The sequence below is a fragment of the Heptranchias perlo genome, unplaced genomic scaffold (assembly GCF_035084215.1).
Source record: "Heptranchias perlo isolate sHepPer1 unplaced genomic scaffold, sHepPer1.hap1 HAP1_SCAFFOLD_56, whole genome shotgun sequence".
Lineage (NCBI taxonomy): Eukaryota > Metazoa > Chordata > Chondrichthyes > Hexanchiformes > Hexanchidae > Heptranchias > Heptranchias perlo.
This window is the reverse complement of record NW_027139581.1, coordinates 6409968-6470915: the sequence shown is the minus strand read 5'-3', so window position 1 is coordinate 6470915 and position 60948 is coordinate 6409968. Positions and strand designations below refer to the sequence as shown.

The window sequence follows — 60948 nt, the reverse complement described above, 5'->3', positions numbered from 1 at the left end:
TCATTGGGTGCCTTCCATATCACACGGGTTCCATCGACTACACCATGAACTCTGGGGAATCCAGCGATCCTGTGGAACATGGTAGATCTCTCCCTTTGGGGAATCCAGCGATCCTGTGGAACACGGTAGATCTCTCCCTTTGGGGAATCCAGCGATCGTGGGGAACACGGTAGATCTCTCCCTTTGGGGAATCCAGCGATCCTGTGGAACACGGTAGATCTCTCCCTTTGGGGAATCCAGCGATCGTGGGGAACACGGTAGACCGCTCCCTTTGGGGAATCCAGCGATCCTGGGAACACGGTAGACCTCTCCCTTTGGGGAATCCAGCGATCCTGTGGAACACGGTAGACCTCTCCATTTGCGGAATCCAGTGATCCTGTGGAACACGGTAGACCTCTCCATTTGCGGAATCCAGCGATCCTGTGGAACACGGTAGACCTATTCCTTTGTCGATCTGGGGACATGTCGAGGTTGATGAACTGGGAAACCCTGCGGAATATCGCGTCCGTGACCTCATGAACTCACTCTCGCAGAGCTCTGGGTGATGGTGTCTCTGTGATCGGATGAATTCAGACTCTCACAGGGCTCTGGGTGATGGTGTATCTGTGGGCTGATGAATTCAGACTCTCACAGCGCTCTGGGTGATGGTGTATCCGTGACCTGATGAATTCAGACTCTCACAGGGCTCTGGGTGAGGGTGTATCTGTGGGCTGATGAATTCAGACTCTCACAGGGCTCTGGGTGATGGTGTATCTGTGGGCTGATGAATTCAGACTCTCACAGGGCTCTGGGTGAGGGTGTCTCTGTGGGCTGATGAATTCAGACACTCACAGGGCTCTGGGTGATGGTGTCTCTGTGGGCTGATGAATTCAGACACTCGCAGGGCTCTGGGTGATGGTGTCTCTGTGGGCTGATGAATTCAGACTCTCACAGGGCTCTGGGTGAGGGTGTCTCTGTGGGCTGATGAATTCAGACACTCACAGGGCTCTGGGTGATGGTGTCTCTGTGGGCTGATGAATTCAGACTCTCACAGGGCTCTGGGTGAGGGTGTCTCTGTGGGCTGATGAATTCAGGCACTCACAGGGCTCTGGGTGATGGTATATCTGTGGGCTGATTAATTCAGACACTCACAGGGCTCTGGGTGAGGGTATATCTGTGGGCTGATGAATTCAGACTCTTACAGGGCTCTGGGTGATGTTACACATGTCACCGGGGCCTAACTGAAATGACCCACATGCCACTGACGAGGACCTGCAGGAAATAGAAGGTGGCTGAAGCTCCTCTTGTGACATCTCACAGAGGCGGCCCATTGCCTCCTTGCGAAAACGAAGTCTCCACAGAAATATCTCTTCAGACAACAATGTGGCTGATGTGGAGTATATGGACTTTCAATTGGCGTTTGATAAAGTTCCGCATGGTAGGCCTAACACCAAGACTGCGGCCCCATTGAATAAAGGGGGCTGTAGCAACATGGGTACAGAAATTACTGGGGAACAGAAACAGAGAGAAGTGGTAAACGGTTGTTTTTCGGACTGGAGGAAGGTGTACAGTGGTGTTCCCCAGGGTCAGAGCTGGGACCACTGCTTTTCTTGATATATCTTAATGACTTGGACTTGGGTGTTCAGGGCACAATTCCAAAATTTCCAAAGCTTGGAAGGGTCGTATACAGTGAGGAGGACACTGATAGACGTCAAGAGAAAACAGACAGGCTGGTGGCTTGGGCGGGCACGTGGCAGATGAAATTTAAAGCAGAAAAATGCGAATTGATACATTTTAGTGGGAAGAATGAGAAGACGCAATGTAAACTGGAGGGCACAACGCTAAAAGGGATAAAGGAACAGAGATATCTGGGGGTTTATGTGCACAAATCGTTAAAGGTGGCAGGGTATGTTGAGAAAGCGTTTAAAAAAGCAACGGGATCCTAGGCTTTATAAATAGTGGCACAAGTACGAAAGTATGGAAGTCATGATGAACCTTTATAAAACACTGGTTTGACCACAATTGGAATATTTTGTCCAGTTCTGGGCACCACACTTTAGGAAAGATGTGAATGTCTTCGAGAGGGTGCAGAAGAGATTTACTAGAACGGTTCCAATGATGAGGGACTTTAGTTACGTGGATAGACTGGAGAAGCTGGGGTTGTGATTCTTGGAACGGATCGAGGTGTTCAAAATCATGAAGGGTCCAGACAGAGTAGATGGAGAGTAGATGGAGAGAAACTATTCCCATTGGTGGAAGGGTCAAGAACTAGAGGACATCGCTTTAAGGTGATTGGCAAAAGAACCAAAGGTGACGTGAGGAACACCTTTTTAACACAGCGAGTGGTTGCGATCTCGAATGCACTGCCCGAGGGGGTGGTGGAGGCAGATTCAATCGTGGCTTTCAAAAGGGAATTGGATAAGTACTTGATAGGAAAAAAATGCAGGGCTCCAAGAAAAGGGACGAGCTGGAATGATCTCGCACAGACAAGGCACAGATTCGATGGACCGAATGGCCTCCTTTCGTGCTGTAACCTTTCTCTGACGGTGTGATGGAAATGGGAGAAGAGTGAAAATGAGTCAAAATACGACCGTAATAATAACTATCAGGAGTGGGGGTTGAACCCACGCTGGTAAAACCCATTGAATCTTACGTTTAAACTCTTAAGCACTCGGTCATCCTGCGTTTTGAATTTGTGTGTAATGTGCCGGAGTGTCATTTCTTTCATCTCTTCGTCAGTCAAGGTCCAGAATGAAATGATGTCGGGAGTGGAGAAAGAGACTTTGAAAAGCGTTGAAGAATTGACACACGCACCCACACGGACAGATTGAAATACAGAGATGAAAGCTTTGAGAAAGAAAGCTCTGAACCGCAGTCGGCAGGATTCAAACCTGCGCGGGGAGACCCGAGTGGATTTTCAGTCGATCGCCGAAACCACTCGGTCACAACTACTTGATTTCAGTTAAATGCTGTTCACTTAAAATTGCAACGATCCTTCCGTGCGGTAACATTTCTATCATGCAAATGAAGAAGAGTGACAATGAGCAGGATCAAAATGTAACCGAAGTAACAGCTGCGAGGAGTGGGGTTCGGAAACACGCGGGGATAAATCCACTGGATCTTAAATCCAAAGCCTGAACCACTCGGTCATCCTGGTCCTTCCAGCACGACCGTTGGTCTTTAGCTTTTTACATCCCTGTGGAAGCTTTTAGAGTCCGTTATGTTTCTTGCCAGTTTACTCTCAATTTCTATTTTCCCTCTTTATCAATTTCTTGGTCCTCCTTTGTTGAATTCTAAAATGCTCCCAATCCTCAGGCTTACTGCTTTTTCTGGCAACTTTATTGCCTCTTCCTTTGATTTAATATTATCTTTAATTTATCTTGTTAGCCACGGTTGGATCACTTTTCCTGTTGGGTTTTTGTGCCTTAAGGAATATATATTTGTTGCAGTCTATCACTGTCCTCCTCATTGTTTACTACACTTCCAAGTTTTGTGTCATCTGCAATTTTTAACATTTTGCCCTGTGCACCCAAGTCCAAGTCATTAATATATATCAAAAAAACAGTGGTCCCAATACCGACCCCGAGGGAACACCACTGTGCACCTCCCTCCGTCCGAAAAACTTTCACTTGCAATTTATCTCCAATATTTGATGTGGAAAATACATTGAAAGACTAACTCGGATAATCCCACTTTGACAATTTAATTTCACTGATATTCCAGCGATTTTAAACTCCATTCAGGTCTCTCTCTGCACCCGACCGACCCCCCCGGCTCCGCCCCGCCCCGCCCCCTTGTCTCCATCTGTGTCCATCTCTGCATCTGTACATCTCTCTCCCTCTATCTGTCTCTCTCTCTCTCTCTTTCTGTCTGTCTCTTTCTATCTCTCTGTGAATCTTTCCACAACAGCCCGTTAAATAAACTGTCATCAAATTATTCGTTCAGGCGGAACAGTCGAAATCCATTTTTCCTCAATCAGTCGATTGTCGCAATCAGTTGCAGAAACCTGTTGATCTGACTTCACCCGCTGAAGAACATTATCTTTCGCGTTTTGCTCATGGGGTGCGGTGGCCAAGTGGAAAGGCGTCGTTCTCGTCAACCGAAGAGCGCGGGTTCGATCCCCATCCGTACCTGCTTCAGGTTTCAAATTTTAATGAAATGACCGAATTGATGACAGTTTGTTTAACTTTCCACGGGCCACTGTTGAAAGAAGACTCACCGTTCACATTTCCATCTCTCTATCAGTTAAGATCCAGAATAAAGTGATGTGGGGTTCGAGGAAAAGAGTGATAAAGAGAGACACTCAGAAAGAGAGAGAGACACTGGGACAGAAAGAGACTCTCTCGGTCTGTCTGAGTCTGTGTCAGTCTCTCTCCCTCCATCTGTCTGATACCCGCAGATTTGAGAATCACAGGGTCAAAGAAGGAAACAGATTGGAACACATTGAGCCTGTGTCCTGTTTCAAAACCGACTCGCAGGAAAACGGCTCCGGTAGAATCGTTAAATGGTCAAAGTTTTTCTGGCGACTTTGACCTCTTCCCTGAGATGGGGAGACACGGGGACGTGGCGCGATTAAAAGGCTTCGGAAAAATCATTTCCAATTGGATATTCTCCATCGTGGTGAGATATCCCCCCTCAGCCAGGGATTTAGTTCCCCGACGGGGAGGAAGCATTTTTTAGAGGCCAACTACAAATTTTACTTCTTTGCCTCGCTTCTTCTTCAAAAACGACAGAGAAAAATAGAACAGAAAAATAATGAAACAGGTGATTGTCACTTTCAGAATATTATTGAGCGGAGACTGTTTGGGGACTGAATTCTTGGGGCCCGTCTGTTGCAGAGCACAAATGTGTTCCGATCTGTTTCCTTCTTTGACCCTGTGATTCTCAGATCTGCGGGTATTAGAGAGAGGGAGGGGGAGAGACAAACAGACACAGAGAGAGAGAGAGAGACAGACAGACAGAGAGAGAGAGACGGAGACAGAGAGAGAGCGACAGAGAGACAGAGACAGAGAGACACACACACAAAGACTGAACGTGAGACACACATTGAAACTTAGAGGGAGAGAGAGAGAGAGATTTAACGATTATGCCTCTTTGTGTAATGTGCCTGAGTGCATGTGTACATATAAATGCCGGTGTGTGTAATGTGCCTGTGTGTATGTTTAGTGCTGATGTTCCTTTGAGAGTGAGGTGCGAGCTTGAGGAAGCTTCCCACTCTCCCCTTGTGCGCAAAGCTTTCCAATAAACTTGAACTTTCGTATGGTTTTGCTCCAAAAATTCGAGTCTAAAAATGTTTATATTTGTATGTATGCCTGCGTGTGTAATGCGCCTGTGTGTATGTGTGTGTATATATATATATATATGTGATGCCTGCGTGTGTAATGTGTCTAAATGTGTGTGTGTGTGTGTGTGTCTCACTTTTTCTAAGCTTTTCTGAGTGGGTCTCTCTTTCTCTGTCTTTCTCGCTCTGTCACTCCCTCCCGCTCTCCCCACATCACGTTATTCTGGACCTTGACGAACAGAGAGATGGAAATGTGAAAGGTCAGTCTTCTTTCAATAGTGGCCCTTGGAAACCAGGGTTCAATTTCCCCACCGGGAGGTTACATTTTTATTGCCTTTAAAGCTTCACTTTCATTCCTCTTGCAATATATCTCCAAGTGGAGGTTTACCAGAAAGATCCCACATACAACAATGAAATGGATGGTCAGTTAATCTGCGTTTTGGTTTTGTTAGTTGAGGGAGGAAGGATAATTTCCTTAATAATGGATTCTAGCATTTTCATTTTAGACACACACATACACAGCCATGTACACACGCAGACACTGATACATAAGCAGATACTAACACACACACACACACACAGGTACACTCACTGACAGACAGAAACACGTGTAGATTGAACCGCAGAGATGAAAGGTCATCAAACAAATGGTTAAAATAGATTCACTGATATTTGAAGCATGTTTAACGCCATCTGTGGTGAGTGTCCTTTACTGACCCACACCAGTTCTTCGTTAGTGTACTGGTGAGTATCACCGCTTATCACGCAAGTGACCGGGGGTTCAATTCTCCAACGGGGAGGTTGCACTTTCGCTGCCTTCAAAAGTTTCACGTTCATTTCTCTTGCAATTTATCTCGAATATTTGATGCGGAAAATACACTGAAAGGCTATCACGGACCACGAGGCACCGGACACAACAAAGGCAAACCAAGCCCAGTCGACAATGCAAAGTCCTCCTCACAAACATCTTGGGACTTGTAACAAAATTGGGAGAGTTGTCCCAAGAATAGCCTGACATAGCCATACTCACAGAATCATACCTGTCGGCCAACGTCCCAGACTCTTCCATCACCATCCCTGGGTGTGTCCACTCCCACCGACAGGACAGACCCACCAGAGGTGGCGGTATAGTGATATGCAGTCAGGAGGGAGTCCTCAGCATTGACTCCGGACCCCATGAAATCTCATGGCATCAGGTCAAACATGGGCAAGGAAACCTTCTGCTGATTACCACCTACCGCCCTCCTTCAGCTGATGAATCAGTCCTCCTCCATGTTGAGCAGCACTTAGAGGAATCACTGACGGTAGCAGGGGCACTCTGGGTGGGGAACATCCATGTCCATCACCAAGAGTGGCTCGGTAGCACCACTAAGTTAAACGAATTGTAATGAACTAAATGGTTGAAATAGAGTCACTGAAAATTGGAGCTCATCTTACGCCATCCGTGGTGATTGTCCTTGACCGACTCACGGCAGTTCCTCGTTAGTATCGTCTGTCTGGAGGGAGACCGGGGAGACTCAACTTTAACTGCTTTTAAAAGACAGAGAAACACTCTGAATTGCGTTGTAAAAGTGAGACACACACAAGCAGACACCCAAACACTCGTGCAGATTGAAACGGAGAGATGAAAGGTTTGAAAAGAAAGCTCTGAACCGTAGTCGGCAGGATTCGAACATACGCGGGGAGAATCCAATGGATTTCGGTCCAACAACTTGACCTGTTCGAAATGCTGCTCACATTAAAATTACAAAGATCCATCGGTCTGCAACAGACGAGCATTAAGAATCAGGATGCCTGTGTGTGCAATGTACCTGTATTTGTGTGTCTCACTTTTTCGAAGCTTTTCCGAGCGAGTCTCCGTTCCTCTGCCTTTCTTCGCTCTGTCACTCTCTCCCGCGCTCCCCACATCACTTTATTTTGGACCTTGATGAACAAAGAGATGGAAATGTGAAAGGTAAGTATTCTTTCAACAGTGGCCCGTGGAAAGTTAAGCAAATTGTCATCAAATAAATGGTTAAAATAGATTCACTGAAACCTGAAGCGTGTATGAGGCCATCTGTGGTGAGTGTCCTTTATTAGCCCACGGCAGTTCCTCGTTAGTATCGTGGTGAATATCCCCGCCTATTATGCAAGAGACCGGGGCTTAATTCCCCGACGAAATATATCAAATCTTATGGCCTTTAAAAGCTTCACTTTCATTTCTCTTGCAATTTATCTTCAACATTGGATGCGTGAAAAAACACTGAGAAACTAACTCGGACAATCCCACTTTCCACAATATAATTTCACTGATATTCCAGTGATTTTAAACCTTCCTCTCTGCGTCACCCTGATGACAGAACCACAATAATGAGCAAGAAATGAAAGAAACAGTCGCGTTGTTTTATTTTATTCGTTCATGGGATGTGAGCGTCGCTGGAGAGACCAGCATTTATTGCCCATCCTTAATTGCCCTTGAGAAGGTGTTGGTGAGCCCCCTTCTTGAACCGCTGCCGTCCGTGTGGTGAAGGTTCCCCCCACAGTGCTGTTAGGAAGGGAGTTCCAGGATTTTGACCCAGCTACGATGAAGGAACGGCGATATATTTCCAAGTCGGGATGGTGTGTGACTTGGAGGGGAACGTGCAGGTGATGTTGTTCCCATGCGCCTGATGCCCTTGTCCTTCTGGGTGGTAGAGGTCGCGGGTTTGGGAGGTGCTGTCGAAGATGCCTTGGCGAGTTGCTGCAGTGCATCCTGTAGATGATACACACTGCAGCCACTGTGCGCCGGTGGTGAAGGGAGTGAATGTTTAGGGTGGTGGATGGACCTGAGGAACTTCTGCAGCAGTATCCTGGGGCTGAGATGATTGGCCTTTGGCAACCACTAACCATCTTCCTTTGTGCTCGGTATATCTTCAGCCACTGGAGAATTTTCACCATGATTCCCATTGACTTCAATTTTACGAGGGCTCCTTGGTGCTACACTCGGTCAAATGCTGCCTTGATGTCAAGGGCAGTCACTCTCACCCCACCTCTGGAATTCAGCTCTTTTGTCCATGTTTGGACAAAGCCTGTAATGAGGTCTGGAGCCGAGTGGTCCTGGTGTAACCCAAACTGAGCATTGGTGAGCAGGTTATTGGTGAGTAAGTGCCGCTTGATAGCACTGTCGACGACACCTTCCATCACTTTGTTGATGTTTGAGAGTAGACAGATTGGGCGGTAATTGGCCGGATTGGTTGTGTTCTGCTTTTTATGGACAGGACATACCTGGGCAATTTTCCACATTGTCGGGTAGATGCCAGTGTTGTACCTGGACTGGAACAGTTTGGCTGGAGGCGCCGCTAGTTCTGGAGCACAAGACTTCAGCACGAGAGCCGGGATGTTGTCGGGGCCCGTAGCTTTTGTTGTATCTACTGCACTCAGCTGTGAGACACACACGCACAGACACATTACACACACGCAGCCATGTACAAACCGACACTGATACACAGATAGATAATCACACACTGACAGACAGACACACACGTGTATGTTGAAACGCAGATATGGAAGGTTTGAAAAGAAAGCTGTGAACCGTTGTCGGCAGGATTCGAAGCTGCGGGGAGGCCCCAATAGATTTCTGGTCCATTGCCTTCAGCACAACGACTTAACCTCAACTAAAACCTGCTCACTTAAAATGGCAACGACCCATCGCTCTGCAACACACGGGCACCAAGGTTCACTAGGCCTGTGTGTGTAATGTGTATGTTTGTCTCACTTGTTCTAAGCTTTTCTGAGTGGGTCTCCTCTTTCTCTGCCTTTCTCTCTCTCTCTGTCACTCTTTCCCGCGCTCCACACATCACTTTATTCTGGCACCTTTACTAACAAAGAGATGGAAATGTGAACGGTAAGTTTTCTTTCAACAGAGGCCCGTGTAAAGTTTGTGTGCAACGTGCCTGAGGGTCACTTCCACGCTTTTCTGAGTGTCTCACAGTCTTTCTTTCTCCCTGTCATTTTGTCCCCAGCTCCCCACATCATTTTGCTCTGTACCTTGACCAACAAAGTGATGGAATTGTGAAATGTAAGACCTCTTTCAACAGAGACCCATGGAAAGTTAAACAAACTATCATCGAATAAATAGTTTAAAAAGATTGACTGGAACATAAAACATGTCTCAGACCACCTGTGGTGAGAGGACATTCACTTCATGCATCAGTTCTCCGTTAGTGGGAGCACGCGGAAGACCGAGGTTCAATTGTGGCATTAAAAGTCTCACTTTTATGTTTCTGGCCATTTATCTGCAATATTGGATGCAGAAAATCTATTGATAAAATGTTCCCACCTTCCCGAAATTAATTGCACTGACATTCCAGCGAATCTCAGATCTCTCTAATCTGCTCCACTCTGGCCTTTGAGTCTGAAGATTGTGGTTTCAAGTCCCACCCCACCAGAGAGCTGAGCAGAGCAGAGGTTCCCAAACCGGGAACCGGACAAGGTGATCAAGGGGTCTGAGAAGAGGAAGGCCGGTGAAACTCACAAAACAGGAGATGCCTGCAATACCAATCGTCTCCAGTGGTGGCGCTGCAGCTCTCCCCTCAACTCTCTCAGTTTGATGCAATCACAATTGCCCACAACAAAAAGTTGCATTGATATCGAGTCTTTAACGCAGCAAAACGCCCCAAGGCGCTTCACACCAGCGTAATCGGACAAATAATTGACGCAGAGCCGCATGACTGGTATAGTTATCAGCCGTCGCTCAGTGGGCATCAGTCTTGGCAACGAGCTCACAATGTGTTGAAAGAAGGCTTGTCTTTCACATATTCCATCTCTTTGTTAGTCAAAGTCCAGAATGAAATGATGTGGGGAGGGGGGGAAAGAGTGACAGAGAGACACTCTGAAAAGCGTTGAATAAGTGAGACACACACGGACAGACACAATACACACACACTGACTCAGCAGACACTGATACACAGATAGATACTCAAACACACAGGTACACACACTGACAGACAGACACACACATGTCGGTTGAAACGCAGACGTGAAGGGTCTGAAAACAAAGCTCTGAACCTGCACGGGGAGACCCCATTGAATTTTTTATCCATCGCCCGAAACAACTCGGCCACGTCTGCGAGAGCTCAGCTAAATGCTGCTCACTTACAATTGCAACCATCCATCGCGCTGCAACAGACGGGCACCAAGAACGACCGTGCCTCTGGGTGTAATGTGTGTGTGTCTCATTTTTTCTCAGCTTTTCTGTGTGAGTGTCCGTTTCTCTGTCTTTCTCTCAATCGTCCAATATTCCGTTTGCCTTCTGGATTACTTGCTGCACCCGCATGGTGACTTTTTGTGTTTCATGTACGATGACACCCAGATCCCTCTGTACTGCAGCATTTTGTAGTATTTCTCCGTTGAAATAATATTTTGCTTTTTTATTGTTCCTGCCAAAGTGGATGACTTCACATTTTCCCACCTTATATTCCATCTGCCAAAGTTTTGCCCATTCGCTTAACCTGTCAATATCCCTTTGTGTCACCCTCGCAACTTGCTTTTCCACCTATTTTCGTATCATCAGCAAATTTGGCAACAATACACTCTGTGCCTTCATGCAAGTCATTGATATATATTGTAAATAGTTGAGGCCCCAGCACTGATCCCTGCGGCACCCATCAGTTACCGATTGCCATTTTGAAAATGACCCTTTAATCCCGACTCTTTGTTTTCTGTTAGTTAGCAAATCCCCAATCGATGAGCTCTTATCTTGTGACTGTTATTCTCTGCGAGGTAAAGGTCAGAAGCAGTGGCAGGAAGCGGCAGAAGGCACGGGTGGGTGTAAGCGTGGAGAATAACAAGCAGCAGGGATACCACCTTTTATATGGCACGTTTTCGAATGCCTTTTGGAACTCCAAATATACTGCATCCATTGGTTCCCCTTTATCCACCCTGATCGTTACTTCCTCAAAGAACTCCAATAAAATTTTCAGACACGATTTCCCATTCATAAAACCATGTTGACTTTTCTAGATTGTGTCATGAGTCCGCGAATGTCCTGCTCCGACTTCTTAATAATGGATTCGAGCATTTTCATTTGACACACACTCGGATCGGTTAAAACGCAGAGATGAAAGGTCGGAAAAGAAAACTCTGAACCGTAGTCGGCAGGATTCGAACTTGCGCGGGGAGACCCCAATGGATTTCTAGTCCATCGCCTTAACCACTCGGCCACGACTACTTGCTAAAAGCACAATGCTGCTCACTTAATATCGCAATAATCCAGCGCTCTGCGACACAGAACAGCAGAACTGGTGTCGGTGTCAGCCGTCGGTCAGGGGGTCGATTGTTCACGCAAGTTACTCGTTTGTTTCGTGGTGGGTATCCCGACCTATTACATGGTCGACCTGGCTTAAAATACACCTGGACGATGAACTTCTACGACATTTAAAGTTTTCATTTATCTCCAGAATTGGACGTGTGAAAAAACACTGATGAACGAACTCGGACAATCCCACTTTCCACAATCTAATTTCACTGATATTTCAGCGATTTTGAATCTCACTCTCCGCGTCACCTCGATGTCAGAACCACAATAATGAGCAAGAAATGAAAGGCAGAGTCGCGTTGTGAAGAGACCCGGGCTAATTCAGCATCCCGAAGTGGCTGATGGAGGCAGATTCAATGATGGCTTTCAAAACGGAACGGGATAAGCACTTGAAAGGAAAAAAATTGCAGTGCTCGCGGGATAGGGCGGGGTAGTGGGACCAGCTGGATTGGTCTTGCATGGAGCCGGCACGGAAACGATGGGCCAAAAGGCCTCCTTCCGTGCTGTTACCTTTCTATGAATCTGTGATGCAAATTGCAAAAGAGAGTCAATGATCAGTATCAAAATATAACGGAAACAATATCTACCACGAGTGGGGCTTGAATCCACGCGGGTATAAACCCATTGGATTTTAAATCTAACGCCTTATCCACTCGGCCATCCTAGTCCTTTCACAATGTTGCTTTATGTGTAATGTACTTGAGTGTCACTTCTTCTACGCTTTCCTTTGTCATCAAATAAATGGTTGGAATGGATTCAATGAAATTTGAAGCGTGTCAAACGCCATCTGTGGGGAGTGTCCATCAACTGCTCACGCTCGTTCCACGTTGGTGTCGTGCTGAATATCCCCATTTGTCACGCGGTTGATCAGCGTTCAATTCTCCAATGTCGAAGTCCCGGTGTTTCTGCCTTTAAAAGCTTCACTTTCATTTATCTCCACTATTTGATGTGGAAAATACACTGAATGTCGAACTCGGACCATCCGACTTTCCACAATTTAATTTCACTGATATTCCAGCGATTTTAAAACCTGCTCTCTGCCTCACTCTTCACCTCGATTTCAGAACACTAATAATGTGCAAGTTATGAATACGCAGAATCGAGCTGTTTGCAGACCCGGGCTAATTCAGCCGCTCTAAATAGAGAGAGAGAGACATACAGAAAGGAATTTATTTCGAATATTTGATGTGGAAAAAACATTGAAAGACTTACTCGGACCATCCCACTTTCCAAAATTTAATCTCACTGATACTCCAACGATTTTAAAACTCTCTATTAAGGTCTCTCTATCTCTCTCTCCCCATGTCTCCATCTCTCTCCCTCGTTTTCTCTCTCTGTCTCTTTCTATCTCTCTCTCTGTGAATCTTTCCACAATGGCCCGTGAAATGAACTGTCATGAAATTATTCCTTCAGGCGGAAAAGTCGAAATCCATTGCTCCTCAATCAGTCGATTGTCGCAATCATTTGCTGAAAGCTGTTGATCTGACTTCAGCCGATGAAGAGCATTATTATCCCGTTATCGATCGAGGGGTGCGGTGGCCAAGTGACGAAGCATCGGTTTGCTAAACAAAACCGCGCGCGTTCGATCCGCGTCCGTACCTGTTTTCAGCTTCAAATATTAATGAAATGATCAATTTGATGACAGTTTGTTTCACTTTCCACGGGCCACTGTTGAAAGAAGACTCACTGTTCACATTTTCATCTCTCTGTTCGTTGAGATCCAGAATGAAGTGATGTGGGGTGCGAGGAAAAGAATAATCAAGAGAGACACTCAGAAAGAGATTCTCTCGGTCTGTCTGAGTCTGTGTCACTCTCTCTCCCTCCATCTGTCCAATCCCCGCAGATTTGAAAATCACAGGGTCAAAGAAGGAAACAGATTGGAACACATTGTCCCTGTGTCCTGTTTCAAAACCGACTCCCAGGAAAACGGCTCCGGTTGAATCGTAAAATGGTCAATGGTTTCTCTGTCTTTCTCTCAATATTCCGTTTGCCTTCTGGATTACCTGCTGCACCTGTATTTTGAATTTTTGTGTTTCATGCACGATGATACCCAGATCCCTCTGTACTGCAGCATTTTTTAGTATTTCTCAATTTAAATAATATTTTGCTTTTTTATTTTTCCAGCCAAAGTGGATGAATTCATATTTTCCCACCTTATATTCCATCTGCCAAATTTTTGCCCATTCGCTAAAACTGTCAATAGCCCTTTGTAGATAATGTGTGTCACCCTCGCAACTTGCTTTTCCACCTATTTTCGTATCATCAGCAAATTTGGCCACAATACACTCTGTCCCTTCATGCAAGTCATTGACATATATTGTAAATACTTGAGGTTCCATCACTGAGCCCTGCGGCACCCATCAGTTACCGATTGCCATTTTGAAAATGACCCTTTAATCCCAACTCTTTGTTTTCTGTTAGTGAGCAAACCCCCAATCTATGAGCTCTTATCTTGTGCCTGTTATTCTCTGCGTGGTAAAGGTCAGAAGCAGTGGCAGGAAGCGGCAGAAGGCACGGGTGTGTGTAAGCGTGGAGAATAACAAGCAGCAGGGATATCACCTTTTCTGTGGCACCTTATCGAATGCCTTTTGGAAATCCAAATATACTGCATCCATTGATTCCCCTTTATCCACCCTGATCGCTACTTCCTCAAATAACTCGAATAAAATTGTCAGACAGGATTTCCCATTCATAAAACCATGTTGACTATTCTAGATTGTATGATGAGTCAACGAATGTCCTGCTCCGACTTCTTGACAATGGATTTTCATTTTGCACACACTCGGATCGGTTGAAACGCAGAGATTAAATGACAAAATGGTAACTCTAAACCGTAGTCGGCAGGATTCGAACCTGCGTGGGGAAACCCCAATGGATTTCTAGTCCATCGCCTTAACCACTCGGCCACGACTACTTGCTAAAAGCACAATGCTGCTCACTTAAAATCGTAATAATCCAGCGCTCTGCGACACCGAGCCGCAGAACTGGTGTGGGTATCAACCGTCGGTGAGGGGGTCGGTTGTTCACGCTCGTTGCTCGTTTGTATCGTGGTGGGTATCCCGACCTATTACATGGTAGACCTGGCTTCAAATACACCTGGACGATGAACTTCTTCTGCCTTTAAAGATATCATTTATCTCGAACATTGGACGTGTGATAAAAAGACTGATAAACGAACTCGGACAATCCCACTTTCCACAATATAATTTCACTGATATTTCAGCGATTTTAAATCTCACTCTCCGCGTCACCTCGAAGTCAGAACCACAATAATGAGCAAGAAATGAAAAGCAGAGTCGCGTTGTGAAGAGACCCGGTCGAATTCAGCATCCCAAAGTGGCTGACAGAGGCAGATTCAATGATGGCTTTCAAAACGGAAAGGGATAAGTACTTGAACGGAAAAAAAAGTGCATTGCAAGGGGGATAGGGCGGGTAGTGGGACCAGCTGGATTGGTCTTGCATGGAGCCGGCACGGACACGATGGGCCAAAAGGTCTCCTTCCGTGCTGTCACCTTTCTCTGATTCTGTGATGCAAATTGCAAAAGAGAGTCAATGATCAGTATCAAAATGTAACAACTACCAGGAGTGGGGTTCGAACCCACGCGGGTATAAACCCATTGGATCTTAAGTCCAACGCCTTAACCACTCGGCCATCCTGGTCTTTTCAGAATCTTGCTCTATGTGTAATGTACTTGAGTGTCACTTCTTCTACGCTTTTCTTTGTCATCAAATAAATGGTTGGAATGGATTCAATGAAATTTGAAGCGTGTCTGACGCCATCTGTGGGGAGTGCCCATCAGCTGCTCACGCCAGTTCCTCGTTGGTGTCGTGCTGAATATCCCCATCTGTCACGCGGTTGATCAGGGTTCAATTCTCCAATGTCGAAGTCCCGGTGTTTCTGCCTTTAAAAGCTTCACTTTCATTTATCTCCAATATTTGATGTGGAAAATACACTGAATGTCGAACTCGGACCATCCGACTTTCCACAATTTAATTTCACTGATATTCCAGCGATTTTAAAACCTGCTCTCTGCCTCACTCTTCACCTCGATTTCAGAACACTAATAATGTGCAAGTTATGAATACGCAGAATCGAGCTGTTTGCAGACCCGGGCTAATTCAGCCGCTCTAAATAGAGAGAGAGAGACATACAGAAAGAAATTTATATTCGAATATTTGATGTGGAAAAAACATTGAAAGACTTACTCGGACCATCCCACTTTCCAAAATTTAATCTCACTGATCCTCCAACGATTTTAAAACTCTCTATTAAGGTCTCTCTATCTCTCTCTCCCCATGTCTCCATCTCTCTCCCTCGTTTTCTCTCTCTGTCTCTTTCTATCTCTCTCTCTGTGAATCTTTCCACAATGGCCCGTGAAATGAACTGTCATGAAATTATGACTTCAGGCGGAAAAGTCGAAATCCATTGTTCCTCAATCAGTCGATTGTCGCAATCAGTTGCTGAAAGCTGTTGATCTGACTTCAGCCGATGAAGAGCATTATTATCCCATTACCCATCGAGGGGTGCGGTGGCCAAGTGACGAAGCGTCGGTTTGCTAAACAAAACCGCGCGGGTTCGATCCGCGTCCGTACCTGTTTTCAGCTTCAAATATTAATGAAATGATCAATTTGATGACAGTTTGTTTCACTTTCCACGGGCCACTGTTGAAAGAAGACTCACTGTTCACATTTTCATCTCTCTGTTCGTTGAGATCCAGAATGAAGTGATGTGGGGTGCGAGGAAAAGAATAATCAAGAGAGACACTCAGAAAGAGATTCTCTCGGTCTGTCTGAGTCTGTGTCACTCTCTCTCCCTCCATCTGTCCAATCCCCGCAGATTTGAAAATCACAGGGTCAAAGAAGGAAACAGATTGGAACACATTGTCCCTGTGTCCTGTTTCAAAACCGACTCCCAGGAAAACGGCTCCGGTTGAATCGTTAAATGGTCAATGGTTTCTCTGTCTTTCTCTCAATATTCCGTTTGCCTTCTGGATTACCTGCTGCACCTGTATTTTGAATTTTTGTGTTTCATGCACGATGATACCCAGATCCCTCTGTACTGCAGCATTTTGTAGTATTTCTCAATTTAAATAATATTTTGCTTTTTTATTTTTCCAGCCAAAGTGGATGAATTCATATTTTCCCACCTTATATTCCATCTGCCAAATTTTTGCCCATTCGCTAAAACTGTCAATAGCCCTTTGTAGATAATGTGTGTCACCCTCGCAACTTGCTTTTCCACCTATTTTCGTATCATCAGCAAATTTGGCCACAATACACTCTGTCCCTTCATGCAAGTCATTGACATATATTGTAAATACTTGAGGTTCCATCACTGAGCCCTGCGGCACCCATCAGTTACCGATTGCCATTTTGAAAATGACCCTTTAATCCCAACTCTTTGTTTTCTGTTAGTGAGCAAACCCCCAATCTATGAGCTCTTATCTTGTGCCTGTTATTCTCTGCGTGGTAAAGGTCAGAAGCAGTGGCAGGAAGCGGCAGAAGGCACGGGTGTGTGTAAGCGTGGAGAATAACAAGCAGCAGGGATATCACCTTTTCTGTGGCACCTTATCGAATGCCTTTTGGAAATCCAAATATACTGCATCCATTGGTTCCCCTTTATCTACCCTGATCGCTACTTCCTCAAATAACTCGAATAAAATTGTCAGACACGATTTCCCATTCATAAAACCATGTTGACGATTCTAGATTGTATGATGAGTCCGCGAATGTCCTGCTCCGACTTCTTGACAATGGATTTTCATTTTGCACACACTCGTATCGGTTGAAACGCAGAGATAAAAGGATAAAAAGGTAACTCTAAACCGTAGTCGGCAGGATTCGAACCTGCGCGGGGAAACCCCAATGGATTTCTAGTCCATCGCCTTAACCATTCGGCCACGACTACTTGCTAAAAGCACAATGCTGCTCACTTAAAATCGTAATAATCCAGCGCTCTGCGACACCGAGCCGCAGAACTGGTGTGGGGATCAACCGTCGGTGAGGGGGTCGGTTGTTCACGCTCGTTGCTCGTTTGTATGGTGGTGGGTATCCCGACCTATTACATGGTCGACCTGGCTTCAAATACACCTGGACGATGAATTTCTTCTGCCTTCAAAGATATCATTTATCTCGAACATTGGACGTGTGATAAAAAGACTGATGAACGAACTCGGACAATCCCACTTTCCACAATATAATTTCACTGATATTTCAGCGATTTTAATTCTCACTCTCCGCGTCACCTCGATGTCAGAACCACAATAATGAGCAAGAAATGAAAGGCAGAGTCGCGTTGTGAAGAGACCCGGGCTAATTCAGCATCCCGAGTGGCTGATGGAGGCAGATTCAATGATGGCTTTCAAAACGGAACGGGATAAGTACTTGAAAGGAAAAAGGTTGCAGTGCTGGAGGGATAGCGCGGGGGGGGTGGGACTAGCTGGATTGGTCTTGCATAAAGCCGGCACGGACACGATGGACCAAAAGGCCTCCTTCCGTGCTGTCACCTTTCTCTGATTCTGTGATGCAAATGGCAAAAGAGAGTCAATGATCAGTATCAAAATGGAACGCAAACCGCACCGACCAGGAGTGGGGTTCGGACCCCACGCGGGTATAAAACCATCGGATCTTAAATCCAACGCCTTAACCACTCGGCCATCCTAGTCCTTTCATAACGTTGCTCTATGTGTAATGTGCTTGAGAGTCACTTCTTCTACGGTTTTGTTTGTCATCAAATAAATGGTTGGAATGGATTAAATGAAATTTGAAGCGTGTCCAACGCCAACAGTGGGGAGTGTCCATCAACTGTTCACGCCAGTTCCTCCTTCGTGTTGTGCTGAATATCCCCATCTGTCACGCGGTTGATCAGCGTTCAATTCTCCAATGTCGAAGTCCCGGTGTTGTTGCCTTTAAAAGCTTCACTTTCATTGATCTCCACTATTTGATGTGGAAAATACACTGAAAGTCGAACTCGGACCATCCGACTTTCCACAATTTAATTTCACTGATATTCCAGCGATTTTAAAACCTGCTCTCTGCCTCACTCTTCACCTCGATTTCAGAACACTAATAATGTGCAAGTTATAAATCCGCAGAATCGAGCTGTTTGCAGACCCGGGCTAATTCAGCCGCTCAAAATAGAGAGAGAGAGACATACAGAAAGGAATTTATTTCCAATACTTGATGTGGAAAAAACATTGAAAGACTAACTCGGACCATCCCACTTTCCAAAATTTAATCTCACTGATACTCCAACGATTTTAAAACTCTCTGTTAAGGTCTCTCTATCTCTCTCTCCCCATGTCTCCATCTCTCTCCCTCGTTTTCTCTCTCTGTCTCTTTCTATCTCTCTCTCTGTGAATCTTTCCACAATGGCCCGTGAAATGAACTGTCATGAAATTATTAGTTCAGGCGGAATAGTCGAAATCCAAAGCTCCTCAATCAGTCGATTGTCGCAATCAGTTGCTAAAAGCTGTTGATCTGACTTCACCCGATGAAGAACATTATCATCCGTTTTTGGCTCGTGGGGTGCGGTGGCCAATTGGAAAAGCGTTGGTCTCATTATAATAGAAAAGCGCGAGCTCGATCCCCGTCCGTACCTGTTTCCAGCTTTAACTTTTAATGAAATGACCTATTTGATGACAGTTTGTTTCACTTTCCACGGGCCACTGTTGAAAGAAGACTCACTGTTCACATTTCCATCTCTCTGTTAGTTAAGATCCAGAATAAAGTGATGTGAGGTGCGAAGAAAAGAGTGGGAAAGAGAGACACTCAGAAAGAGAGAGAGACACTGCGACAGAAAGAGACTCTCTCGGTCTGTCTGAGTCTGTGTCAGTCTCTCTCCCTCTATCTGTCCAATACCCGCAGATTTGAGAATCACAGGGTCAAAGAAGGAAACAGATTGGAACAAATTGAGCCTGTGTCCTTTTTCAAAACCGACTCCCAGGAAAACGGCTCCGGTTGAATCATTAAATGGTCAATATTTTCTTCTTCTTTCTCTCAATAGTCCAATATTTCGTTCGCCATCTGGATTACCTGCTGCACCTGCATGGTGACTTTTTGTGTTTCATGTACGATGACACTCATATCCCTCAGTACTGCAGCATTTTGTAGTATTTCTCCATTGAAATAATATTTTGCATTTTTATTTTTCCTGCCAAAGTGGATGAATTCACTTTTTCCCACCTTATATTCCATTTGCCAAATGTTTGCCCATTCGCTTAACCTGTCAATATCCCTTTGTAGATACTTTGTGTCACCCTCGCAACTTGCTTTTCCACATATTTTCGTATCATCAGCAAATTTGGCCAAAATGCGCTCTGTCCCTTCATCCAAGTCATTGATCCATATTGTAAATAGTTGAGGCCCGAGCACTGATCCCTGCGGCATCCGTCAGTTACCGAATGCCATTTTGAAAATGACCTTTAATCCCGACTCTTTGTTTTCTGTGAGTTGGCAAATCCCCAATCTATGGGCTCTTATCTTGTGTCTGTTATTCTCTGCGTGGTAAAGGTCAGAAGCAGTGGCAGGAAGCGGCAGAAGGCACGGGTGTGTGCAAGCGTGGAGAACAACAAGCAGCAGGGATATCACCTTTTCTGTGGCACCTTATCGAATGCCTTTTGGAAATCCAAATATACTGCATCCATTGGTTACCCTTTATCCACCCTGATCGTTACTTCCTCAAATAACTCTAATAAAATTGTCAGACACGATTTCCCATTCATAAAACCATGTTGACTATTCTAGATTGTATGATGAGTCCGCGAATGTCCTGCTCCGACTTCTTGACAATGGATTTTCATTTTGCACACACTCGGATCGGTTGAAACGCAGAGATTAAATGACAAAATGGTAACTCTAAACCGTAGTCGGCAGGATTCGAACCTGCGCGGGGAAACCCCAATGGATTTCTAGTCCATCGCCTTAACCACTCGGCCACGACTACTTGCTAAAAGCACAATGCTGCTCACTTAAAATCGTAATAATCCAGCGCTCTGCGACACCGAGCCACAGAACTGGTGTGGGTATCAACCGTCGGTGAGGGGGTCGGTTGTTCACGCTCGTTGCTCGTTTGGATCGTGGTGGGTATCCCGACCTATTGCATGGTAGACCTGGCTTCAAATACACCTGGACGATGAACTTCTTCTGCCTTTAAAGATATCATTTATCTCGAACATTGGACGTGTGATAAAAAGACTGATAAACGAACTCGGACAATCCGACTTTCCACAATATAATTTCACTGATATTTCAGCGATTTTAAATCTCACTCTCCGCGTCACCTCGAAGTCAGAACCACAATAATGAGCAAGAAATGAAAAGCAGAGTCGCGTTGTGAAGAGACCCGGTCTAATTCAGCATCCCGAAGTGGCTGACAGAGGCAGATTCAATGATGGCTTTCAAAGCGGAAAGGGATAAGTACTTGAACGGAAAAAAAAGTGCATTGCAAGGGGGATAGGGCGGGTAGTGGGACCAGCTGGATTGGTCTTGCATGGAGCCGGCACGGACACGATGGGCCAAAAGGCCTCATTCCGTGCTGTCACCTTTCTCTGATTCTGTGATGCAAATTGCAAAAGAGAGTCAATGATCAGTATCAAAATGTAACAACTACCAGGAGTGGGGTTCGAACCCACGCGGGTATAAACCCATTGCATCTTAAGTCCAACGCCTTAACCACTCGGCCATCCTGGTCTTTTCAGAATCTTGCGCTATATGTAATGTACTTGAGTGTCACTTCTTCTACGCTTTTCTTTGTCATCAAATAAATGGTTGGAATGGATTCAATGAAATTTGAAGCGTGTCTCACGCCATCGGTGGGGAATGTCCATCAACTGCTCACGCCAGTTCCACGTTGGTGTCGTGCTGAATATCCCCATCTGTCACGCGGTTGATCAGGGTTCAATTCTCCAATGTCGAAGTCCCGGTGTTTCTGCCTTTAAAAGCTTCACTTTCATTTATCTCCAATATTTGATGTGGAAAATACACTGAAAGTCGAACTCCGACCATCCCACTTTCCACAATTTAATTTCACTGATATTCCAGCGATTTTAAAACCTGCTCTCTGCCTCACTCTTCACCTCGATGGCAGAACCCGAAAAATGTGCAAGAAATGAAGACGCAGAATCGAGCTGTGAGCAATCCCGGGCTGATTCAGCAGCCCGCAACAGAGAGAGAGAGAGAGAAAGAAAGAGAAACAGAGAGCGAGACACAGGAAGAGAGACGGAGAGTGAGAGAGGCACTGATGAGGGCGCAGAGGAGGTTTGCGAGAAATATCCCACATACAACAATGAAATGAATGGCCAGTTAATCTGCGTTTTGGTGGTGTTAGTTGAAGAAGGAAGTTTCGCAAATTGTCATCAAATAAATATTCAAAATAGATTCACTGAAATTTGAAGGGTGTCCAACGCCATCTGTGGTGAGTGTCCATCACCAGATTACACCAGCTCCTCGTTAGTATTGTGGTGAGTATCCTCGCCTGTAACTCGAACACCCGCGGTTCAATTCCCCGACCGAAAGTGGAACTTTTGCTGCCTTCAAAAGCTTCACTTTCCGTCCTGTGCCAGTTCCTCGTTCGTGTTGTGGTGAAGGACAGGGAGAGACAGAGAGACAAAGACATCGGAAAGGGCGGAGAGGAGATTAACCAGAAAGATCTCACATACAGCAATGAAAAGGATGGTCAGTTCATCTGCTTTTTGGTGGTGTTCATTATCGTCCAGGTTTGGAAATTTGCGACCAGCAAGGCCCCACAAACAGCAATGACAGAGTAACAGGTGCATGAGGCAGATGGAACAAGAGTTTCAATGAGCAACATCAAAATGGAACGGAAATAACTGTTATAAGAAATGGGTTTCGAACCCACGCGGGTATAAACCCGTTGGATTTTTAGTCTAATATTTTAACCCCACGCCTCCAGGCTTGTCGATGTGTTGAGATGGTGCTGAGTATCCCCGAGTGGTTAAGGCGATGGATCAGAAATCCATTGGGATCTTTCCGCGAAGGTACGGATCCTGCCGACTGCGGATGCCATTATCAGCGGTTTAACAAGCAGCAAACTTCTCATTCTTCAGTGAATTAAAAATGCACGGCTTTGAACACTTCGAGTTTTATGCTCGTTGGAATTGATCTGCAAGATTTCACGAAATCGACGACAGAAATAGAACAAAGAATATGCCAAATGACCGATAGTCTGTCTCTCTCTGTGTGTTTGAGTCACCCGATGTGTTTCTGTCTGTTTGGGTGTGTGTGTTGGTATGTGCGCGCGCCACACATTTTCTCCGTTTTTCTGAATGGGTCTCTGTCTCTTTCTCTCTCTCCCACACTCTCTCCCGCGTTCCTCACATAATTTGACTCTGGACATGATCCAACAAAGAGATGGAAAAGTGGTCGTTCATCTTCTTTCACCAGTGGCCCGTGGAAAGATAAATAAAGTGTCATTAAGCACCAGGCCGAGTGGTTAAGGACTTAAGATCCAATTGGTTCACAACCGGGTGAACCCCATTCCAGGCAGCTCTTTAATTTAATCCCGTTACACTTTCATACTGCTCAGTTCCACTCGTTTCCCATCTGCATTATGTACCTGTTACTTTGTCATTGCGGTTTGTGGGACCTTGCTGTGCGCATGGCTGGAAACCTGGATGATGATCTTTCCTCAAACAATACCACCAAAAAACAGATGAACTGTTGGTTCTGATATCGAGGTGAAGGGTGAGGCAGAGAGCAGCTTTTAAAATCGCTGGAATATCAGTGAAATTAAATTGTGGAAAGCGGGATGGTCCGAGTTTGTCTTTCAGTGTATTTTCCGCATCCAATATTGCAGGTAAATTACAAGAGAAATGAAAGTGAATCTATTAAAGACAGCAAAAGTGTAACCTCCCTGTCGGGGAATTGAATCCTGGTCTTCCGCGTGGATTTTTCTCTCTGAATACACAGATTCCAATGTTGAAAACGTGACAGGAACATTCTCTCCAACACGAATTATAGAGAAGCCACTTGGAAATCCATGAACAGACATTGATGGCCTGATGGTAGCACTGGGTCTGGATATGGAATGGCCGGTTCAAATCACTGGAGAATGACAAGAATCCCATCGTTTTAATTCTGTTTGGGAATCAAATCACTTATTTAATTTTTTTAAATAAAGCATTAAGCAATATAAGAGCATAAGAACATAAAATAGGAGCAGGAGTAGGCCACTCGGCCCCTCGAACCTGCACCGCCATTCAATAAGATCATGGCTGATCTTCGACCTCAACTCCACTTCCCGCCCGATCCCCATATCCCTTGATTCCCGAGAGTCGAAAAAATTATCGATCTCAGTCTTGAATATATTGAATGACTCAGCATCCACAGCCCTCTGGGGTTGAGAATTCCTAAGATTCACAACCCTCTGAGTGAAGAAATTCCTCCTCATCTCAGTCTTGAATGGCCGAACCCTTACCCTGAGACTATGCCCCCTAGTTCTCGACTCTCCAGCCAGAGAAATCAGCCTCTCGGCATGTACCCTGTCAAGCACCCTCAGAATCTTATGTGTTCCAATGAAATCACCTCACATTCTTAAAAACTCCAGAAAGTATAGTCCCATTCTACTCAACCTCTCTTCATAGGACAAACCTCTCACCCCAGGAATTAATTTGGTGAACCTTCGTTGCACCGCCTCAAAGGCAAATATATCCTTCCTTAGATAAGGAGACCAAAACTCTGCGCAGTACTCTAGGTGAGGTCTCACCAATGCCCTGTACAACTGTAGTAAGACTTCCTTACTGTTGTACTCCAACCCCCTTGCAATAAACGCCAACATGCCGTTTGCCTTCCTCATTGCTTGCTGCACCTGCATAATCACTTTTTGTGTTTCTTGTACGAGGACACCCAATTCTTCCTGAACACCAAATTTTACTAATTTCTCAACATATAAAAATATTCTGCTTTTCAATTTTTCATACCGAATTGTAAAACCTCACATTTCCCCACATCTTACTCCACCTGGCACCTTCTTACCCATTCACTTAGCCTGTCTATATCCCTTTGCAGACTCATTGTGTCCTCCTCACAGCTTACTTTCCCACCTAGCTTTGTATCATCAGCAAACTTGGATGCATTGCACTCGGTCTGTTCATCTAAGCCATTGATATAGATTGTAAATAGCTGAGGCCCAAGCTCCGATCCTGGCGGCACCCCACTCCTTACAGCCTGCCAACCTGAAAATGACCCATTTATCCGCACTCTATTTTCTGTCCGTTAACCAATCCTCTATCCGTGCTAATGGATTATCCCAACTCCATGAACCCTTACATTGTGCAACAACCTTTGATGTGGCATCTTATCGAATGTCTTTTGAAAATCCAAATGTACGACATCCATTGGTTCACCTTTATCTATCCTGCTAGTTGCATCCTCAAAAAACTCGAATAAATTTGTCAAACACGATTTCCCTTTCATTAAACAACGTTGACTCTGCCGAATCATATTATGATGTTCTAAGTGCCCTGTTACCACTTCCTTAATAATGGATTTCAAATATTCCCGACGGCAAGAGGTCAGGCTAATTGGCCTGTCGTTCCTTGTTTTTTCTCCCCCTCCCTTCTTGAATAGCGGGATAACATTTGCTGCATTCCAATCCACTGGGACCATTCCAGAATCTCGAGAATTTGGGAAGATCATAACCGATGCATCCACTATCTCTGCATCCACCTCTTTTTGAACCCACGGATGTTGGCCATCAGGTTCAGGGGATTTGTTGGCTTTTTGTCCCATTAGTTTGTCCAGTACTTTTTCTCCAGCGATATTAATTGTATTAAGTTCCTTCCTCTCATTTACCCCCTGGTTCCCCATTATTTTTGTTATGCTTTTTGTGTCTTCCACTGTGAAAACAGAGAAACAAATATTTGTTTAACCTATCTGCCACTTTCTGATTACCTATGAAAATTTCTCCTGTCTCAGCCTCTAAGAGACCAACGTTTACTTTTGCTGCTCTCTTCCTTTTTACATCGAAACATAGAAACAAAGAAAATAGGAGCAGGAGTAGGCCTTTCGGCCCTTCGAGCCTGCTCCGCCATTCAATACGATCATAGCTGATTCTTTATCTCAATAACATATTCCCGCTCTCTCCCCATACCCCTTGATGACTTCTGTGCCCAGAAATCTATCAATGTCCTTCTTAAATATACTCAGTGACATGGCCTCCACAGGCTTCTGGGTAGAGAATTCCAGTGTTTCATCACCCTTTGAGTGAAGACATTTCTCCTCATCTCAGTCCGAAATGTCCTGCTCCGTTTCCTAGACTGTGACCCCTCGTTCTGGACCCCCCAGCCAGGGGAAACATCCTCCTTGCATCCAGCCTGTCTAGCCCTGTCAGAGTTTTATACGTTTCAATGAGATCCCCTCTTATTCTTTTAAACTCGAGTGAATACAGGCTTAGTCGACACAATATCTCCTCATACGACAGTGCTGCCATCATAGGAATCAGTGTGGTGAAACTTCGCTGCACTCCCTCCATGCCAAGTGTATCCTTTCTTAGGTAAGGAGGCCAAAACTGCACACAAACAGGTGTGGTCTCACCAAAGCCCTGTATAACTGCAGTGAGATATCTTTTCTCCTGTACTCAAATCCACTTGCAATGAAGGCCCACATATCAATTGCCTTCCTAACTGCTTGCTGCACCTGCATGTTTGCTTTCAGTGATTGGTGTACAAGGACACCCAGGTCCTTTTTTACATCAACGTTTCCCAATCGATCACAATTTAAATAATACGCTGCCTTTCTGTTTTTCCATCCGAAGTGGATAACTTCACATTTATCCACGTTATACTGCATCTGCCATGTATTTGCCCACTCACTCAACTTGTCTAAATCGCCTTGAAGCCTCTTTGCATCATCCTCACAACTCACCATCCCACCTAGTTTTGTATCATCAGCAAACTTGGAAATATTAAGGGGCCAAAGAACGGATCCCCGCGGTACCCCACTAGTTACCACCTGCAACCCCGAAAAAGACCCATTTATTCCAACTCTCTGTTTCCTGTCTGTGAACCAATTTTCAATCCATGCCAGTATATTAACCCCAATCCCATGTGATTTAAGTTTGCACACGAACCTCTTTTGTGGGAGTTTCTCAAAGGCCTTCTGAAAATCATAATAAACCACATCCATTGGTTTCCCCCTTATCTATCCTACCAGTTACACCCTCAAAAACCTCCAGTAGGTTTGTCAAACAAGATTTCCCTTTCATAAATCCATGTTGACTTTGTCTAATCCCATTGATATTTTCGAAGTGTCCTGTTATCATATCTTTTATAATAGACTCGAGCATTTTCCCTTCTATTGATGTTAGGCTAATCGGTCTGCAGTTCCCTGTTTTCTCTCCCGCCTTTTCCAAACAGTGTGGTTACCTTTGCCACCCTCCAATCTGCAGGGATTTCACCAAAATCTATACAATTTTTGAAGATGACATCCAATGCATCCATTATTTCCATAGCTAACTATTTTAATACTCTGGGATGCAGATTGTCAGGCCGTGGCGATTTATCGGCTTTCAGTTCCATTAATTTCTCCAGCACTATTTTTTAACAAACACTAATTTCCTTTAACACCTCCTTCTCACTAGACCCTTGGTTCCCGAGCATATCTGGGAAGTTGTTTGTGTCCTCTTCCTTGAAGACAGAACCAAAGTATTTGTTTAATTGCTCTGCCATTTCCTTGTACCTATTATAAATTCTCCCGTTTCTGACTGTGAGGCACCTGCATTTGTCTTCACTAATCTTTTTCTTTTTACATACTTGTAGAAGCTTTAACAGTCTGCTTTTATGTTCCTTGCAAGTTTACTCTCATGCTCTATTTTCCCCTTTTAATCTTTTCTGCTGAATTATGAACTGATCCCAATCCTCAGTCTTGCTACATTTTCTGGCAACTTAATATGCCTCCTCTTTGGATCTAAAATTATGCTTAATTTCTTTTGTTAGCCATGGTTGGGCCGCTTTTCCTTTTGTGTTTTTGCGTCAGAAAGGAATGTATAATTGATGCAGTTCATGCATTCATTCCTTAAATGTTAACCATTGCCAATCCACCATCATGGTAATCCCCAATCTATCACAGCCAACTCACTCCTCATTCTTCGTAGTTTCCTTTGTTTAGATTTAGGACCCTAGTTTCGATTGGACTATTTCACTTTCCATCTAAATGAAGAATTCTATCATGTCATGGCCATTCTTTCGAAAAGGACCACACAAACAAGATCATTAATTAACCCCTTCTCATTGCACAATATCCAATTAAGGATAGTCTGTTCCCTATTTGTCTCCTCAACGTACTGGTCTAAAAAAACTTCTCGGACTCACTCCAGGAATTCATCCTCCACAGTATTATTACTAATTTGGTTTGGCCAAATCAAGATGTAGATTAAAGTCACCCATGATAACTACAGTACCCTTGTTACATGCATCCCTAATTTCCTGTTTGATGCCATTCCCTACATTACCACTACTGGTATTGATTCATGTTATCATGAAGAATCTTTTTTGTTTTCATTTTATTCCGTTTACCTTATTTTATGGACACTGTACAATTGGTGGATGAAAATAAAATCAGCAATCATTTTGAGAGAATTGTTGTAACCTGGAGTTCAGGTTACATGAGCTGATGCCTGATTGCTGGACGCTTAACTTTAATATATTGATTGGTAAAAAATGGTCCTTGCCTGGACACAGTTTGCAATCCAGGGATTTGAGCAGAAAATCTCGGCTGACACTCCAGTGCAGTACTGAGGGAGCGCTGCACTGTTGGAGATGCCGTCTTTGGGATGAGGCGTTAAACTGAGGACCTCACAGGTGGATGCAAAAGATCCCATGGTACTATTCGAAGAAGAGCAGTGGAGTTCTCCCCGATGTCCTGGCCAATATTTATCACTCAACCAAGACCTAAAACAGATTATCTCATCATTTTCTTCATTGCTGTTTATGGGAGCTTGCTGTGCTCAAATTGTCTGCCTGCATTACAACAGTGAGTACAGTTAAAAGTATTTCTTTGATTGTAAAGCGCTTTGGGACAACGTGACACTGGGAAAGGCGCTATAGACATGCAAGACTTTCTATCTTTCTCATTCTGCATGGGATCATTTGACTGAGATAATCTGATACACCCCTCTACCCATGATTCCTCTCTTGCTTTGTGCTTTTTGCAAACATAAATATTGATTTTTAATTTTTTTATAAGTGTATATATCCCACGTCTATTTTTCTGATTGGATGAAATTTGATGAAGAAGATTCTCCACGCCCGAAACGATAAACTTTGTTCTTTCAGATTTAGAATATTTTGCTTTTTGTTACAGTGCTGTGGGACTCTGTCCAGTTTACTAACACAACAGAAGGGGTAAGAGTACAGGCTGATTTAATGCAGAATACAGCAGGTCACTGGGAAAGTTACACACTGTACAGAGCAGCTGGTAAAACTCCTGCTGTAAATAAAGGGCAGGGTCAGTTACACAAGACTGAGTGACTTTATTGTGCAGCCTCCAGGCATCATCTTCACAACTGTCAAAATTAAACCCAAAACCTGTTCCCCCAGAACAGACATTAACTGGCTCGCCTGCTTCATCTGCTGCTGTTCTGCTTCTGCACTCACCCACTCCAAGCTGATTACAATGAGTTGTTTTATGATTATTTTGTGCTATCTGTGTGTTGATCACATTCCTGTGTCTACGTTGCTGTTTTTTTTATCTGTCTGTCTTTCACTGGTTCTGTCTCTCTGTCAATATATTTATCTTTCTCAGTCTTCTTTCTGGCATTTTTCTGTCTTGTTACTTCACCCTCTTTTAATTTCTGTCTCTGTATCACTGTTCCATTTCTATATTTTTTCTCTGTCACCCTTTGCTTCTCTCTTTATATCTCTATGTTTCTGTCTTCCATCTTTATCTCTTCTTTCCATTTGCCTCGCTGTCCCTCTCGCTCGTTGTCTCCCCACTCTCTCTCTATCTCTGTCTCTTTTGCCTTCTCACCCCCTTTTCAACTCTTTCTCTCTCTTTCGCTCTGCATTTCACTCTCTCTGTTCTGTCTCTCCTTTTCTTTATTTCTCTCTTCACTTTCTCCATCTCTTTCTTTTTTATGAATTCACAATCAACTTTAATTTCGTTGTCCGCAGACTATGTAAAAGCATCATTAATTCTTGCACATTAGTCCAACATTATCTTTTATACAAATGAAGAAAAAGTAACAGTACAATTGGACGCTTTTTATCAACATAAAAACTCCAATTTCTTCTGTTCAGATACATATATTGTAATTATATTCATAAACATATTTATTTACATAGCTGCCTCCGCAGTTCAGAATTAATTCATTGTGTAAAGTGTTTTGAGATGTGTTAATATAAAGGGCAGTGTACAAATTCCGTTTCAATGAATTACATTGTCCATTTGTAGACCAGAAAATATCCGCCTCTTTCTTTTGTTGTCTCACTTTGTCTCTTTTGCTGTCTGTCGCTCTCCTGCACTGATTTTTTCTGTGTCTCCAGTTCTGTTTGTTTCACTTCTTTTATCTCTATTGCCCTGTTTCAATCTCTCTTTGTAATTTTCCCTGTGTGCCTCTCACTTTCTGTCCACTTTCCTTCTGCACCTCTGAGTTTCTTTCTCCATTTGTCTACCTGTTTCTCTCAACTTTCTCTCGCTGGTAAACTCCCTCTCTTTCCCTTAATCTGTGTTATTCATTTCCTGTCTCTGTTTTCTAATGTATACATGCTCCTTTCCTGTTTGTGCTTTTTCTCCATGTATTTCTTTCTCATTATATTTTTCTCCTTCCACGTTATTTCCACCTCTCTTGTCTTTTCTATTTATCTTCCTGCCCCCACTATGTTTCTGCCCTTTATTCTTTCTCCCTCTTTTCTGTTTATTTCTTTTTCTTTTTGATTGTCTCCAGCTGTTTCTCCATCTAAATCTCTTACTCTGTTTCTTCACGTCTTTCTTTAACTTGTGAACTGTCCTTTTCTCTCTGCCCCTTTCTGCACTTCAGTCACTTTCACTTTCTTTTTCTCTACGTCTTCCTTTCTTTCACTTTCTTCACTATTCCTTTCACAGTTATCTGCTTTTCTCTCTGTTTATGGCTCTAACTGTCTCTCATTTCCCTTTTCTATCTGCCTCTGTATGTCAGTTTTTCTCAATGTCTCTTCCTCTCCTTGCCTCCATCAATCTATCTATCCATCTATCTACTTTTTGTTCTGTCTGTCTGTCTATCTCTGTCATTCTATCTCTCCATTCATGTGGAGTGCACCCATTCTGATCAGGCCCACAGCAGCTACTTTGATTGATAGGTTTGGCGATTTTGCAGGACGGCCATTTAGTTGAAGTTCAGTTGAGCTCTTTAGTGCCGCCTGTTTGAGCAACAATTCATGTGTTGTCTGCAGAGCGAATCACGCCTCAAAGGGTCATATTATCAATAAAATATAATTTCAGAATCAGACATAAGATTATTTCAGCGAATATAAAATGTACTTTCCATCCGGTGGGAAGTGCAGGGGGTGGAGTATGAAATGGCCAGAAATAGTTCTAGTGCTTGAAACCCTTCAGCTCTTTCTACGATTTCACTAATTTAACAATTAGATTGAGTGGGTATTTCACCGCGTTCTTCAGCTCCTCCCTGAATTTAGCCTGGGTCAGGACATAAATACACGTGTTTGTGCAGGAACTGAGAAGCTGCAGTATTCTTGATGTGGATTCTGTGATATAACGAGGGTCAGTGAAGGAATTATAATACCGAGTGTCTGTCATTCGCCGATAAATGTTATTTACAACCTGTGTCATCCATAATAGGATAAAACTGCCCGATATACTGAAGAGTAAAATGATGGATTTCTTTCGGTTCTCCATCTCTGGATCCTGGTGATTCTCTCCATTGCTGCGGCCCCGGAGTCCCCTGCGGACTCGACTGACCACCAAAATGCGTCTGACCGTCAGAACATTGAGCAGCAAAATCAGAAAGAACGGGACACAAGGGGTTAAAATGAGGTGAAATAACTCAAATGCGGCCCATACTGGGGAAGTACGGAAGATCACTTTAAAGATACAATCTCTGGGAACATTATCAATTATAAGGTAAGGTTCATATATGAAGTACCAGGGAACACTCTCTAAAAAGCCCAACACACTCACTGTCCCTATTACTGCAAGCGCCGTTTTCTCGTTGCAATATTTTGTTTTAAGATTCTCATAACAAATAGCCACAAATCGATCACAGGTGAAAGCGACTGTGAGCCAGACGGATACCACTGTGGCTGCAGAACCCAAGTACTTAATGGGACGACACACGGGAGTAATGAACAAGAATGAATTGCGGAAATAAATTTGACCAACCCGTGTCAATATCAGATCAGTGATAACGACCAGGAGATCGGCCACAGACATTCCTACCAGATAGCAACTGATACATTTGGAGAGCCCGCACTTTCCTCGGGACAGGATCAGAATCGCCACCAAGTTAACTGTAAGAGAGAGAAAAGGAAGCATAGAAATTACTGATCAGACCTGGAGCCAAAGCAGCAATTTGACAGGATCTGGGGTTAAATTTCCAGCTTTGTTCCTGCATCGAACGGTGGAAACTGATTCATTCACCTGGAGAGCGCTTTCAGGAAGAGAGATGTTTTTAAACTCAATTATAAATAATGAATTGTGAAATCGATAAAGAAAGTGAATAAATGAGCACCGGATCCACTGGAAGGGCCGAGTGAGAGCGCAGTGCCGGTGGGGAAGTGAGAAGGAGTTTTCCCGAGCGCGAATCCAACGGGTTAAAGTCGGATTTGGCTCCAGACTGACGGGAAAGAGAGCAGAGGCTGGGAAGGTGAGGGGATAGGCGGAGGTGCAGCTGGTTTGTTGCCCTGGGTTAAGAGAACCGACAGGGGTTGGCACAAAACGGGGAAAGGCCGAGAGTGGCTGGAAGGGAGTCAGGAACAGCTGGTGTGAGAAAGCGGATGAACTGAAGCAATGGATGAGGAGACAGAGGATTCAATGTGGTGGTTGGAGAGACTGGGATTCACAGGGAGAGACTGCAGCAGAATGTGAGAGGAAATCTAATCTATAGACCCCACTAACACAATCCAACTAATAAATTCAACAGTTCATTTCAGTGGTTATTGGTGTCAGGGAACCGCTCATTGGCTATAAAATGTGCTCATTAAATTTAATTTGCACATTCAATTAAAATTAAATCAAAATGTATTCATTAAATCAACCTCGTTCTTCATTGAATTCCGCTGATACCGAGTTTTTAGAATACAGTATCATAATAATTCATTAGGATCAAAAAATCACTGATTCTATTCTTTAAATACATTTGAATTATGTTTATTTATTCAGTCAGTGAATAAGGAAAAGTAACAATCACCAAAACAGACTGAGGTCCTGATAACGATAAACACACCCAGCGAGAGTGCAATAAAACTCTCACAATCTGACAACTTCCTATTAACATCTTCAAGTCACATTTCCTCTTCATAATTGTACTGGAAGTTTCATCAGTTCATTCCGATGAATTATTCACCCTGCTGTCGCTTTTTCGCTCTCTCTCTCATTCTCTCATTCTCTCTCTGTCTCTCCCTTTCTCTCTTTCTCTCTCTTTCTCGTCTCACGCTCCTCCTCCCCCCTCTCGTTTTCCCTCTCCGCCTCAGTCTCTATCGCTTCTCTATCTATTAGTTGTCAGATTGTGAGGGTTTTATTGCACTCTCGCTCTTCTATCTATTATTCTGCCCTCTCTACTCTCTTTCTCAATGCGCCCTTTTCACTTTCGATTCAATCCTAACTTCCTGCCCCTACATTCTGTTCACCAGCCCCGTGTTCCACGGATCCTATTCTCAGTGTCAGTTTGTTAAATAGTGAAGCCTCTGTGGAATAGTTTACTGTTACTACAGATTTCCAAGTTTCCTCCTGTTCGCCTACGCTGTTTGCTTCATCTGCAAATCATGGAAGAAACATAGAAATCTGTAAAATCATGGAAGAAATACATCTTCCAGATTTCACAACAATTGAAATTCCTTCTCCTGTAATTATAAAGTACACCATTAGATAGCGGTGTTGTTCTTCAAACAAAACGCCAACGTCACCGCTGCTGCTCAGAATTCACAGATAAATAGAAGGACTCAGGATTCCAACAGTTACAGTGCAAACTGACACAGCATAACACCAAAACATTGTATCTTAGAATGAATTCATCCACAGTGAAGCAGAAAAGGAGATGTGAAAGATTCAGCAACAAACTCAATACAGAAGCCAGACAACTGGAGCTCTGTCAGATGAACGCAATGAAATAACATTTCATAAGTGATAACCAATAAATAGACTGAAACCCCTGTTAAACTGAACCATGTTATTGGGGAAGGGGGACTTTGCTCTGCCTTCTTGGAACACTGAGACCGTGAGCTGTCTCATTATCAATCACTGAAAACACATTTATGAAAAAATATTCCAGGACACGTTAGTTCCACAACATGAAACTGTTAACAGCTCCTGATGGTCTGATACCATCTCTTAGTCCAGACACCTGATTCCAATACATTCAGTACAGAGAATAATCCAGGAACAATGCCAGTTTGGGATATACAAAGGTCATTGCAGATATAATGGAATTGCGACAAGACCGAACGTTTAGAAGTTATTGAACAGTACATTCAGTTATTGAACAGTACATTCAGTTATTGAACAGTACATTCAGTACAGAGTAGTGTACATTCAGTACACCCAGTAACAATGCCAGGGTTGGATTTCCAAAGATCATTACAGACCAGCTCCAACAAGACCAACTTAACACATTCCATCATTAAACTGGTAGAGCAGCTCAGGCTACCGTGCAAAACATGCAGGGAGAAAAAATATTTCGCCAAGGACAGCAGCACAGTTAACACCGATTTACGCCATTATCAGCTGAGATAACAGCTTACCCGGCACTCCAACGGCTGAAAGGGCAGGATAGTAAATGTCTTCTATCTGAAATATTACTGGATATCCCATTTCTGTGAGAAGCTGTCACTTCTGTTGGTCTGGTAAACATAACTCCAGAAGACGCCCTGAACTGATGAATTCCAATGAACCCTGATTTATACAGGGGACAAGTCGACACTGACATGGTTATACTCCTGATCATTGCTATTAGTTACAGTCACTTGAACAAACACATTACATCAGCAGCTTTGACTCCGATATAAATAATGTGGTGGATATAACACAAACATCTCAAAGTCCAGGACATTATCTTAATGAGACCTCTCTCAGGAATAAAGTTAAAATCTGTGCTCATACAGGACTGATCCAACAATAATGAGCGGCTTCATTTACAGTTTTCATATAATTGTATTGGTCATGTTCACTCTTGGCGATTCATTTATAATGTATACCGATTTATCCGCAGTGTACATTAAATCCAGGGACTCAACCAGACCCGTTTCACTCTGTTCCTGCAGTTTCCCAGTCAAAATATGAATTTTGAGTCTCCGACACGAGGAGAGTTAAAGGGCAGGTTGAGGATTGCAGCCTAGAAATGACTGTGGGTGATATTAGGGGACGGAGACTGAAAGTGCCCCATTGGGATTCCACTCTCCGCTATTTTACTGCAGGTGTTTACCCGTTTATTCTACATTGGTTAACGGGTCCAGTAAAATTGGCCCCGTGTAACGCCGAGCTGAACTGATGACCTGATTTGACCTCCATCACAAAGGCCCCCTGTTTCCCTCACCCGCCTCCATTCCTTCCTCAGCCCATTGCCATTGAGTCCCTCATCCATGCCTCTGTCCCTTCCAGACTCCATTCCTCCAATACAGTCCTGGCCGGCCACCGATCCTCCACCTTCCATAAACCTGAGCTCGTCCAAATCTCTGTTGCCTGTGACCAACCAGCACCAGGTCCCGCTCGGCCTCACTGACCCTCACTGGCACCCACTCCCATATCCCTGAAATTTAAAATTCTCATCCTTGATTTTAAATTCGTCCATGGGCCACCCCTCTGCATCCGCCCCCCACCCCACCACAAATTAATTCATCGAATTTGAAAGATGCCATTCGACCCATCTTGCTTGTGCCGGCTCTTTGAAAGAGCTATTCAATTAGTCCCACCATCTTGCTCTTTCCACATAACCATGAACATTTCCCCAAGCACCTACAGCAAATCCACCCATGACCTCCTCATTCATCAGACATTGTCCCCTTTTGGTGGGACGACCCTCGCTTGTTTCCACTCAATGATCTGATCGTAACCGGGAGAAGCTTCTCTTCCCACCCTACCACCGTTATCTCTGATGTTTCTAAAGGTTCAATCCTCGGCTCCCTCCTTTTCCTCATCTACATGGTGATGCCGGAGAGGAGAACAAAGGCCAGAGAGGGTAGAAAGGCATGGCTAAGGGTTTTAGTAGCAGATTATCAAGGCTGTCTGTAACCTATCCCTTTTCCTCATCTATGGTGACTTCGTCTGCAAACATGGACCTGCTTTCAGTTGAACGTGGACAAAATCACCGCCCCTGTCGACCTTTCCAATGTCTTTGTGTTATCAGACCGACAACCTGTTTTAAATAAGCTACAATTTCCTCCAGTTACAATTGGAATGTCATGACCTTTGGCCCCACAATCTCCAAATCCTCGGCACTGATTCCATCCCCATGCCTGGCTTTTGTCTGAGGCTGAAACTCACTGTTCGTAACTTTGACGTCCCATTCGACCCCGTGCTGAGCTTCTGATCCCATATCCTCTCCATCACAAAGACCGCCTTCTTCCGGGTCCGTAATAACACCCGTTCCACTCGCCTTGATAATCTGCTACTAAAACCCTTAGCCATGCCTTTCTACCCTCTCTGGCCTTTGTTCTCCTCTCCGGCATCTCCAAAAACTTCAACTCATCCAAAACTCTGCTGTCTGTAACCTATCCCTCACTATCTCCTTCACCAATCATCCAAGCCCTCACTGACCTGCATTGGCTTCCAGTCTCCTAAGTCTTTATCGTTTTCTTCCTTACGCTTAAATACATGAGAGCCTCACCCCTCCCTATCTCTGCAACCTCCTCCAGTTTTACAGCCCCTCTCTCTTCTCCTCCACCTCTGGCTGCTTGTGTATCCACAATCTCTTTGCCCTACTTTTGGCAGCTGAACCTGAAGCCACGTCCACGCCCCAGGTGTGCTCCCAAAGTTCTCCCATCTACATTACTCCCTTTCAGGTGTCAGTTGTGATTCAGTGGGTGGGACTCTTGCCTCTGAGTTAGAAGATGAGAAGTTTGTGCGTTCAAGACCAACTTCAGCGACTTCAACACAAAATCTTCAGTTCAGTGCTGTACTGAGGTAATGCTGCACTGTCACAGGTGCAGTCCTTCATCAGATGAGACGTTAAACCGAGGGTCCGTCTGACCCCTCAAGTCGATGTACAAGATCCCATGGCACTATTCGAAGAAGAGCAGGGAAGTTCTCCCCGCTGGCCTGGCCAATATTTATGCCTCAATCAACATCACTAAAACCAGATGATCTGTTCAATTTCACATTGCTGTTTGTGGGATCTTGCTGTGTGCAGTATGCCCGCTGTGTTTCTTACATTACAACAGTATTTCTTTGGCTGCAAAGCACTTTGGGACATACTGAGATTGTGAAATGCGCTTAATAAATGTAACTTTCTTTCTTTCTTTCTATCCATCTCTTGCTCCAAGCTTTTGTCCCTCGACGAATATCCCCATCCTTGGCTGGGGTCCATTTTTGTCGGATGATATCTCTGTGAAGCACCTTTAACTTTTATCCATGTTAAAGGCGCTTTATCAATCCAGGTAGTTATTGTTATACTTTACCATCCTCCTCTGTCTTCATCCCACCATTGGTGGCCATTCCTTCACACAACTAAAACCAACCTGATCCCCTTCGTCTCTCGTTTTACACCCCCCTTAAACCCTCCTTGCCGAAGGATTTCATCATCCCTCCTGATTCCGTTTGTGCCTGTTTTACTTCCAGCCCCTGTGAATCCCCTTGGGAATGTTTATTACATTAAAGGCGGTCTGTGAATGCAAGTTGTTCCTGATTTTCATTGGAATGTGTTCATTAGTTGTCCACTGTATGAGCAAAAGTAATTTCTGGGCTAATATTCTTGTATCAGAAAGAGATTTATATAATAGGCGGATTTGATGAGATACATTAACATCGGCAGCTACTAGGAGAAATCTTTTTGTTCGAACAACATAAATTGGTTTGTCCACAGACAGCACATTGAAATAGGTTTGTCCCACTGTGAGGCAACCTTCAGGGAGTCTGCTATCTAAGATGAAACCAGCTACAGTTACGAAGATGAAGATTTATTAATTATTTGTCTTTTTTCTCTTTGGTTATAACACATTTTACTGCACCCTGGCTGATGACTCGGATGAAGCTTTAATAGTTAGTCTCTTCGGTTAGGGACTGTTTCACTTTTTGCCATCCAATCTACGATATCACTTCTCCCTGGGGATGATTGAGAAAGGCCCAGTATGTTCTGACATTGTGGTGTCTTGGTATGAAATTAGATTGGTGTTTTTGGTACGGGAGGGAGAGAGAAATCCATTGGATACGTGTAGACCAAAGGTTCCAATCTTGTTTGTGGAGAAACTCTTAGGATCCATCATTAGATCTAAAACTGAGGAGCAGGTAGCAGTGCTCGGGTTAATCAAGGAATGTCCATGTGCCAAACCCCACTAACTCCCACTGCTTCTCGAGATGATTTGGACTTAGACAATCTCTAATTTTGCTGAGAAACAAAAGCAGGGTTTGGCAAAATATGAGGAAGACTATAACAACATTAAAGAACGATGCAGGCAGCTTGGCTGGATTGAGCAGACACGAGGCAGTTGTATGTCATAGAGTCATAGAGTTATACAGCACGGATAGAGGCCCTTCGGCCCATCGTGTCCGCGCCGGCCATCAGCTCTGTCTACTCTAATCCCATATTCCAGCATTTGGTCCGTAGCCTTGTATGCTATGGCATTTCTAGTGCTCATCCAAATGCTTCTTGAATGTTGTGAGGGTTCCTGCCTCCACAACCCTTTCAGGCAGTGAGTTCCAGACTCCAACCACCCTCTGGGTGAAAAAGTTCTTTCTCAAATCCCCTCTAAACCTCCCGCCTTTTACCTTGAATCTATGTCCCCTTGTTATAGAACCCTCAACGAAGGGAAAAAGCTTCTTAGTATCCATCCTATCTGTGCCCCTCATAATTTTGTACACCTCAATCATGTCCCCCCTCAGCCTCCTCTGCTCCAAGGAAAACAAACCCAATCTTCCCAGTCTCTCTTCATAGCTGAAGCGCTCAAGCCCTGGTAACATCCTGGTGAATCTCCTCTGCACCCTCTCCAAAGCGATCACATCCTTCCTGTCGTGTGGCGACCAGAACTGCACACAGTACTCCAGCTGTGGCCTAACCAGTGTTTTATACAGCTCCATCATAACCTCCTTGCTCTTATATTCTATGCCTCGGCTAATAAAGGCAAGTATCCCATATGCCTTCTTTACCACCTTATCTACCTGTTGCGCCGCCTTCAGGGATCTGTGAACTTGCACACCAAGATCCCTCTGACCCTCTGTCTTGCCTAGGGTCCTCCCATTCATTGTCTATTCCCTTGCCTTGTTAGTCCCTCCAAAGTGCATCACCTCGCACTTTTCCGGGTTAAATTCCATTTGCCACTGTTCCGCCCATCTGACCAACCCATCTATATCGTCCTGCAGACTGAGGCTATCCTCCTCGCTATTTACCACCCTACCAATCTTTGTATCATCAGCGAACTTACTGAGCATACCTTTTACATTCATATCCAAGTCATTAATGTAGACCACAAACAGCAAGGGACCCAGCATCGATCCCTGTGGTACCCCACTGGCCACAGGCTTCCAGTCACAAAAACAACCTTCGACCATCACCTCTGCCTTCTGCCACGAAGCCAGTTTTGTATCCAAAGTGCCAAGGCACCCTGGATTCCATGGGCTCGTACCTTCTTGACCAGTCTCCTGTGGGGGACTTTATCGAAGGCCTTACTGAAATCCATGTATACCACATCCACTGCGTTACCCTCATCCACACGCCCAGTCACCCCCTCAAAAAATTCAATCAAATTAGTCAGACATGATCTTCCCTTGACAAAGCCATGTTGACTATCCCTGATTAATCCTTGCTTCTCCAAGTGGAGACTAATTTTGTCCTTCAGAATTTTTTCCAATAATTTTCCTACCACTGATGTTAGGCTCACTGGCCTGTAGTTCCCCGGTTTTTCCCTACTCCACTTCTTGAATAATGGTATTACATTAGCGGTTCTCCAGTCCTCTGGCACATCCCCTGTGGCCAGAGAGGTTCTGAATATATGTGTCAGAACCCCCGCAATCTCCTCGTTTGCCTCACAGAGTAGCCTGGGATACATTTCGTCCGGGCCTGGGGATTTATCCATTTTTAGGCCTGCTAAAACCGCCAATACCTCCTCCCGCTCGATGTTAATATGTTCGAGTATATCACAGTCCCCCTGCCGTATTTCTATGTCTACATCGTCCTTCTCCATAGTGAAAACAGATGCAAAAAATTCATTTAGAACCCCTGCTACATCTGCCGGCTCCACACACAGATTGCCATTTTTGTCCCTAATGGGCCCTATTTTTTCCCTAGTTATCCTCTTACCCTTAATATACTTATAAAACATCTTAGGATTTTCCTTTATTTTGCTCGCCAGTGTTATTTCATGGCCCCTCCTTGATCTCCTAATTTCTTTTTTAAGTATCCCCCTGCACTTTTTTTACTCCTCTAGGGCTTCCTCCGTCTTTAGCCTTTTGTATCTGCCAAAAGCCCTCCTTTTTTTCCTAATCCATTCTCGTATATCCCCTGACATCCAAGGTTCCCTGGAGTTCTTGGAACCACCCTTGACCTTTACGGGAACATGTTGCCATTGTATGGTCTCAATCTCCCTTCTGAAAGACTCCCATTGCTCCGATGCGGATTTTCCTACAAGCAGCTGATCCCAGTCCATTTTGGCCAGATCCTGCCTTATCCTATTAAAATCGGCCTTCCCCGAATTTAGAACCTTTATTTCCGTCCCCTCCCTGCCCTTTTCCATGACCACCTTAAATCTCACCGAATTATGGTCACTGTCACCAAAGTGCTCACCTAATAGCACTTCTTCCACTTGGCCGGCCACATTCCCGAGAATTAGGTCCAGTACCGCCCCCTCTCTTGTAGGACTTTCTACATGCTGGCTCAAAAAGCTCTCCTGGATGCACGTTAAGAATTTTGTACCCTCTAAGCCTTTTACACTCTGAGTATCCCAGTTAATATTGGGGAAGTTGAAATCCCCCACTATTATTACCCTATTATTTGCACAATTTTCTGAGATTTGCCTACATATCTGTTTCTCTATCTCCCCCTGACTGTTTGGGGGCCTATAGTACACTCCCATCAAAGTGCTTGCCCCCTTTTTGTTTTTAAGCTCCACCCATATGGCCTCATTAGAGGAACCTGCTAATATATCATCCCTCCTTATGGCAGTAATTGATTCTTTAATTAATATTGCGACCCCCCCTCCTCTTATACCTCCCCCTCTGTCTCGCCTGAAGATTCTGTACCCCGGAATATTGAGCTGCCAGTCTTGCCCCTCCCTCAACCATGTCTCTGTGACAGCAACAATATCATACTCCCATGTGTTTATCAACACCTTCAGTTCATCCACCTGATTCGCAAGACTCCTTGCATTAAAATAGATGCCATCCAGCCTTGCCCTCACATATTTGCCCTGTCTTCCAAGCTGACTTGTTTTTTTCTCGATATTTGGCTGCACATCACCCCCTATTGTAGCTCCACTCTGTAATGTAAAGTGATAGATATTGGAAGCAAATCAATGAATTTGTGTATACAGTTAATGAAAAGACGCCGAATGATGTTGAGTAAAAGTGAGAATTCAGTACTTAAATGTATAATTCCATGGAGTTGTGACGGCAGCTCCATAAATCATAAACAAATGCAAACAGCATTTTGAACTTTATAAGTTGGGTCACACAGTACAAATATAAAGAAGCAATGACAAATTTGTACAAAACATGGGTTGGCCCACAATTCCAGAGTATTGTGTGCAGCTTTGTGCATCCCATTATAGAAACTACATTAAAGCCATAGAGAGCACAGTGTCAATTGAATCGAATGAAGCCGAGGAAGGGAAACTGTCTTCGGGTCAGATATTGGAATTATTTCCACAGAAACAGAGAAGACTTGGGGGAACAACATCGTAAAGGGCAAGAAGGGTGAAAAATTCCTAAAATGTGTTTTGTAGAACTTTCTTAATCAGTATGTTTCTAGCCCAAAGAGGAAGGAGGCGGTGCTGGATCCAGTTTTATGGAATGAAGTAAGGCAAGTGGACTGAGTTTCATTGGGAGAACATCTGGGTAATAGTGATCATAATATAATTTGGATTAAAGTAGTTATAGAAAGGGGCAAATGAAATTCAGCGGTGAAAATACCTAACGGGAAGGGAGACAACATCAGTGCTTTGAAAAGGGATAGAACCATAGAACCATAGAAAAGATTCAGCACAGAAGATGGCCATTCGGCCCATCGTGTCCGCGCCAGCTCGAAGAACAACCATGTGCCCATTCTAATCCCAGCTCCCAGCACCTGGTCCGTAGCCCTGCAGCTTACAGCACTTTAGGTGCAGATCCAGGTACTTTTTAAAAGAGTTGAGGGTCCCTGCTTCTACCACCAATTCGGGCACCGAATTCAATACACCCACCGCCCTCTGGGTAAAAAAAGCTTTTCCTCATGTCCCCTCCAATCCTTCCGCCAATCAGTTTAAATCTATTTCCTCTTGTTCTTGAACTATCCGCTAGGGGAAACAGTTACTTCCTGCCGACTCAACCTGGGCCCCTCATGATTTTGTACACTTCAATCAAGTCTCCACTCAGCCTCCTCTGCTCCAAGGAAAACAACCCCAGCCTATCCAATCTCTCCTTGCAGCTGCAATTTTCAAGGCCTGGCAACATTCTTTTAAATCTCTTCTGCACTCTCTCCAGAGCAATTACGTCCTTTCTGTAATGTGGTGACCAGAACTGCGCACAATACTCCAGCTGTGGCATGACCAGCGTTTTATACAGTTCCATCATTACATCCCTGCTTTTGTATTCTATACCTCGGCAAATAACGGAGAGCATTCCGTGTGCCTTCTTCACAACCTTATCTACCTGTACTGCCACCTTCAGGGACCTGTGCACATACACTCCAAGGTCTCTCACTTCCTCTACCCCTCTCAATATATTCCCGTTTATTGCGTATTCCCTTTTACTGGTTGCCTTCCCTAAGTGCATTACCTCACACTTCTCCGGGTTGAACTCCATTTGCCACTTTTCCGCCCACACCACCAACCCATTGATATCTTCTTGGAGTCCACAGCTATCCTCTTCACGATCAACCACACATCCAATTTTTGTGTTGCTTGCAAATTTGCCAATTATGCCCCGGACATTCAAGTCCAAATCATGAACATATACCACAAACTGCAAGGGACCCAACACTGAGCCCCGTGGCACACAACCGGAAACGGATTTCCATTCGCAAAGACATCCATCGACTTTGACCCTTTGTTTCCTGTTACTGAGCCAATTTTTGGATCCAATTTGCCACATTTCCCTGTATCCCATGGAAGTTTACCTTTCTGACCAGTCTGCCATGTGGGACCTTGTCAAATTCCTTACCAAATTCCAGGTAGACAACATCCACTGCACTACCCTCATCAATCCTCCTTGTCACTTCCTCAAAGAATTCAATCAGATTTGTCAGGCATGACCTTCCCTGAACAAATCCATGCTGACTATCCCTGATTAAACCATGTCTTTCCAAGTGACAGTTTATCCTATCTCTCAGTATTGATTCTAATAGTTTGCCCACCACCGAGGTAAGACTGACCGGCCCATAATTGTTCGGCCTTTCCCTCGTACCCTATTTAAACAATGGTACTACGTTTGCAGTATTCCAGTCCTGCGGGAGCTCCCTGTATCTAATGAGGATTGGAAAATGATCCTCAGAGCATCCGCTATTTCCTCCCCGGTTTCCTTCAATAGCCGAGGAAACAATCCATCCGGCCCTGGTGACTTATGAACAATCAAAGATTCCAGTCCCTCCAGTGCTTCCTCTCTCGTTATGTTCACCTGATACAACATTTCACACCTCTCCTCTTTAAAGTTTACCGCAGGATCCAGCACAGGGGCAAATTGTTGTTGTAACAAGCTGTTGTGGGGGGCGGGGTCGACGCTATTAGACCCCACTTGTGGTGCTTGCCAGACCGCTAACATTAATCTCTCATGAGCATAGGGTTAGGAGGAGGCCATTCAGACCCACCAGCTTGTTCCGCCATTCTATTAGATGGTGGCTGATCTGGACCTCAACTCCATTTACTCGCCTTTGTTCCGTATCCTTTGATCCCCTCACCCAACAAAAACCTTATCAATCTCAGTCTTTAAAGCTTCAATTGACACCCAGCATCCACAGCCTTTTGGGGGAGACGGTTCCAGATTTCGACTACTCTTTTTGAGAAGAACTGCTTTCTGACATCTCCCTTGAACAGCCTAGTTATAATTTTAAGATTAGCCCCCTTGCTCTGGATTCCCCCACCAGAGGAAATAGTTTCTCCGTATCTACCCTATCTAATCCCCTGATCATTTTAAACTCCTCGATCAGAAATCCCCACAACCTTCTAAATTAAAGGGAATACAAGCAAATTTTATGCAACCTGTCCTTATAATGTAGCGATTTAAGCCCCTGTATCATTCTGGTGAATCTGTGCTGCTCCCCCTCCAAGGCCAATATACCCTTCCTGAGGTTCGGTGCCCAGAACTGAAGACAGTCTCCTGATGGGTTCTAACCAGAGCTCCAAACAATTGCACCATAATTTCCACCACCTTTGTATTCCAGCCCTCTTGAGATAAAGGCCAACAGCCCAATAGGCTTTTGATTAATTTTGGTGAATTGTGTACTTGAACCCCAAATCTCTCTGCTCATCCACGGTTCCTAATCTCTCCCCATTAAGAAAATTTTCTCCTTTGTTTTTCCCTGACCCAAAGTGGATGGTCTCACACTTGCCCACATTAAACATAAATTCTGCCCCAGTTTTGCCCACTCACTTAGTCTGTCTGTTTCCCTGGTTTCTAGTTTCTGAACAGGATCAGATTCTGTTTTCAGTACAAAGTAGTAAGTCATAAAACCTCGCATTTAATTTGGTCTGGGGATCGAGGGATATGGAGCTAAGGCGGGGAAATGGAGTGAGATACAGATCGGCAAAGATTTAATAAAATGGCGGGAAAGGCTCGAGTGGTAGAATGGCCTCCTCCTGTTCCTTTGTAACAGGCTTGAAAGGCAGAATGGCCTCCTCCTGTTCCCGTGTAATGGGCTTGAGAGGCAGAATGGCCTCCTCCTGTTCCTGTGTAAAAGGATTGAGAGGCAGAATGGACTCCTCCAGTTCCTGTGTAATGGGCTTGAGAGGCAGAATGGACTCCTCCAGTTCCTGTGTAACAAGCTTGAGAGGCTGAATGGACTCCTCCAGTTCCTGTGCAATGTGCTTGAGAGGCAGAATGGACTCCTCCTGTTCCTGTGTAATGGGCTTGAGAGGCAGAATGGACTCCTCCTGTTCCTGTGTCACAGGCTCGAGGGGATTAATGGGCATCCTCCTGTTCCAATGTAACAGGGAGGGGATCTGACGAGGCTTCCTCCTGTTCCTGTGTTACAGATTTGAGGGGCTGAATCATGGAATCATAGAAAGTTACGGCACAGATGGAGGGCATTCGGCCCATCGTGCCCGTGCCGGCCTAAAAAGAGTTATCCAGCTTAACCCCACTTTCCAGCACTTGGTCTATAGCCGTGTAGGTTATGGCACTTCAAGTGCAAATCCAAGTACTTTTTAAATGAGTTGAGGATTTCTGCCTCTCCCACCCTTTCAGGCATTGAGTTCCAGACCCCACCAACCTCTGGGTGAAAAAGATTCTTCTCAGCTCCCCTCCAATCCTTCTACCAATCACTTGAAATCTATGCCCCTGGTCAATTGCACTTCCGCAAAGGGAAATAGGTCCTCCCTATCCACTCTGTTTCGTCCAGTCATAATTTTATACACCTCAATTAAATCTCCCCTCAGCCTCCTTTGTTCCAAAGAAAACAACCCAGCCTATACAATCTTTCCTCATAGCTGAAATTCTCCAGAAGTGGCAACATCCTCGTAAATCTCCTCTGTGCTCTTTCGAGTGCAATCACGTTGTTCCTGTAACGTGGTGGGCAGAACTGTCCGGAGCACTCAAGCTGTGGCCTGACCAATGTTTCATACAGTTCTGGCATAAACTCCCTGTTCTTCTATTCTATGCCTTGGCGAATGAAGGAATGTATTCCACATGCCTTTTTAACCTTTTTATCTACCTATCCTGCTACCTTCAGGGGTCTGTGGTCATGCACTCCAAGGTCCCTTTGTTCCCCTAAACCTCTCAGTATCCTCCCATTTACTGTGTACTCTCTTGCCTTGTCTGTCCGAAATGCATTACCTCACACTTCTGTAGATTGAATTCCATTTGCCACTTTTCTCCCCATCTGACCAGTCCATTGATATCTTCCTGCAGTCTACAGCTTTCCTCCTCACTATCAACCACACGGTCAATTTTTATATCATCTGCAAACTTCTTGATCAAGACTTTCATGTCGAAAAACGACCCAAGACGCTTCACAGATGCATAATCAGATAGAAATGGAGACTGAACTACAGAATGAGGTATTAAGAGGATCGGCCGGAAGCTTGGGCGAAGAGGTGGGTTCCACGGTGGGTCTTGAAGGAGGTGGAGCGGTTTAGGGACGGAATTCCACAGCTTCGGCCCCAGACGGCTGGAGGCACGGCCGCCAATGGTTGGAAGAAAAGTGTGGGGGTGGATAAGACGCCAGAATTAGAGGAGTGCAGAGATCTCGGAGGGTTGTAGGGCTGGAGGAGGTTACAGAGATAGGGAAAAGTGAGGCCATGGAGGGTTTTAAAGACGAGGATGAGAATTTTAAATTGGAGGCGTTGGGGAACTGGAAAACAATGTGGGACAGCGAGGACAGTGGTGATGGGTGAGCGGGACTTCCTCTCTGTATTCCAAAGCAAATGTAAGGAATCTTACAACACCAGGTTATAGTCCAACAAATTTATTTTAAAATCACAAGCTTTTGGAGATTATCCCCTTCGTCAGGTGAATGAGTGAAAAGGTTCTCAAATCGCATATCTGAAACTGGGCTGGGACAGCATCACACCAATCAAAAGGTGTCGTTGTTGTTCAAACAGGCCAGTCACGGAGGACAGCACGTCCCAGTACACTGGATATACATTGTGTCAATTTAACAGACAGACAGAAAGAAACCCAAATGGCAGAGAGAGAGAGAGAGAATATTAAAAACATAACTTTTTTTCCCCTTTTTGCTGGTGGGGTTACGTGTCGCGTGACATGAACCCAAGATCCCGGTTGAGGCCGTCCTCATGGGTACGGAACTTGGCTATCAACTTCTGCTCGACGATTTTGCGTTGTCGTGTGTCTCGAAGGCCGCCTTGGAGAACGCTTACCCGAAGATCGGTGGCTGAATATTCCAAAGCAGACATGTTCATTGTGATTTTTTAATGTTTTTTTTTACTTACATGGTTAAACACTTCCTTCAAGACCCTCCTCGGAACCCACCTGTTCGCCCAAGCTTTCGGCCGATCCTCATAATACATCATTCTGTAGTTCAGTGTCCATTTATATCTGATTTTGCATCTGTGAAGCGCCTTGGGTCGTTTTTCTGCATGAAAGTCTTGATCAAGAAGTTTGCAGATGAAATAAAAATTGACCGTGTGGTTGATAGTGAGGAGGAAAACTGTCGATTTACAGTTTGCATGTTAATATGCACAGAATCATCAAATTTGAGCCGAAGAATATCATTCACAATGTCATTGTACCACATGTGGAATGGGAAACGCCAATGTAACTTGGCATGATGCAGTTGCATTCTCTTGCCAGTGAAGGCGCTGCAGTGCCACTGCTGGTGGGAGGGTGTAATTGCAGCGTGACAAGTTACAGACGCGGTTCCCATTTCAAAAGCGGACTTGTGCTTTTTGGAATATAGGAATTCCAAAAGGAAAGAAAGACCAAGGTCCATCTAGTTGATCTTCTACCATCCTGGGTAGTCACATGATATAATGATAATGGAGTTGTTGATTAATCATGACAATCAATCTCTATCAATTAATCTACATCAGACCCAGGCATGAGGGGAGGGAAACCCCAGTGGTGGAGAGCTTCAGGAACCATAGGTCCAAAGTTACCTGTTCCTCCAAACCATGTTACACTAACCACATGTCATGTCCCATATCACTCTTATACTGGATCCTATATTTTCTGAAAGAAATCGATCCAACTGCTTCCACTGTCTCCCGAAGGGAATCTGTTCCACACATTGGCCACTCGCTCACTGAAATATTATTTCTGCAGATTAGTTTTGAATTTATCCCCTTCAAGTGCAGACCATGCCCGCTGGTCCTACTGTTTTGGACAAGGTAGAATAGCTTGCCATGGGAATTTAATTGTAAACAATTTTACAACACCAAGTTATAGTCCAACGATTTTATTTGAAATCTACAAGCTTTCGGAGGCTTCATCCTTCCTCTGGTAAATGTCAGGAACTCCTCGAAGCCTACGCATTTATAAATCACAGAACAATACATGGTGATTACAGACAGCATTTGCAACTGCCCGTTGCCAAGGCAATCACCGTGTTCAGCCAGAGAGGTGTTACCAACAGAACCCCCGAATATACATTCAACAAAAAAAACAAACAGGAAAAAAAAACAGAGAGAGGCAGAAACATCCGGAAGGCACAGAAAGACAGCAAATGACCCGTTATATTAAAAACAGATAGATATTGTTCGCTGGTGGGCTTACGTGTCGCGTAACATGAACCCAAGATCCCGGTTGAGGCCGTCCTCATGGGTGCGGAACTTTGCTATCAATTTCTGCTCGACGATTTTGCGTTGTCGTGTGTCTCGAAGGCCGCCTTGGAGTACGCTTACCCGAAGGTCGGTGGCTGAATGTCCCTGACTGCTGAAGTGTTCCCCGACTGGGAGGGAACCCTCCTGTCTGGCGATTGTTGCACGGTGTCCGTTCATCCGTTGTCGCAGTGTCTGCATGGTCTCGCCAATGTACCATGCTCTGGGGCATCCTTTCCTGCAACGTATGAGGTAGACAACGTTGGCCGAGTCACAGGAGTATGAACGATGTACCTGGTGGGTGGTGTCCTCTCGTGTGATGGTGGTGTCTGTGTCGATGATCTGGCATGTCTTGCAGAGGTTACCGTGGCAGGGTTGTGTGGTGTCGTAGACGCTGTTCTCCTGAAAGCTGGGTAATTTGCTGCGAACGATATTCTGTTTGAGGTTGGGTGGCTGTTTAAAGGCGAGTAGTGGCGGTGTGGGGATGGCCATAGCGAGGTGTTCGTCGTCATTGATGACATGTTGAAGGCTGCGGAGAACATGGCGTAGTTTCTCCGCTCCGGGGAAGTACTGGACGACAAAGGGTACTTTGTTGGCTGCGTCCCGTGTTAGTCTTCTGAGGAGGTCTATGCGATTTTTCGCTGTGGCCCGTCGGAACTGTCGATAGATGAGTCGAGCGTCATATCCCGTTCTTACCAGGGCGTCTTTCAGAGTCTGTAGGTGTCCATCGCGTTCCTCCTCGTCTGAGCAGACCCTGTGAATTCGCAGGGCCTGTCCACAAAGGATGGCCTCTTTGACGTGGTTAGGGTGGAAGCTGGAAAAGTGGAGCATCGTGAAGTTGTCCGTGGGCTTGCGGTAGAGTGAGGTGCTGAGGTGCCCGTCTTTGATGGAGATTCGTGTGTCCAAGAAAGAAACTGATTCTGAGGAGTAGTCCATGGTGAGCTTGATGGTGGGATGGAACTTGTTGATGTTGTCGTGTCGTCTCTTTAGTGATTCCTCACCGTGGGTCCATAGAAAGAAAATGTCGTCGATGTATCTGGTGTATAGCTTGAACTTGTAGTTCGGGCTAAAATGCATCCACTATTGGAGCCAGAGGAACTTAAACAGTGGAAGAGAGGAGATTGGGGGAGAAAGGGCAAAGGATGGCAACGGATGGTCAAGGATAGAGATGCAGAGCAAAGGAGCTCCCCAGGGAGCAGCCAAACCTGGGCAGGATCTTAGCCTCAAGAATGTCCGGGTAATAGAGGAATAGGTGATCAATGTATCTTTACTATACCCCAGGTGATTGGTGAATGGGACAGAAATCCAGGCACCACAGTCACAAGGATGTATCTGCAGTTTTAGACTTACTTCCCATTGGTTTGAACTTCTCATCGAGGCGACTGCACGGAGTCACAGACAATGTCTCGCGCCTCTTTGTGGAAGGCGGCAGACACTTGTATTCCTGGTAAATTTGGAGGAAGATCATTTAAAATGGGATTAATCTGTCCGTCAGACTCATCTTCATGGACACAGAGGGCGGCTGGTGGGCGGTGACCAATGATGGGAGAATAATGGGCGGTCAGTGTGTGTCACATTTCAAAGACAATCGTTCGTTCAAGAGGAAAACCATCGCCAGGGTTAAAATAAGTTACCATTGTTGGAAAATGACTGTGGTTCTATATGGGTTTTGGCATTAAACAATGATAATATGGCTATTACAGGCATCATGGGTAAGTGGAGTTAGCTTCGGAACATGGGAACATGAGGAGGCCATTCAGCCCCTCGAGCCTCTATTTTTTTTCTTTTCCAGTATTTATCCAATTCCCTTTTGAGAGTTACTATTCAATCTGCTTTCACCATCCTTTCAGGCCGTGCATTCCACATCATTACAAAGATCTGCATTAAAACAATGTTTCTTCATGTCGCCTCTGGCTCTTTTGCCAATCACCTTAAATCTGTGCCCTCTTGTTACCGACCCATCTGCCAATGGAAACAGTTTCTCCTTGTTTATTCTCTCAAAATTGTTCATGATTTTCAATACCTCAATCAAATCTCCTCTTCACCTTCTCGGCTCGAAGGAGAACAATCCCACCTTCTCCAGTCTGTCCACATAACTGAAGTCCCTCATCCCTGGTAACATTTTCGTAAATCTCTTCTGCACCCTCTCTCAGGCCTTCACCTCCTTCCTCCTGTGTGGTGCACATAACTGAACACAATTGTCCAGCTGAGGCCTAACCAGTGTTTTATAAAGGTTTAGCTTAACTTCCTTGCGTTTGTACTCTATGCCTCTGTTAATAAAGCCCAGGATCCCATGTGCTTTTTCAACAGCCTTCTCAACTTGTCCTGCCATCGTCAAGGATTTGTGTACATAACTCCCCAGGTCTCTCTGTTCCTGTACCCCCTTTAAAATTGTACCATTTAGATTATATTACCTCTCCTCATTCTTCCGAACAAAATGGATCACTTCACATTCTCTGCATTAAATTTTATCTGCCATGTGTCTGCCCATTTTACCAGTCTGACTCTGTCCTCCTGAAGTCTGTTACTATTCTCCACATTGCTTATTGCATTCCTGAGTTACGTATCATCCGCAAACTTTGAAATTATACCCTGTATACCTAAGTCCAGGCCATTAATGTAGATCACATAGAGCAATGGTCCTAACACCAACCCCTGGGGAACACCACTGTAAGCTCCCCTCCGTCCTGCAAAACAACCGTTCACCAATACTCTCCGCTTTCTGACCATAAGCCAATATTGTATCCACAATGCCACTGTCCCTTTAATTCCATATGCTTCAATTTTGTCTATTAAGTGGTACTTCATGAAAAGCCTTTTGAAAGTCCATATTTACAACATCGACCACACTGCCCTTATCAACCCTCTCCATTACTTCATCAAAGAACTCAATCAAGTTAGTGAAACGTGATTTTCCGTTGACAAATCCGTGCTGACATTCACTTATTAGCCCATACTTTTCCAAGTGCAAATTAATTTTGTCCAGGATTAATGTCTCTAAAAGATTCCCCACCACTGACGTTAGGCTGATTGGCCTGCAATTGCCGGGTTTATCCCTCTCCCCTTTATTGAACAGGGTTATAGCAATTGTGTTCCTCCAATACTCTGGCATTGCCGCATATCTAAGGAAGATTGTGGCCAGAGCCTCTGCAATTTCTACCCTTACTTCCCTCAGTCACATCGGATGGATCTGGTTAGGATCGGGTGATATTTCTATTTTGAGAGCTGCCAACCTTTCAAGTACCTCCTCTTTACCTATTTTTGCCCTATCTGATATCGCTACTACCTCCTCCTTTACTGCGACAGTGGCAGCATCCTCTTCTCTCTTGAAGACTGATGCGAAGCATTCATTTAGTACCTCAGCCATGCCCACTGCCTCCACAAGAAGATCTCCTTTTTGTCCCAAATCAGTCCCACGCTTCCTTTGACTGCCCTTTTACTCATTATTTTATCAGCCCCAGGTATCCTTACTGACCATTGTATTATCAGCCCCAGGTATCCTTACTGACCATTGTATTATCAGCCCTTATGTATCGTGACAGACCATTGTATGATCAGCCCCCATGTATCCTCTCTGACCATTGTATTATCAGCCCCCATGTATCCGTCCTGACCACTTTATTATCAGACCCCATCTCTTCTCACTTACAATTGTATTATCAGCATCAATGTATCCTTAATGACCATTGTATAATCAGCCCCCATTTATCCGTACTTACCATTGTATTATCAGTCCCATTTACCCTCATTGACCATTGTCTTATCAGACACCATATACCCTTATTTATCATTGTATTATTAGCACCCGTGTACCCACACAGACCACTGTATTATCAGTCCACAGGTAGCATTACTGACCATTGTATTATCAGTCCCATTTGAACTGAATGCCCATTGTATTATCAGCCCCATGGATCAACATTGGCCATTGTATGATGAGCCCCATACATCCTTAATGTAGATTGTTTTATCAGACCCCGTTTATCCTTACTGACGAATGTATTATCAGCCCCATATATCCTTCCTGACCATTGTATTATCAGCTTACTGTATCTTTACTGACCAGAGTATTATCAGCCCCCATGTATCCTTACTGACCATTATATATTCAGCCCCACCTATCCTTCAGGACCATTGCATTATCAGCCCCATGTATCCTCACTGAACATTGTATTATCAGCCCCATGTATCCTCACTGAACATTGTATTATCAGCCCCATCTATCCTTAATGACCATTGCATTATCATCCTTCGGTATCCTTAGTTCCCATTGTATTGTCATCCCCTTGTATCCTTACTCACTATTCTATCATCAGAGTCATGTATCCTTGAATTATCAGCCCCCATGTATCTTTACTGACCATTGTATTATCATCCTCCGGTATCCTTACTGACCGTTGTATTATCAGCCCCCATGTATCTTTACTGACCATTGTATTATCAGCCCCCATGTATCCTTACTGACCATTGTATTATCAGCCCCCATATATCCTTACTGACCATTGTATTATCAGACCCCGTGTATCCTTACTGACCATTGTATTATCAGCCCCGATGTATCCTTACTGACCATTGTATTATCAGCCCCCATGTATCCTTACTGACCACTGTATTATCATCCTCCGGTATCCTTACTGACCATTGTATTTTCATACTTCGGTATCCTTAGTTACCATTGTATTATCATCCTCTTGTATCCTTACTCACTATTCCATTATCAGAGTCATGTATCCTTGAAGACCATTGCATTATCATCCACCTGCATCCTTTCTGACCATTATATAATCAGCCCCGTGTATGCTAACTGACCATTGTATTATCATTCTCCTGTATCCATACTGACAATTGTATTATCAGACCCCGTGTTTCCTTAATGACCATTGTATTATTATCGCTCATTTATCCGTACCTACCATTGTATTATCAGCCCCATTTATGCTTACTGACCATTGAATTATCAGCCCCATGTATCTTTACTGACCATTGTATTATCAGCCCTCATGTATCCTTACTGACCATTGTATTATCAGCCCCCATGTATCCTTACTGACCATTGTATTATCAGCCCCCATGTATCTTTACTGACCATTGTATTATCAGCCCCCATGTATCATTACTGACCATTGTATTATCAGCCCCCATGTATCCTTACTGACCATTGTATTATCAGCCCCCATGTATCTTTACTGACCATTGTATTATCAGACCCCATGTATCCTTCCTGACCATTGTATTATCAGCCCCCATATACCCTTACTGACCATTGTATTATCCGCCCTCATATCCTTACTGACCATGACTTGATCTGCTTCTATCCATCCTTTTTTGTCTTTCGCACATTTGTTAAGTCCAACCCAGAAACTGATTTGAAAAATCCTGAAATTGCAGGCTGAATTCATATCACAGAAGTAATCAGAACACTGTCAGTAAAGCTGCTCTCTCTTCACATCAGTACTGTAAGACTGCGGGATTCATATTTTCTTCCTTCACGATGTTTTTTGAAGTAATATTTCGAATTATCGATACCATCACTTCATGTCAGTAAACTACTTGTTCACCCATAATAGAGTGATGGTGTTAAGGGATTAACCTGACCTGTTTGTTCAGTGACTGTAATTAATGTCAGCCATTGTGTCGTTTAAATGTCGCACTGGAGAGTTCCCCCAAGATATAAATAGGGACTGTTTTCAAGGCGTCACATCAGAGTGTTTGATGCAGCTTTGCCTCCAGGTCAAACAGTGATCAATGGATCTCAGAGATGATGAAAGAATGTTCTGGTATGTTCCAACTGAACTTCGGATTCTGTGGGCAATTTTTGATGTACAAAAGATTTACTATCCGCTCCTCGCTACTGTTGGTGTTCCTGGTAAGTCATTATTTCAGCAAATCATTCTGTAAACCATGATTAACTGTATTTACTGTCCTTGTCCTTTAGACCCGGTTATTAATTGTATTCAGTGTAATCCTCTTGTTCAGTGTCTGGTAATGCACCTTGTTTCCTTCATGTAACATGTGAACAGTTGCCGATTCCCTGCTCCCAGACCAATGAACAGTCTGTCCTTTTCATTACTTTTCATCACTTTCTTCAACTGATAGTCATTTTTATAGGATTCAACTGCTAATTTGACTGTTGGCTGTAAACAAGGAAGGTTGTTGGAGGATTCTCTTTATTGAACAGTTTGCCCTCTGCTCTCTGCACTGAACCCTCGTGTCGGATCAGAAATATGTGTTCACAGGCAACAGGAGTTTTAAGGTCTGCTGGTTATAGTTAATGACACTGATCTGTGGAAACCAGCGCTGACAGTCAGATCACCAATACACTCTGAAATATTGGACAATATCCAATAATGATTCAGCTCCAGGCAGCTGTCTTAATTTCAACCGTCTCTCGCTCTACCTTATGGTCACTGGTGGTGGATGGTCAGGACAGGCTTTAAACTATAATATATATTCCAGTAAATTATTTATTCAGTTATGTTTGAGTTGATTTATTTCCACTGTTTTCATTTCGTCCCGTTCCCGTGCGCCACATGACAGGAGATCTCAGTGAGTTCCACATGGACGATCTGACATCTACTGTTGAAGCGCATTGGGATATTTTACGATGTTAAAGGCGCTATATAAATGCAAATTGTTGTTGTTTGTTCCGTTATGTTTGAATTGATTTATTTCCTTTGGTTTTGATTTAATCCCATTCCTTCAGATCACTTTGAAATTCCCAACTGTTTCACCTTTGACCTTCCATTCGCCACGGTACTTCTGCAGCTCAATCTCACCCTCACCTCCACCTTTGATACCCTTGACCCCAGTAAACCCCTTACTCTCTCTCACCCTGTTCGTTCTCCTTGGCACGACTTCCATCGTTGCTCCTTAAGGCCCAAGGGACGCAGATTTGAACACTTATGGCGCACATATGGATAAGCCATTAATCGCCAGATCTCGCTGGACCTCATCAAGCACTATCGGGACCTGCTCTCCTCTGTTAAAATTCCTCACTATTCCAGGATCACCCTGGAATGCGAAGATGACCCGGCTTCTCTTCACTACAAACCGTCTTCTTAAACCCCTCTCCCCTGTCCCCTCCACCCTCACTTCCTTCAAGTGCGAGAAGCTCATGGATTTCTTTGTCACTAAGATTGAGACCATTCATTTAGCTGCCTCTGCCGCTTCTCTACCTTCCTCCAGTCCACCGAGCCAATCTTCCCGAAAGTCCCCGCTCCCCAGCCCTAACCCTGAATCCACATCTTTCTCTTGTTTCTCTTCTATCTCCCCTCATGCCCTCTCCGAGCTCATCTTGACCACGAAACCAATCTGCTGCTCCCTCGGCCCTTTTCCCACTGAACTGCTGACCACAAAACTTCCCTTCCTGATCCCCATGCTAGCTGATATTGTAAACGATTTTAGGGCCTGGACAATAGTCAGTCAAAGATGTATGTTGTAGGTTCGTTAATCAAAGTGATTATTTAATGATTTACATAATTCTTACACGCATCAAACAAATCAAACAATACATTCAAGCTTAAAACCAAAGATTTCAGCACCAAGGCAGAAGAGTGATCAGCTCTCTCTCTCTCTCTTGAAGTTTTCTTCTTTTGTTGTTGGACGTCCTTCCTCCAGGCGAAGCTTCTTAAGGTTCCTCCAACGACATTAAAGAGTCTGCCACGATGTCCCATCTTTATATGATTTTGCCAGTTGGGGTGTGAGTAAAACTTAAGAGAAGTCCCATTTTGGCCACTCGCACACTAATGCATTGATGATGGACTGTTGGCTGGGCCAATCAAAACCATGTGACCCCAGGTGCGGCCTTTCCACCGTGTGAAATCACCGTGTGAAATCACCGAGTGAAACCACCGAGTGAAACCACCGTGTGAAATCACCGTGTGAAACCACCGAGTGAAACCACCGAGTGAAATCACCGTGTGAAATCACCGAGTGAAATCACCGTGTGAAACCACCGAGTGAAACCACCGTGTGAAATCACCGTGTGAAACCACCGAGTGAAATCACCGTGTGAAACCACCGAGTGAAATCACCGTGTGAAACCACCGAGTGAAATCACCGTGTGAAACCACCGTGTGAAATCACCGTGTGAAACCACCGAGTAAAATCACCGAGTGAAACCACCGTGTGAAATCACCGTGTGAAATCACCGTGTGAAATCTCCAACAGCCTTTTCCCCGTGTGAAACCAGGTGCAAGTAACTTGAATTGTCTCTCCCAAAGATTTCAAACTCTCTCAGCACTGTTTTTCCAAGTTGCTGTTTGTTGAGGTTCCTATCAGTTGTTTTGAGAACCAAAAGCCTGTTCGTAGCTTCTCGAAGTTTCTGCACATTGCTGCCTTTGCAGTTTAAACTTACAATGTCCGAATGTAATATCTAAAGGGGCAAAGTTAACTCTTTCCTTCCCGGTTCTCTTTTGTCTGGTACTGTCACGTTCCTTTCAAATCTGCCGTCTTCACCCCATCCTCAAAAAAACCATCCATGACCTCTCTGTCCTTGCAAATTACCGCCCCCGTCTCCAACCTCCCTTTCCTCTCCTGAAACTTGTTGTCACCTCCCAAATGCATGCCCTTCTTGCCTGAAACTGTACCAGTAACCTCTCCAATCAGGTTCCCGCCCCTGCAACAGCGCGGAATCGGGCCGAATCAAAGTCACAAATCACATCCTATGTGACTGACCGTGGTAAACTATCCCTCTTCATCCTTTGACACGGGTGACCACACCATGCACCTCAAACGCCTCTCATCCGTTGTCCAACAGGGTGGGAGTGCCCTCGCCTGGTTCCATTCCTATCCATCAAGGTTTCTTCAGAGAATCTCCTAGATCGGCATATCTTCCCGCCCCTGCACCGTTATCGCTGGTGTCCCCCAAGGAACAATCCTCCTATTTCACATCTGCAAGCTTCCCCTCGGCGACATCCTCCGAAAGCACACTGTCAGATTCCACATGTACACTCACACCCAGCAGTAACTCAGCATCGCCCCTCCCGGCCCCTTCACTGCCTCTGGTTTGTCAGACTGCTTGTCCGGCGTCCAGTCCTGGATCAGCAGAAATTTCGTCCATTTAACCATTGCGAAGACTGAAGCCATTGTCTTCGGCCCCGATCACAAATTCCGTTCCCTGGTTACTGAATCCATCCCCCTCCCTGGCCAGGATCTTAGGTTAAATCGGACCAGTAGGCGTTCTACTTCATCTCCTAACCCAAGGTCACTGAGCCCATTGTAACTTCCAACTGCCGACCCATGACAGGCCCTGGATTGGAGCTGGGGCCTGCTGGTGGTTTTGGTTTCCTTCGACACCGGGGCGGTCATTTACAACAAACCCTCTCCGCAGCAGAAAGTTCTGTCACAAGGAAAGTACATACGAACGTAAGAAATAGGGGCAGGAGTAGACCATCCGGCCCCTCGAGCCTGCTCCGCCATTCAATAAGATCATGGCTGATCTTCCACCTCAACTCCACCAGTAATTAGATTCTGTCCCTGGATTCAATAATAACGCTAAACATTTCACCCTGAATTCGACCAGGCTGCTGCTTTTACTCTCAGTCTGAAGTACAATTCCCTGTTTTTCTCTTCCTTACAGTGAACTTAGTGACGATTGTGATCCTGTCTCGAGGAAGGTGCGGTCTCTCCAAATGTGTCACCCGTTACCTGGTGTCCATGGCAACGGCGGATCTACTGGTCGTTATCACTGATCTGATATTCAGACAAATTCCTATTCTTTATTCGACTCAGTTTCAGTTCATGTGGGCCTTTAAAGTGTGTAATATCCACGCCGTCCTGCTTTACGCAGCCACAGACTGTTCTGTCTGGTTCACAGTCACTTTCACCTTTGATCGATTTGTGGCCATTTGTTGCCAGAAGCTGAAAACAAAATATTGCACCGAGAAAACGGCGGCTGTGGTTCTGGGAACAGTGAGTGTGCTGTTCTGTGTGAAGAACACTTTCTGGTACTTTATGTATGGAGGTGAATATTGGATTAGCAATTCTCCCTGGTTTTGTTTTGTATCAAATGATGTTATTTACTCTCAGGTGTGGGCAGTAATTCAATTCCTTCATTATATTGTAACCACATTTGTTCCATTTGCCCTGATTCTGCTCCTCAATGTTTTAACCGTCAGACACATTTTAGTGTCGAGCAGAGTCCGCAGGAGACTCTGGGCCCACAGCAGTGGGGAGAGTCCCAGTGACCCAGAGATGGAGAAGAGAAGGAAATCCATCATTTTGCTGTTTGTTATATCGGCGAATTTTATCCTGTTATGGGCGGTGTTTCTGTTGTATTTTGTATGGTACCGATTATATGTGTTCGACTTTATTCCTGTGTATCTTCCTGAATTTGTACAAGAACTGGGATTTATGCTCCAGCTCCTGAGTTGCTGCACCAACACGTGTATTTATGCCGTGACCCAGACTAAATTCAGAGAGGAGTTGAAGAATGTGGTGAAATATCCCTTCACTGTAATTATTAAATTCATTAAATAATGAGATGAATTTCCATCATTACAAGGTGTTGGTCTGGTGTTCTGCCCAATCCCCTCATCTCTGTGATACAAACACAGTGAGGCCGGTTTACATCCTTCACCGCCCTGATTTACTGACTAACAGGGACGGTAGAGGTGGGGAAGTCCGCGGAGCTCAGTCCCGCTTGATTCCTGCTGGTTTTTATCCCCGCTCAGTCCTCTGGTGCGGCCTGGGGCGGGTGTATGAAGCTCCCGTCCGCCAGGCTCTTGTTTCATGTGTTTACACAAAACGGGCGGGGCACACATGCAGCCCGTGGTGTGAGGACCAGAGAATCATATTTTAATAATCATTTAACGTCTCCTTAGGAACAGAGGAACAGGAGTCGGCCAATCAGCCCCTCGAGCCTATTCCTCCGTTCAATTAGATAATGGCTGATCTGTATCTCAACTCCATTTACCCCCTGGTTTTGCAACCCTTAATACCCTCGCCCAACAAAAATCTATCAATCTCAGTTTTGTAATTTTCTATTGACCCCCGGCATCAACAGCTTTTGGGGGAGAGGGTTCCAGATTTCCACTCCCTTTGTGTGAAGAAATGCTTCCTGACATCACCCCTGAACCTCTCATTTTAAGATTATGCTCCCTTGTCATGGACTAGCCCACCAGAAGAAATAGTTTCTCTCCATCTACCCTATCAAATCGTTTAATCATCTTAAACATCAATTAGATCACCCCTTAATCTTCTATATTCAAGAGAATGCAAGCCTAGTCTGTGCAACCTGTCCTCATCATTTAACCGTTTAACCCCGATAACAATCTGGTGAATCTGCGCTGCACCCCCTCCGAGGCCAAATATCCTTCCTGAGATGTGGTGCCCAGAACTGAACGCAGTCTCCAGCTGGGATCTGACCAGAGCTCTGTACAACTGGAACATAAATTCTACCCTTTTGTATTCCAGCCTTTTGTGATCAGGCCCAACGTTCCATTAGTCTTTTCAATTAGTTTTTGTACCTGTCCTTCAGCTTTTAATGATTTCTGTACTTCGACCCCAAAATCTCGCGGCACTTCCACAGTTCCCAGCTTCTCGCCATTCAGAAATTACCCTGATCTTTCTTCGGACCAAAGCGGATGACCTCACACTTTCCAACTTTGAACTCCATCTGTCACAGTTTTGCCCATTCACTTAATCTATCAATGTCCCTTTGCAACTATATGCTCCCATCTACAATATTTATTGTGCTACCTGACTTGATGTCGTCAGTAAACTAAGATATACGCTTCTATATTCCTTCATCCAAGTCATTTATAAATACAGTGAAAAGCTGCGGTCCCAGTACAGTTCACTGGGGACACCACTAGTCACATCCTGCTGATTGGATTACAGACTCATTAAACCTACTCGCTGTCTTCTAACTCCGAACCAATTCCCTGTCCAAGCCAATAGATTGCCTCCAATTCCATGCACTCTCGATTTTATTAACAAACTCCTTTGTGGAACCTTATCGAACGTCTTCTGAAAGTCCATATAAATAACATCCAGAGACACGCCATTGCCGACCACATTAATTACCTCCTCAAAAAATTTAACTAGGGGTTCATTCGACATGACTTACCCTTTACAAATCCATGCTGCTCTCTCTGATCAGCTCCAATTTTTCCAGATGCTCAGTCACTCTGTCCCGAATAACAGATTCTACTAACTTCCCCACAATTGATGACAGACGAATGGGTTTATGATTTCCTGCTTCATCTCTACTTAATTGAAAACTATTTGAACAATGCGTTGATGTACAGGGAATGAAGTGGTGATGTATCGGGTATCAGGTGGAGATGTACTGGGTATAATGTGGTGATGTACAGGGTATAAAGTGGTGATGTACAGAGTGTGAAGTGGTGATGTACAGGGTATAAAGTGGAGATGTACCGGGTATAATGTGGTGATGTACAGGGTATAAAGTGGTGATGGACCGGGTATAAAGTGGTGATGTACAGGGTATAAAGTGGTGATGTACAGGGTATAAAGTG

General features: G+C 44.5%; 1 protein-coding gene and 8 non-coding genes across 9 annotated transcripts; all 9 read right to left on the bottom strand.

Annotated features, from left to right (window-relative positions):
• Window positions 1-11365: 11365 nt before the first annotated feature.
• Window positions 11366-11447, bottom strand: trnas-aga (transfer RNA serine (anticodon AGA)). Its single transcript has one exon. It is a non-coding gene; the product is annotated as a tRNA-Ser (tRNA).
• Window positions 11448-12118: 671 nt separating this feature from the next.
• trnal-uaa (transfer RNA leucine (anticodon UAA)) lies at window positions 12119-12201 on the bottom strand. Its single transcript has one exon. It is a non-coding gene; the product is annotated as a tRNA-Leu (tRNA).
• Window positions 12202-14366: 2165 nt separating this feature from the next.
• trnas-aga (transfer RNA serine (anticodon AGA)) lies at window positions 14367-14448 on the bottom strand. The gene has a single exon. It is a non-coding gene; the product is annotated as a tRNA-Ser (tRNA).
• A 663-nt stretch (window positions 14449-15111) lies between these two features.
• On the bottom strand, window positions 15112-15194 carry trnal-uaa (transfer RNA leucine (anticodon UAA)). The gene has a single exon. It is a non-coding gene; the product is annotated as a tRNA-Leu (tRNA).
• A 2166-nt stretch (window positions 15195-17360) lies between these two features.
• Window positions 17361-17442, bottom strand: trnas-aga (transfer RNA serine (anticodon AGA)). The gene has a single exon. It is a non-coding gene; the product is annotated as a tRNA-Ser (tRNA).
• Window positions 17443-18114: 672 nt separating this feature from the next.
• Window positions 18115-18198, bottom strand: trnal-uaa (transfer RNA leucine (anticodon UAA)). The gene has a single exon. It is a non-coding gene; the product is annotated as a tRNA-Leu (tRNA).
• A 2198-nt stretch (window positions 18199-20396) lies between these two features.
• On the bottom strand, window positions 20397-20478 carry trnas-aga (transfer RNA serine (anticodon AGA)). Its single transcript has one exon. It is a non-coding gene; the product is annotated as a tRNA-Ser (tRNA).
• A 663-nt stretch (window positions 20479-21141) lies between these two features.
• trnal-uaa (transfer RNA leucine (anticodon UAA)) lies at window positions 21142-21224 on the bottom strand. The gene has a single exon. It is a non-coding gene; the product is annotated as a tRNA-Leu (tRNA).
• Window positions 21225-31088: 9864 nt separating this feature from the next.
• LOC137315801 (probable G-protein coupled receptor 139) lies at window positions 31089-34511 on the bottom strand. Its single transcript, XM_067980283.1, has 2 exons — window positions 34442-34511; window positions 31089-31993 (listed from the first exon to the last, which is right to left on the bottom strand). The coding sequence occupies exons 1-2, from the start codon at window positions 34509-34511 to the stop codon at window positions 31089-31091; spliced, it is 975 nt and encodes a 324-aa protein (XP_067836384.1).
• Window positions 34512-60948: the final 26437 nt, after the last annotated feature.

Bases quoted from the DNA above. Each gene is read 5' to 3' on its own strand.
- LOC137315801 (XM_067980283.1), bottom strand. From the start codon at position 34,511: ATGGGATATCCAGTAATATTTCAGATAGAAGACATTTACTATCCTGCC. The intron at 31,994-34,441 runs GTAAGCTGTTAT...TCTCTCTTACAG, and splicing joins TTCAGCCGTTGGAGTGCCGG to TTAACTTGGTGGCGATTCTG.